Source organism: Zingiber officinale, chromosome 4B, assembly GCF_018446385.1.
Source record: "Zingiber officinale cultivar Zhangliang chromosome 4B, Zo_v1.1, whole genome shotgun sequence".
Lineage (NCBI taxonomy): Eukaryota > Viridiplantae > Streptophyta > Magnoliopsida > Zingiberales > Zingiberaceae > Zingiber > Zingiber officinale.
In genome coordinates, this window is record NC_055993.1 from 50,922,011 (window position 1) to 50,994,099 (window position 72,089).

General features: G+C 39.0%; 1 protein-coding gene across 1 annotated transcript; it reads left to right on the plus strand.

Annotated features, from left to right (window-relative positions):
- Positions 1-3,584: 3,584 nt before the first annotated feature.
- Positions 3,585-46,872, plus strand: LOC121978249 (the record flags this gene model as incomplete). The annotated part of the gene is made up of 4 exons (XM_042530619.1): positions 3,585-3,646; positions 12,729-12,939; positions 20,241-20,411; positions 46,632-46,872. Coding segments are annotated over 4 exons (504 nt in total), but the record flags the coding sequence as incomplete, so codon positions are not given.
- Positions 46,873-72,089: the final 25,217 nt, after the last annotated feature.

Sequence of the window (72,089 nt, forward strand, 5' to 3'; positions counted from 1 at the left end):
TTATAGCATGCATATCTATCAGTATTTTTTTTTAACACTAATGCTTGTTATGCCTTTCTACGATTTTCTTAGCATTATAAAGGAGCATGAGTTCTCAGTTTATATCCATGCAATTTTACACTTTTGCCTATCCTCCGGTAGGAGCTATTAATTTGATATTATTAAGGGAAAGATGGATTATATCTGGACTTTCTTAACTCTGTCCGCCACATGGACATTTGAATTGAATCTTGATGGCCCATGTTAAATATAAGAGGATGGACTACCACTTATCTCACAAACCTAAGCTTTTAGAGAAGAACCCAATCCCTAAAAGCTCTTGTTTTTAATGTATATTTCTCATTAATTTACAACTGACGTGGACATGGAAGAGATTTAGATGTTGAAAGTGGTTTGATTTATGAAAAACAAAGAATCAAAAGCTTTAGCATTTGCTTATGAATAGAGCTGCAAACCAACATATCATTAGCCATCTCAGTGGATTTGGATGTAGAAGTCTCAGAGGTAGGTGATTTTTTTTTTTTAAATCATTCTAATTGGAAATGTAGTTAAAATATTTAGGATCTGTTTTGAAGTGATGTTGATGATATATGAGTGTTTTCTATGTTCTAGAAATTAATGTAGGCTGTTTATTCAGTAAGGGACCGGATCACATAGTTTTAGCCAACAAATGATTTTAGATTTAACATTCATACTGCTTATACCATATGCAAGATGCATATGAACAAATAGTAGTTTTAGATGGTTTAATTGAAACAATATAGGTTAACCCAAGGATTTTATTGTCACTTTTGCTGACTTGGGCATTTCACTACCAATGGCACAATGCCAATAAGAGTAAATTTGAAACAACCCAATTATTTTTTATAACATCTCCAAGGAAAATAAGGAATATTGTCTGCAATTAATAAACCATACTCCTACACACAAATCCATTACAAGTACCACGAAAGTAGAAAAGTTCCTAACTAGACAACCATCTTAAAAACGGCTAAATTTGATACTATATTCTTTCTTGTTCATAATCACTGTTTATTTGTTCTTAATGTGGAATTGCAAGGTCCTTGGGAATGTACTGTCCAACCCAGTCTGGTCAATGGTCCGAGCCTCCAACATCATCAGTTTCTTCACATGCCATAAAATCAAACCTTGTGTCTAAACTCAGCACCTCTAAACCGCGATAGCAAAAATTTCATATACCATTGCATGCATTATTAGATCTACCCTTACTTGAAAGTTCTAGTCGAAGTACATGTAAATTAAACAAAAAAAATATAGGCATCTACTATGAAGATAAAAATTTAAAATCTTGCTGACATTTAATTCCATGAACTTTCAAACTTTAATAGGATAACCTCAAACATTTACTTTCATATCAACCTTAAACATCAGAATATTTAAATGAGTTCGTTTCATTGAATGTGGCCTCTTTACCTCAACCTCTGTTCGTTTGACCAAATATTTACACTAGTACTAGATTTGGTAGTGTTCACCGATATCCTTTAAGCCAATTTTCACAACCCCTTTTTCCTCTGATTTGGTAAGAATTCCAGTATCCTCTAAGCCGAGCTCCTTACCCGTCAAGTTGCCACAAACAAAGTCTCATTGCTAAAAGAAAAATAGTTTTACTTTTCATGCATCGAAATCATCACTAAAACATATAATTTCCTTCATTTTCTCTATGTTTTAAAATGCAATACCAGCGGCTCGTAATAAATGAATTAAAGGTGCTTAGACATAAAATAAAATTTAGAGATGTTGCCCGCCACTTTCATTGGTTTAAACTAAAACATCAAATCCCCTTCCATCCACCTCTAAACGTACCCATATAGCCCAAACCTTCAACCCCTCAATCCAGGACTTTAAAACCTCATCTCGAGACCCCTTGCTGGCACCTCAAACTGCTGTCCCAGAATTGATCCAACTCCCATCTCCCACCGCAACCTCTAAACACGATCGATAGCAAATCTTCACCCGAACCTCTTCCCAACCATTGGATCAACCATCGACTCAACTATCGACCCAACCATCGACTAGCCCCCTTCCTGATCCCTTTGACTCATAGTCAAACCACTGAACCGAACCTCCCCGACTCCAGCCCAGCGCTTCGTCAAACACCCTTCCAATGTCCCTAAGGCAACAACAACTCCCGATTATTTCTAACAATAAATTTTCAATAAAAAGGTTAACAAACTTCATCAAACCATCACTCCAACGCCCCTAAGGTAGTAGCAAACTCCTGATTATTTCTAGCAATAAATTTTCAATCAAAAGGTCAACAAAACTTTGTCGAACCATCACTCCAACGCCCCTAAGGCAGCATCAAACTCAACGAAAATTCCAGCATCAAAATTTCCAAATCAAAAGGTTGTAGAACTTCACCAAAACGTTGCCACGATTGAAAAACGTACTCGTTAATAATAAGTCATGCATCAAGCATCAAAACATCCATATTATGACCCATATAGTGCATAAATAAATGTTAGGAATCTTGCCTTAGCATAGGAGAATGATGGGAGACAATCGAGAATTTTTCTTCCAAAATTCCTCAACTTTTACACACAATTTTTGAGATGGACTCGGCAATAAGAACCCTAGGCTAGGAGATGAAGTCTCTTTTCCAAAAATCCTCATGAAACTAGACCAGGGTTATATGTTTATCATAGTTTAGTTTAGGCCTGTTAACTTAATAGTTAAATATTAATTATTCAGGTCCGATAACATATAATAACCAATACCTATTTAATGCGATTGAAACTCTAATTTTTTGAAATTAAACATGAATTTCTGAAAATTTAATGCTTAAATAAAAAAAACCTACATTACATTACCTGCCTTATTATTTTAGATAATTTATTTCATGCAAATTATATATATATATATATATATATATATATATATATTTTATTTTTTTTTTTGACACTACAAGAAGTGAAGACCTGCAGAGCTGTAGAAATTATGATGAAGGAATATGTAGAAATTTGGAGAAGAGAATCTGAACAAGCAATGGAAACTCCTGAGAAATGTGGACGAAAATCTGATAAGAAAGCATATGCACACGTCTGCTGCAGCACAAGAAAAAATCTGGAAGGCTGTTGATAAATTGAAACTGCAGAAATGTGCAGAGTTTTTGGAAGAAAAAGACCTGAACTATCTGGCGGAAAATTTAAAAGGAATCTGCAGTTTTCTGCAGATCTGGAAGAAGGCAAGCAACACTCAACAGTGGAGATAGGTAGAAGAAGAAGAGGATGGCGCAAAAAGCAGATCAACATAATGGGAAACTTTGATACTAATTGAAGTGGGAAAAATTTATTGGGTTAATCTCCTAGGCTGTCTCCTCTATCTTTATGTATTTATCTTGTTTCATTCTATATTTATATCACTATGATTTATATAGTCACAACTTACAAGTTAATTTTTTATCTACTTATAATTAGGTCCTCAACAGTTATACCTTTGATTTAGAATTTTACACTTAAATTATTCTATGCATAATTTAGATAAAACTCATAATCTGTTTTCCATCTTCTTTTGACTTTGACGACTTTGTTTTCAATATTTTCCTACTAACATTATGATATTTCAAATTGCAGGGCAAGCACTGGGATACATTTTATAAGTTCTACAGAAACACAACGGATAACAAGTTTGGCCTCTGATGACTTGACTTTGTTTTTGTTAAATAGGTTGTCATATAATCTTGGTATTTTATCGCACTTTTTATTGTTGTGCTTTAGTGGTTCCATAGCCTAGGGAATGGATAAATTCTTTCAGTGCACAACTAGAATTACACAATGGATATACACAGAAAATGATAGTTGATATGTTTCTTAATGGCATATAAAGATCACAAAACAACTTCAGCTAAAATCACAAACCTCATGTAACACAACATTACACTATGAGTCTATAATAAAATTATATGATTTTCTATAATAAAATTGTTCTTCAAAAATTATTAAAATTTAATTGTAGACAGTGTGAGTTATGTATCTTTGATGAAAATTTTGAAAAAACTCGGAAAGAACAAATTCATACAAACACATGACATGTAGAAATACAATAAAGCACCAAAAATTGTCTTTCACTAAATACCCATATACCCAATGAAAACATGAGTTAAAATGAAAACTCAAATGTTCAGTATCTTTAGTTTAATAAAACACTTTAATATGATATTATTGTATAACAAAAAAGAAACATTTGTGACTTTTAGTCTAGCTTAATGTTTCAAAGGAACTTGACATACCTCTAAATGCAGAAAAGAATAAAAGGATAAATTGTTTCATGGCCCAAAAGTTTCACTCAAGATAAGGTTTTGTTTTGGAATATCTCACAGCACTTCCCCAAATTGTGACTATTGTCTACCCATAAGTGTATTTGAAAGATGACGCAAGAAGTAAACACCAAGGAAGTTCAGTGTATGCATCATATATTGCAATATATCACATCCCTACATGTCTCACACCTCTATATGTTACCACATGTCTAGTATACTATAGTTTAAGTACATTAAATCATGTGTCCCTTTAATCTCTGTCCATGTTCAAGATAAACTTGCCATGAGCTCTTAGTAGAATTTTGAACATCCGACTGTGTGTTTCACTTGCATTCCAATAACCACGTCTGCCCAAGCAATCTTGCATTCATGAAATGTAAGACATGCATGCCAATAACATCTTTTTCAGTCATCATTTTACATTCTTCTTAATCACATAATATAATGACAAATTTGACATTGATCAAAGGTCGCATTAATATCACAAATGCACAAATAAACATATCCAAGATTATCTAATTAATGCATTTCATATAGTATATGTTGGTGCAGCGGGGCCGGCAAGAGGGGTGAATTTCCTGTAAATTAAAAATAGACCTTTCTTTATTCTTTCAAACAAGATTAGTAGAACAATAACAATAATAAGAGAAATAACAACTTAAAAAGAGTAGGTAAAAGACTAGAGTTTTACTTGGTTACAATCTAGGTGGTTGTTAATCCAAGGTGTTGAAAAGCACTAGAAGATCTCCTTCGTTAAAGGTAGAGAAGCCTTTTACACACGTTGACAACTCAAGAATGGCTAGGAAAGTTAATACAGAAGTTGTTGAATATTTCTTAGGTCCAGGAGTCTTTTTATAGCCCCTGAAAAATCTTATCCGAGAATGGAAGACGCCTTCAACAAGGTGGAAGGTGCCTCTAGCGAGGCAAGCAAAGATAAGGTTTTATCTTTGCTAACGATTACATTTTGCCCCGTCTAAGGCGCCTTCAAAGGGTTGAAGGCGCCTTCAATAGGTGGTTGAAGGCGCCTTCCCATGAAAAGGCGCGGAGGCGCCTCCAACCACATTGAGGGCGCCTCCAGCAGCTCCGCAACTCCCAGTTGGCTCTTCCGCTGCACCGATCGCCTGGGTGATTTCGTCCATCCAGAATTGGGCTCACCTGGATCCATCTTCCAACCTTCTCCTCGAGTAGGCTTCCTCCTCGACTTCTCGCCTCTCGGACATCGCGTACGTCCTTCTCGTCACTCGGACATCGTGCACATCCTTCTCGTTCACTGATGTACTCTTCGGCAGCATCTCGTCCTTTGGATGCACTGAGCTCGTCGGCTCTCTCCCGTGCTCCTAGGTTCCTGCACACTTAGACACAAGGGTTAAAACACAACAGGACCTAATTGAACTTGGTTGACCATATCAAAACTACCCTGGGTACTTACAATCTCCTCCTTTTTGATGTGCGTCAACCCAAGTTCAAGTTAGGATTAAAAATACAATAAATAAAAGTGATAACAATAAGTAAAAATTTATGTGCAAAATGAGTAAAAATTCTAAATCCTAACTCCCCCTAAACTTGTATCTATTTCTCCCCTTTTGATCTCATAAAAAGAATTTGGTAAAAAATAAAATAAACGGTTAGAAAAATTTACACGAAGAAATAAGGATAGAGAATATTATCTTTTATCACATAAAAATAAGATTTTCAAAATACATTTAAATTTCAAAAAATAACTCAACAATAAATAAAATTTGAAAAAGTCTCTGTTTGTAGATTAAATCATCAGATAGCATAGAAAAATTTTCAACTCGAAATATAAATTTTTTTTCTAATTGAGACAATTTCTATCAAAATAAAAAAATAGATTTTATTCTAAAAAAGATTTTAGAACTTAATATAGGTTCCTGCCTTCTGGATTTAATAAAAATTTGGGAGGTACATAATTTTTTGGAATTTTCCTAATTTGTCATTGGTGATGTCTAATGTACCAGTTAATTCTACCATGATTTCTTAACTTTGGTTGAATGTAGCTTTCAATTTCTTTATTTGTGTTTTCAATTTTTCGTTTTCTAATTTTAAATTATCAAATAATTTTAGTGGACATGCATTGGCTAATTATTTTTTCAAGTCCATATTTTCTTTTTTCTAATTTGCATATATTTTAGAAAGTATTTTGATAAATTCAAAAGATTACTTGGGAGATAGCACACGTACCTCACTTACCTTGTGTTCTGATGCTCTCCCTTCATTGCAGCTTTCCTCTGATGATCCTCCCCCTTTATTGATGCTCATCTCTGAGTTGCTTTCAGCTTCTCATTGGTAGCTTGCCATTAGAGCTAGTCCGGTGTAACCTTCGATCTCGGACTCAGAGGACGACGATTCATCCCATGTGGCCTTCAGATTTTTGTGTTTTGATCTTGTTGGTCTTTTGCCCTTGTCCTTGTCCTTCTTCTTCAATTCGGGGCAGTTGTGCTTGATGTGTCCTTCTCTTTGGTAGTTGTAGAATCGTACCTTTCTCTTGTTCCAAAGTGTTTTTTTGCCTACGACTTATTAAATTTATTAGATTTAATAAATTTACTAAATTTTCTTACCATTAGGGTCGCTTCGTCTTCATCAATTGACACTTCGGAGTCTGATCGTCAGTTCTTGCTTTCAGGGCAATGTTCTGTCTGGACTCCTTTGATTCTGTACATCTAGATTCGTGAAGTTCCAAAGTGGAAAATAAATTTTCTAATTTGCTTACCTCTAGATCTTTAGAAATATAATAGGAGTCGACGATTGAGAACCATTCGAGTGTCCTTGGAAAAGCATTTAATGCGCACCTTAGGGAATCTTGGTTTGTTGCCTTTTCTCCAAGATTCATGAGTCCGATGATCAACTCTTTCAGTTTAGCGTACAGTTGCGCTACTGATTCTCCTTTCAGCCGGAGGTTGATCAGTTGGCTCCGAAGCAGATCTCGTTTTACGAGCTTGGCTTCGGACGTACCTTCGTGTAGCTCCAGGAACTTCTCCCAAAGTTCCTTTGCCGATTCAAGCCAATCTATTGACTTCTTGGGGTGGAAGACGCTGAGCAGATGGAATTCGGCTCGCCCATTTGCTACGAAGTCCGCTTGCTCCTTCTTGGTCCATTGGTATTCTTCTTTTTCATTTCCTTTGGGTCTTTAGGAGCTACAAAACTATATTTAATAATTAAAAGCAATTCAAAGTCTGTTTTAAAGAATACCTCCATGTGTTTCTTCCAGGTCGCGAATTCTCTCTCGAACTTCAGTGGGTAGATGCTCGATCTGGCCATCGTCTCGGTGCTTCAGTCAGCGGTTAGTTCTTCTGAGGCATTCTGGTTCTGATACAAATTATTGGTGCAGCGGGGCCAGCAGAGGAGGGTGAATTGCCTGTAAATTAAAAATGGACCTTTCTTTATCCTTTCAAACAAGATTAGTAGCACAATAACAATAATAAAAGAAATAACAACTTAAAAAGAGTAGGTAAAAGACCAGAGTTTTACTTAGTTACAAGGTAGGTGGTTGTTAACCCAAGGTGTTGAAAAGCACTAGAAGATCTCCTTCGTTGAAAATGAAGAAGCCTTTTACACGCGTTAACAGCTCAAAAATGACTAGGAAAGTTAATACAAAAGTTGTTGAATATTTCCTAAGTTTAGGGGTCTTTTTATAGCTCCTGGAAAATCTTATCCGAGGCTGGAGGCGCTTCCAACAAGGTGGAAGGCACCTCCAGCGAGGTAAGTGAAGATAAAGTTTTATCTTCGCTAACGGTTACATTTTGCCAGTCTAAGGCGCCTTCAAAAGGGTTGAAGGCACCTTCCCACATAAAGGCGCGGAGGCGCCTCCAACCACATTGAGGGCGCCTCTAGTAGCTCCGCAGCTCCCCGTTGGCTCTTCTACTGCTCTGATTGCCTGGGTGATTTCGTCCATCTGGAATTGGGCTCACCCGGACCCATCTTCCGGCCTTCTCCTCGAGCAAGCTTCCTCCTCGGCTTCTTGTTCCTCGAACGTTGCGCATGTCCTTCTCGTCCACCGGTGTACTCTTTCGCAGCATCTCATCCCTCAAATGCACCGAGCCCGTCGGCTCTCTCCCGTGCCATTCTTCTTGCTAGCTGCGTCTTTCGCTCGACTTCCTGTACTCTTATGTTCTTGCACACTTAGACATAACAGTTAAAACACAACAAGACCTAATTGAACTTAGTTGATCACATCAAAACTACCCCGGGGTACTTACAGTATATGTTCCACTACAGAATTATAGAGGAGGATATTGGCTCCATATGCAACTTGAGATGTCCACCTATCGATGAATGTTGAGTCTTTGGATGGGGCCCAATGTTGACAAAGGCCTGTCTTCTTGTCTTGTCATTTATGATTCATTTTGTATGGAAGGATTGAAATAAAAGCCTCTTTAGTGAGGGACAATTAGACATTGAAAGGATCTTCAAGTGTGTGCAAATTCATGTATACCGGTCCCCGGTCCCTAGGTGTTTTCTCTGATTTGATACTTCGTCAAACATGGGGAACTCCTAAAGATCAGTTTTTGTACTTTGATTCGCGCTATAAAATTTTACTTATCCAAAAGAAAAATATAACATATGTTCCAGTTATCCTAGAAATTAGAAGCAATTCAAATTGTAGAAAGAAAAAAAAAATGTAAATCTATGGTTTAAGAGGACTTCTCTCCAGTCTTCCCTCTCTTTAGAGCAAAACTAATCCAGGGCAGCAAAACTAATCTACGGTGTCACAAAAGCTCAATTTCAATTATTCAATTGTATAAACTACTATACAATCCATATATATCACTGCATCCAATCATAAAAGATGCTTGCCTTATTTCCTTTTCTCCTTTGTCTTGTTGTTAACTTGACAAGGTGTGGCAGATTGATCAGTTGACCACTTGGACATCCAACTGGTTGACTGTGGATTGGCCAATCTAACATTCAAGAGTTTTATTTGTTCATACGCTCTCTACCAAAATTTTGTAAGATTGACTCTTTTGTTTTTCCAATTCCTTCCGTTATCTTTTCTCCTCAAAAGAGTTACATAGGGAAAATACAAACTTGCTTTTTTTCTCTACCAAAATTTTGCAATATTGACTCTTCTATTTTTCCAAAGTCCTCCCCTTATCCTTTCTCCTGAAAGGGATGCACAAGGAAAATACAAACTCAAGTTTGAACTAGAGAAGAAATCAACAAAATCATCATGAGCTCAAAGGAAATGTCTAATATCCTACCTCAATTGCTAGTTCTGCATTGGAGTTCTAAGACCACAAAGCACCCCTTGGACACTTAACGATTTGAAGTTTTTGATCTCTTTCCATTAGTGCTTTGTCTATCTCACTCACCCCAACTAACCATGAAACTTTTAATTATAACCCTTATTAAATTTATATTTGATTACTAGTCAATCATTCAAACCAAAATATAGGAGATGTTAAACTACATGTATTGCTTTTTTATATGGTCTTCAAATTTCTATCCATAACTTACTCAGTTAGACGATATGAATAAATACGAACATTAAATGAGAAAGAGGAAGACCAAAAATGACTTGATTAGCAACGATAAAATATGATAAAATTTATTTAAATATAGACAAAAGTTTAGTAGGGGATAGAGTCCAATGACATAGGAGGATCCATATAGCCGATCCCTTTAGTGAAATAAGACTTGGTTGTTGTTGTAACTTGGTCAACAAGCAAACATTTGAAAAAGGAGCATTAAATGTTTTCACTTTCTATACTTTGGAAACCAATTTGACAACTTTAGTTGTTCTATTTATTAATTAATGTTCTAAATTATTTTTTTCTGTGATTTTTCATTTTTCCTTTCTATTTAAGAAGCTTGTACTAATTTGGAGTACCATTCTAGAGTGCTTCTTGTCAATTTTTTTTTGACGAGCTAATTTAAGTGTGGCTAAACTCTCTTATCTTGAATGTGATTGTTTTTTAACATTATAACAAACAAGTTCTGAGAGTTCTACCAGTGTGGAGAGTTTCTTTTATCACTTATGAAGGGAAAACCTTCCTCTTCCTCTTGTCGACTTCCCCATCTATTGCCATTGTTTTTTTTCTCGATCTCTATCCTGGTTCTTTACATTGCACGTCTCATTTTTGGAGTTGGATTATGATTAAAAAATGCTTATCCTGGTTATCCTCACACATCCTCATAGCCATCTTTCTCTGGAACAAGTACAGCAGACAGAAATATGGACTTAGGACTTGCAATGAGCTCATCAACTTACCGTTGTAGTTCCTTGGCCACTTCCTATCTGCACTTTTAAGCTGGCTGGTTTGGTTAAAGAGTACTTGGAACAAATATTTTCTATTCCACCCTTCAAGGATAAGCGAAACTTGAGTGATAAGAGGGTAGAATTTGTAGGGAATAGAGTTTGGAAGTTGATAAGAGGTAGGAGAAGGTTTTTCCCTCAAATTAAGTGATAAGATAAACTTGTCAAACTCAAGTATTGGGAATTGACCTATTTTCAAGGAGTCGAGTAAAATGAGTAGATTTCTGGTAGAACTCTTGCCACTAACGACTGCCACACTCAAGATTAGAGAGAGTTTTGCCATGCCTAACCAAACTCAAGTGGTAAGAAAGAGGGTTTGAAATGAATCAAGAGGTTACCAACCAACCTTGAAAATGGGATTCCAGACCATTTTACAGTACAAGCTTCTTAAGTAGAAAGGAAAAACTGAAGTCATGGCCTAAATTAATTTAGAACATTACTAAAGAAGGAACAACTAAAAGTGGTAAAATTGCCTTCTGAAGTATTGGAAAACTGAGAGCCTTTGATGCTCCTCTCCAATGTTTGCTTGTTGATCGAGTTCTCCTCATTCCAAAATTACTTGTTGGAAAAGGTTGAAATATTATTGGATAGTTTCCATACCTTAAACCTTCCAATGACTTAGTAACTTGTCTCCAGGAAAAGAATTCAAGCAACTTTGGTAGATTAAAGTTGGAACCAAAGTTTAAAATTTCGTCCCGTGCTGAGGTTTTGGTCTCAGACCGGAACGATACGGTTTCGGTATCGTATCGTGCCGTGCCGATACAATTTCGGTATTTTTTATTTATCTATAGTAATTATAAGATAAATATGTTTATTGTATATATAAAAATAAGTTGTATATTGATTTATTATAAGTTCTCAATTATTGAATAATTTAATATTATTAGAAAAAATAATTAAAAAAATTATTTAAATAGAATTGATATATTAATAATTCAAATTAAAATGGAAATATTTATAATAATAATAATAATAATAATAATAATAATAATAAGTATATAAATTAATACAAGATATTACTTTATATTAATAATAATTATATAAATTAACTATTTATTCATTTAATTAATTATTAATTAAACAATATATATTTTAAATAGTAAAAAATATCAAGTAAATTTTTTTTAAAAAAAATATCAGAATATAAATATAATTTATTAGAATTTTTTAAAATTTTTTAGAAAATTTAAATGAAATTTAAAATAATAAAAAATATATTAGAATATAAATAAGAATTATTATAAATTTTTTAAATTTTTTAAATGAAATTTAAAATATTATTTTTTCAGAATATTAATTAATAAAATTTATTTAATTTATTTTAATTTTAAATATATTTTTTATATATTTTATTAGGATAATTTAATTAGGATTTATAAAAGGCTCCTAGAAATATCACACATCCTCCGCACATCCTCCTTGGGAATTCTTTAAATTAATTAAATAAAATAAATAATTATTAAAAACAGAAAAAAAAACTCGCGGCAGTACGCGAGATCGCGCCGCGATCATCGTGGCGCGATCCCGCGAGGGGCGTCCGGCGACGCCGGAAGCGTTGCCGGAAGCGTCCGGCGACCCTGCCGGACGCTTTCGGCGCCGTAAAAGCCATCGTGCGCAACGCCTTCGGCGCTGCAGAAGGCATCGCGCACGACGCCTTAGGTGCCGAAGGCGTCGCGGGACGCCGCCGGAAGCGTCCCGCGTCTCCTCCGGCGCCGCCGAGATGGGGACGCCTCCCGTGCCGGTTTCGGCCGCCCGGCGGAACGGTAAAAACCGTTCGTGCCGGGCGGCACGAAACGACATTTCAAACGTTGGTTTGGAACCAATGCTTATGTAATAACTATAATGATGGATTGCTGACTGTTGATTCTATTTTCATTTGTAGCTCTGATTCTTCCACGTTCATTGTGCCCTATATGGTTGTGATTGAATGTTTTTTGGGTAAATTTTGAGTTGAGCCATCTGTGTATGTGCATTGGTTCAGCCGTGCCGACTAATATCGATCGAAACTTAAAGCCATTACTGTATATTCTTTTAATTTTAACATTTTCTGTTAGATTGCTATCTTCTCAAACAAAACAGTTCCTTCTTGCAAGGAAACATTTGAAAATCTGAATTCTCAACTCTTCTCTTTGAAATATTATCCCTTGACGTCATTTTTGACATAATTATCTTCAGATGGGGTAGTGCTTATCTCACGAGGGACTTCTTTCACATGCTGGGATCAAAGTTGACGGACCATCTATTGCTCATTGTTGCTGAAGATGAGGGTGAACTTGTTGCTGGTGCTCTTAACGTTATTGGAGGTGACACACTTTTTGGTCGCTTATGGGGTTGTCTACCACGCGTTTATTTTCCAAATTTGCATTTTGAGGCCTGCTACTATCAGGTAAACGTTTTGTAGCAGTGTTTGCAAAGGCTAGTCGCCTTCCCTTGACATTTGAAGCAATCAGTCTAGAGGCAAATAGTAAATTCTCGATCTCATTATTTTTTGGTTGAGTTGTTCAGTGTTCACTATAAATTCAACAGTCTTTTCTTTCATTATTTTTGCAAGTTATCTTGCTTTGTATGAATTATTTGCCCTTTTCAATAAGAAAGGAATATTCTTTTGAATAGCATTCTGATTTCTGTGAATATTGAACCAATAAACTTTCTTCATTAGTTAAACAAAACCTTTAAAAGATATGATAATTGAGTTTCTTTGATGACAAATAACGACAGGAGTTAAAAGTTAGTTATCTTATTGTATATTAAAATGGTTATACAACTTATGTATTAAAAAACCCTAGATTAGTTAACTTGTTTAAGATTAGTGCATTAGACTAAGCTATGTTATGACCATGATTTGAAATCTTGTATGGTATTGAATCACTGAAACTCGATATCACTCGATATTAAGGTTTAAAATCTTGAGCTGTGTCGTAGTTTCAGTTTTTGATTGGATTGGTATTGTTCCAATTCCTATATCGTGTTGATGCTCTGATGCATGATGTCGGTAATAGATTGGAGATTGAAGGAGAAAGGAGATGGAGCAAAAGAGAGTGGTATTGAGTTTCGATAATTTACCAGAATAATATATTTGGACTCTTTCGCTCGGCATAGTGCAAGATTTAAAACCTACTTGACACACTCCTTTTTATGCTTCATCTCTTTTTTTATTCAACTCCAATCTACAAGCACTATGCATCGAAACATCTTCATGATATCAAAAAATGTCGTTCTAGATAAAGATCGAAACTTCTACACGGTTTAAGATTTTGTACCTTGGTCATGCCGAGGTAATTTATTCCTATTTTATCTAACACTTGCTCTCAAGCCAGAGTGTAAATATTTAGATATCCAATTTGCTACGTAGGAATATAAAACAAGTTACAAGAAAAGGCATGGTAAAAATGTCAAAGCAATTCGTTCTTTAAAATGTTAATGCTGTGCTAATCTTCTTGGACATAAACAAAGAAGTTTCATCAACTTTAATGTTTTTAATGATTCATGAAACATTAGATTATTTACAAATAGATGAATATATAATTGCCATAGCATATATTTATTACTTTGTTGCTTCTAAAATTGAGATCAGTAAGGAAATGATCTATCCATATCATCTTATAACTTGTATGTGTCATTGTCGAATGCTGCAATATGGAAATAGAATACACAAAGAAGTTTTTAAGGGAGGGCTTGTAATGTTTAGAGAGAGAAACCCTCCCTTCTCTCTAGGGAGGAGGCGATGACAAACCTTCTTAGAGAACTAGTCTAACTCTCCCTTCTCTCTAACGAAGGGAGGTGTTGGTTTTCAACATCGAGGTGGCTGTGTGCTTGGAGATTTCATTGAGCATGAGGTGTTCTAAGGTTTGCAAGGTGGTGGGTTGGAAACCTTCCTGTACAAAGGGAATTCTGTATGAGGTGTGTTTCTTGTATCCCCATTGCAGTTTGGATGCCCCCTGTATCTGAAGCACTTATTGAAAGAATTCTTCTTTCAAAGGGAGGAGCTTCCTCGTCTTTCGATTTGGGTGCAAATTTCAGATCTCCCGCTTTAGTGCATTGAGCAAGCTTGCTCATTGATTGGCCGACCATTATACACTGACCAATTAACAAGAAAATGGGAGCATATCAATTATGCCAGAGTTCTTGTGGAAGTGGGCATAACAAGAGAACCACCTGTTGTCATTCGTACAACACTCCCTGGAGGCATGGTGGTAGATCTTCCCATCCACTATGAATCTAAATTCAAATTTTGTCAAACTTGCCGGTGTATTGGGCACTATCACTCGCAATGTGACATCACTGGTGGTCAACAACCCCGGTGTAAGGGTCTCAACAATTGAGACCACAGCTAGTGCTGACAAAGAATCTTGTTCAGAACTTTGTGATATGGGTTGACTTAGTCACTTCAAATGATCAGAGGTAATGATATAGATACAATTGCTACAAAATCTCTGCCCTAGGGCAGCTACTCATTGAGGGTGGTGGTGTTGATACCTTGACATGGAGGTTGTTGAAATTCACTTGCAATTGACCAGCTTGACTCACCGGGCAGTGGTCCTATAACACCCCCAAAATTTAAAAGTCCCCATAAACCACATGCATAAAAATATTAAATATGCTAAATTGATTTAATTAAATGATTTTAATAAATGATGATATTTAAAAAAGATTATATGATTAATTGTGTAACTCTTTGTGGCAAAAGGTGAATACGCTCGCCCCCAGCGCCCCCACCAACCCGTCCCAGGGCCAACACGGAGGAGATAAATCACGGGCGGCTACTAGCCTTTGGAATAGTGACTAGCACATAAGGGAGGTATTTATTTCGGCTTTTGCCGAGATTTGAACCCCAGACCTCATTGTGGCAACACCTCATGCGCTAGTCACTAGACCCATCCGAGGGGACGATTAATTGTGTAACTCTGCATGATTTCAAAGTTGAGGATTTTTAGGCGAATATTCGATGCTTGATCGAAGAAAGAAGATCGGGATGATTGAGATAAAAATATATATTTTTAAAATATTTATTTTTTGAACTCGAATTTTGATAAAATAGAGGACTTTTACCTTTTACTTACCCATAATTTCGAAATTTATATATATTAAACATAATATTAGATTAAAAATGGGCCTAGTTAACTTAAGTTTACATGGGTTAGTGAGTTTAGACTTGCATTAAACATAAAAGACTTAAACCCTAGCCTGGATGACGATTTTTGGGAAAAAAATAGAAAAGAGAATCTAGGGAGCCTTGCTACAGATTTTAGAGGAAAAAATCATGTGTTTTGAGAGGAGAAAGCAAAGTCAAGTCGATCCCCGTTCGTCCTCTTCGTCTCCTAGTGCCGGTATTCGAATTTTGAGCGTTTTAAATGCAAAGGCACGTTCTAAATCCTTCTTTTTGCACCATTCAAATCATAGTATGTATGTTTATTGTGTTTATGCATGAAAATGTGTGGAATCACGTTTTTGTGGAATAAAGATTATGTTTCTTGAAGTTCCTGAGTTTTTTTTGAAAGATTCTTGAATTTTCTTGATTGTTTGCTGAAGTTTATGATTGCATGGGACATTGCTGCCATTAGAGGGGTTCAGGACTGAGAGGAGCCGTGGACACTAGGGCTTAGCCAAGGGTTGTTTCAATCTAGGTAGGTTACAGTAGCTTGGGGCTGGATTCCTAGGGTTTGAATCATGTCTTAGGATGTTAGTAAAGGTCTGGTTGTGTCTCGGTTCGAGTTGTGGAAAAAGTTATTAAATTTTAAGTCAGTAAGAGTCTAAAACGGGTAAGTTTAGATGTGACTAAGTAAAGTTATGTCTCGAGAAAAGGTTAAAAGTCACAACAATGTCTCGAGTAACCATAATAAGTGCTTGAAAGGTTATATGAAAAGTTTTAAAAGTTTCAAAGCTATGTGTTAACGGTATGAAATGTATAGATGCATGCTTATGAAAATGATGAAAAAAGTAATTTCTTTTTAGAAAGGAAAGGAAAAGAAAAATGTTTTTGAGGAATGTGATTGATTGACAAAGTGGATATGTGAGGAATCTGTCGAAAATGCGGGCGGTGAACTTAAAAAAAAATGATTAATGGAAATACTGAGAGGGAAAAGGCCCTATAGGAAGCTCGGTTATGGGCAAAGGCCCCAGAGGGAACCCAATATCGGATTCTCATATATAGCCCAAAGGGATGCGACAAAGAAGTGGTTGCTGAACTCCGATGAACTTACAAAATGATTAATGGGAATACCGCGAGGGAAAAAATCCCAAAGGGAGTTCAGTTACAAAATATTTATGTGAATGTAAATGCAAATGATTTAAAAGTTAAATGTATTTTTATTTAAAATATTTTTAAATACATGTGACTATATATTTATGTATTTGCTATTAGGGTTTGAATGTGCTAAGTCATTAGATTCATTAGAGTTGAATGGTTGTAGGTAATGAAAATATAGAGACAAGAGGCTTTGACTTTTGATTGGACCGGGCATGGCACTACACTCCCGAGGACCTTGCATTTCCGTAAAATTATGTTAAATGAATTTTTATGAGAGGATTTTTAAATTGAGAGGGTTGAATATTTTTGAAAGTTAAAATGTTGAATTTTTATTTGAAGATTGAGTTTTAAATGCTTGTGTGATCGACAAATTTGGATTTTAATGCTGTTAAGATTTTATTTAAAAAATGTTAGTAAAATGGTTTTTAAATATTGATTCTATAAGTATAGGTTTCAGCCATATAAATTAAAAAAAAAATCCAGTATAATTTAAGTAAAGTGAGAGTTAGGGTTCTTTCGGTCTTGACCTTAATAATGATGGTGGGATGGGGATGTGGATTGTTCAATTTTGAAGAAAGGGATCCCCTAGGCATAAGGTAGAGGGCAACCAAATAGAGATCGATTAACTGCAACCTATAGATGGGACACAACAAGCATACCTACGCATGACCAGAAGCAAAGGTAAAGCTATACAGGAGGAGGGTGTTCAACATGATGAGGGTAACATGCAAGTACATCCAGGGACATCTAGGCGAGATGAGATTATTGCATTGCAAGTGGGGAAGAAGCAAGTCAATTCTAGACGGCCTCAACAAGGGCCTCAAGTAGAAAGGGGTAGAAGGTCTCTTTCGGAACCATAAACTAGGAGTGTTAGGTGTGTTGAACACGAATTTAAAAAATTGAAGATGTAGAGGTTTCAACATCTCCAAGTGGCATAGAGGAACAACCTTGGAGGCCAAAGTAGGATTCTCTTACTTTGGGACGACCAAAAGGTCAACCTGGAGTTGTGCGAATGACATGATCAATATGCACACTACTTCGTAACTTGCAAGATCTCTCACTGAGTATTTGCAATCTCGTTTATTTATGGGCAATTATCTTTAGTTGGACGGAAGGCATTTTGGGAAGGCTGCAGAACATAACTACGAATATGGAATGCCCTTGGCTTGTATTGGGAGGTTTTAACACTTTTCTCTCAACCAAAGACGAATGTGGTGGTATTCTGATCACGCAATATAGCATTGCTGATTTTCGGACTTGTGTCCTCTTGTGAGTTTCGAAGATCTGATCTACATGTGCTGTAGGTATACATGGACAAATGAGCATATCTGCAACAAGTTAGATAGGGCTTTGATCAATAAACCTTGATTGGAGACTGAGCTAGGTAGCTTTGTAAATTTCATTCCACCAGGCTGTCTATTTGATAACTCGACTTGCATAATGTCTACCCTGGACGGTGACAACCATTTTCTTAAGTTGTTTAAGTTTTTTAACATGTGGGAAAAGCATGATACTTTTCCACAGCTCTTTGAAAGTAATGGGTAGTGTACAATGATTGCTCAATTTTGTCTCAAGCGGATCTTGAAGCTTTTGAAGGATGATCTGAGACACTGAATGTAGAGCACTTTTAGCACATCACAACAAGGGTAGCTACTACACGAAGAGGCTAATTGAGGTTCAAGAGGCTGGTTTGTCCCTTGGTGCACTACTTGACAATTACAAAGAACTACAACCCCCGACAGCTTGCTTGAATGCGTGGAACATAGCTTTTGCATGCAACATGCAAAGATGGAATATTTCAAGTAGTTGGACCATAATTCCTCTTATATTCATGCGCTTGTAAAACAAACAAATAAGAGGAATGAACGTTGAAAACACATGTAATGATCATGAACGTATAGGGGAAAGATATCTCCATTGGTATGAAACCTTTTGGGTAGAGCCTAAAAGCAAAATCATGAGGGCTTAGGCCCAAAGTGGATAATATCATACCATTGTAGAGATATCTAAATTCTTTTGATACTAACAATTGGTAGCTCGGTCTGCCAAAAGGACTAACAGCCGATTGTGCACAAGATCCATGGTCCAATTGAGCCATGTGGGTGGAATATTGACCTCTAATGAAGGCTCCCATGTCTGGATCAAGCTGACCAGACATGATGCAAAGAAGTCCTAGTTACGGCTAGTCAAGGAAGACCTAGTAAGTCGGTTGGACTGAGGGGCAAGGAAGTCTTAGTAGGTCAGTTGGATCGAGGGATAGGAAAGTCCTGATGGGTCAAGGATCAGATGACATCAAGTAGATATGCTTGAGGGGGTAACCTTTGTTTGGGGGGATTATTGGGTTGCAATAGTTGCAAACAAAGTCCCACATTGAAAACACATAAAAATGATCATGAACTTACAAGGAAAAGATATCGCCATTGGTATGAGGCCTTTTGGGTAGAGTCCAAAAATAAAACCATGAGGGCTTAGGTCCAAAATGGGCAATATCACCATTGTGGAGATATCTAAATTCTTTTGGTCATAACAAATGTAAGAGTTCATGCCTAGTGAATTGGTCTAAACTTGTTCGATTGGTAAATTGTAGTTTACATTAATTGTGTGTTTGTAGATTGTGATGATGTATTTTCTTTTGGCAGGTAGTAGTTATTTACTTGCAGTTCATTGCAGGGATAATTTTTAATTGTTTACCTTATCATCATTCATCATGTTGCTTGACTTGCTTAGCTTTCCTTTCTTTCCTTGCTACTCCAAGATTGCAAGTGGATGCTAATTTAGGTCTTGGTGAGTTACCATAACAAAGTGGATGCTCTAAGGATATTCTGCAATATTTTCTGAGGATTTTAGACTTTTTGTTTTTTATTACCATTTATTTGTTGTTTAGTCGAGTTGGAGTCCTTTATTCATTTTATTTTTCATATTGTTATTTCCTTTTCACTAACGATGTAAGATTTTTGGTAATTATGTAAGTTAGATTTTTTCTTATGGGTTTGTATTGTTGAGAGTTTTAAAAATAGTTTATGTGGTTCTTTGTGGAGTGGTTGGTTGACTTAGTAGATACCGAGATAAATTATCATGTGGCCATCGTGTGTGTCATGCCTTGCCTATGACCATAGAAACCTACTTGGGGCATTACAGGATCACTTCCATAGAATACCTAAATTATCACTTCTATAGAATGGCTAAATTATATTTGTTTATCTGTACACTTATGAAGTTGGTAATACATGTATGTACCAAATAGCAAATGGACATCATGCTTGTTTACAGTTGTAGTGTTGGTTCAATTGTGAACCATTCTCTTACATTTACAGGTTGGTTGTGAGTTATCCTTGCAGAAAAAGTGTCAAAACAAATTTACTGTTATGCCCTCTTTTAATTAAATGTCCATTGTGTTTTTCATGCGATGCCTAAATCATGTAAGATGAATTTTCTTCTAGGCAATTGAAGCTGCTATTGAGTTGAACTTGAGCAAAGTGGAGGCGGGAGCTCAAGGAGAACATAAAATTCAGCGTGGTTATCTTCCAGTTACCACATTCAGCTGCCACTACATTCTGGATGATGATTTTCGAAAAGTGATTGACAATTTTCTTGTGTATGAAACCGAGCAGGTATGTTGTTTCATTTGAAGCTTCAGTACTTACAAGTCAGACTTTTATACGATGTACTTGTGAGGATTTCAATTTTAATTGCTTACCAATAAATGACAATCAAACCATTTTCTCATTTGGCTATATGGATCCTTTTATATCGGGCTCGATCCCTAATATATCCTCATCGAAATTTAACTGAATTTTATCTTATTTTATCATTGTTAATCAAGTCTTCTTTGGTCCCTCTTCCTTGATTGATTTGCATATTTTTCATGGTTTTACATTGTCTAACCGGGATATTTTTGGTTGCCTAAATATATAGCGGTACTATCTTAGAAGCATCTCTCGAAATTCCCTCAATAGTGCAATTTCGACTTTCTCTATATTCTCATTTTTTAACGTGTTTGTATATCCACATATCTACCTTAATATCCTTATCTACTTTCATCTTTTGTTTGTATGCTTGAGTCATAAACCAACATTTTGCTTTATAAAATATAGAAGGTTTAATTGTTATTTTGTGAAACTTCCCTTTAAATTTTAGATGTGCCTCCCCTCCATTTCAACCATTCTGTTTGTATGTTATATAAAATATCTTTATCATCCTTTTGCAAAAAGAAACCTACATACTTAAAAAAACTCTCAGTTATAAGTAACACGTCATCTCTCATTTTAACAATTGTTTTTGTTATGTTTACTACTACTAAATTTAAAATCTATATTCTATTTTTACTTGTTTAAAACCTTTAATTGTTTAAAATAAAATTTTGCATTCCTAGGCACATGCTATAAATAGTCTGAGAATGCCTTTATCAAACAATACGTTCTCTACGTAGTCTTACTGTGGTTGGTCACTTTATGATCAGCCTTTATAGTTTAGAGTAATTCTATTCATTGTCGCTTGCAACATCTCTGTCCTGCTACTTGACAACATGTTTTATGGGAAGGAAACTTATGTTTTATCGGAAACCAATTTGATTTTAGTGTAACATTGCCTAATCTGCCTTCTCTTATTCATATGAATATAATTTCTTATGTCATGCAACATCATAACTCTGGTAGCTAACAAGTTATGTACGATGGGAGCCAATTCACAGAATCACCTAATTTGGACTAGTTATATCGTTATGTTTGATTTCAATCTTCTCTTATTAGTTTTTTTTCTCTTTTGAGCATTCTTGTTGTCTAACGAAGCACATTAATCCCCATGGTTGAGCATCACTATTCCACCAAGCTGCATTTGTGGTTGCAGTTAGGAATTGCATTGCAGTGGCACTCATGTCACTTTTGTTGGTGCAATCGACCTAGGTTTTGATGTGTGTGTCAAAGAGTTTAAGTTAGACTTTCATATGTATTTGATATGTGTTTAAGTCGTGTAGGACTTGGAGAAACACATGAGGAACTTGGTGCGGTCAAGTATGGAAAGCTCATCCAAGTGCTCGGATCTTTGAGTCCGTGAAGGATGGTGTCGAAAACATCCGAGGGACCGCCGGACGAGGAGCAATGGAGTGGAGCCGAGGGAAGTGGACTTCAAGGCAATGTGAAGGATGACACGGAGAGGAGCCGCGGGCCCGGGTGCATCTGAGGGACGAAGGCCGAGGAAGAGGACTTCAAAGGCGACTATGAGGATGAGTGTGTGAGAATGTAATGGGACCAGTCGACTGGTCATTGGACCAGTCGACTGATCCTATTTCACAGAATGCACAGAATGATTCTGTGCTTGTCGACTACGGGACCAGTCGACTGGTCATGGGACCAGTCGACTGGTATATGGCCGTTGGCAAAAATTGGCTTTCTGAAGAGAGCCGTTGGGTGTGTCCAACGGCACATCAGTCGACTGATGTGTGGACCAGTCGACTGGTGTCAGGTTTGAGTTGATTAGTGATCAACTCTCTCCTCTTATTTAAGAGGAGCTTTGGGGCATGAAGAAGGTTACTCATACACATTGAATAACTTCTAGTCTCTGCCTAAAGCTTCCAAAGTTTACTCTCTTCCTCCTAAACCTAAACTTCATCTTGTAAAGAGAGAGAGATTCTTTGTGAGAGGTTTGCTCCACCGAGAAGGAGAAGCTCTAGCCGGAGATTGCCGGGGACTGATCCACCGAAGGATCAAGGGCTTGTACCTCAAGGACACGTCGTGGAGTAGGAGTAAGCAATCTCCGAACCACGTTACATCGAGCTTGTTAGCGTTTGTATTTTTCCTTGATTGCTTTCATTGTTTTGTTTAGTGTATTCCGCTGCGTACTAACCTTCTTGTAGAGAAGAAATCGATTTGGGGGTAGCCTAGCTATCCAACCCCCCTTCAAGTCGGTCACCGATCCTCCTACAATTGGTATCAGAGCAAGGTTGCCCTTTAACGGACTAATCGCCGAGAAGAGCATTCATCAAAATGGTCGGCTCAACCATTCATCCACCCAAATTCGAAGGCGACTTCTCTTGATGGAAGAAGAGAATGGAGGTATTTTTCAATACCGATTTTGACATTATGCTAATCATGAGAAGTGGTTTTGAAGAGCCCAAGGATGAACACAATGAGACAATCGACATAACAAGATAGACCAAAAGGCAAAAAGAAGAGCATCTAGCAAATTCCAAGGCAATCCATCATCTACTAAATGTTCTTCCTCAACAAGAAGTAACAAGGGTTGGAACCTACTCAAGCGCCAAGGAGTTATGGGAAAACCTAGTGGAGCTTCATGAAGGGACATCGGAAGCAAAATTGGCAAGAAGAGACCTCCTTCGAACTCAACTCAACAATATCAAGCTTGAGAAAGGAGAAAAGGTATCAATTTTACATTCTAGAATTAAGGAAATTATTAATGGACTAACAAGTGTAGGTGAGACACTTTCAAATCGAGACATGATGATGAAAGCCCTAAATGCTTTCCTAAGAACCACAACTTGGAGCTCCATTGTAGATTCATACTACATATCAAAGGACCTAGAGAAATCCTCTCTAGATGAACTCTTCTCAACAATGGAGCTCCACGAAACAAGAGTTGAAGGATTAGATGGAGAAGCTCATAGATCAAGAGGAGTAGCCCTTGTGGCAAACAAGGGAAAGGGTAAGAAGAAGAAGTCTTCATCCCTACCATCCTCCGACTCTGAAGAATCAAGCGCCTCAATGGATAGTGATCAAAAGGTGTATATGGTAAGAAAAATGAGAAGGGCATTTAAAAAGTTTTCTACTAACAAATCTCATGCTAGGAAAAGCTCAAGAAGCAAAAATAGAACAAGGAGGGTAATTTGCTACAATTGTCAAGGAGAGGAACACATAAGAGATGATTGTCCTCTCTGGAAGAAGGAAGGGAAGAAGAGGGAGGAGAAGAAGACAAAAGAAAAGGGGAAGAAGACTCAAAACCTAAAAGCAACATGGGATGATCCTTCATTATCATCGGAGGAAGAAGAGCATCATGTAGTAAATTTTGCTCTAATGGGAATTGATGATATAGCCTCCACCTCATCCGAAAATGAAGAGGGAAAGAGCTCAAGTGAAGGGGGAGGTTAAACTTCAGATTCGGACTTTTCGGTAAGTGAGGTACATAATCTTCCTCCCCATATTTTAATCAAAATTATTTCAAGTACAAATGATGATTTGTTTAAAGCTAAAAAGAAAAATAAATCCTTGAAAAATGATATTTGCATGCTTGAAGCAAGATTAGAATCCATGTGCTCTAAGGACAACAATATGCATGCTTCTTTTAATTCTTCAAATGATTCATGTTTAGAAGAAGAAAATAGGAAATTAAGGGAAAATGTAGAATACTTTACCAATGCCCTTAGAAAATTTGAAATTGGCTCTAAAACCCTAAATATGATCATTGGGAGTCAAAGGACAAGTTTTAAGAAAAAAGGATTAGGATACAATGAACCAAATAATGAAAAGACCTACCATTGTTTACTTGCTAGGGGATAATCAAAAACCAAGACCATAGATAGAAAATGGATCCTCAAGGAATATTTGGTTAACCCAATTAGAAAGAATTTCTATTGAATACCAAAATCAATCCTCAAGGGTTAGAGGATTTTAGGTCAAGTCAACCATAGAAATCATAATTCAAATACTTGAAAGATGGTTGACTTGAGACCTTAAGAGGGAACACTTAGCCTTGATAAAAAATCATGATCACGGGGGGCTAAGTAAAGCTTACCATTATACCTTATCTCACAATGACTTGCATGATTTTCCAACCAAAAATGTGAGATAATAGGATGATACTAATAATTCACTTATGCTTATGGCATTTTGATGAGTTATGCAATGTATCAAATTTTTAGTAATCATAGACCAACTATGGGGAAAACAAATGTTTAATTAATGGACATCTTGCCCATAGATCATAGTTGGATATTCTCTTTATCTTGAGATTAGAGTTAGTGGCCCCAAGGTGTAGCATAGATGGTGGACGCATGACATCTCGTAATGTTCAGGGGTCGATTCTCAGGAACTGACGATCTAGGGTTTACCCCACCATGCACCTATGACATGTGTACCTGCATGTACCTCCCTCTATATCCGTCGGGTTGGCATTAAGGGGGCCGCTAAGGTAGTGGATCTACCATTGAGATTAGAGTTAGTGTCCTCAGCAAAAGATAATAGAAAAAGAGATGATAGAGACCAATTCATAGAGGTTGCGACCTGAAGATGTTGATCGCTCCATGAGGAGAAACGAGTCAGGGTAATAATTCATGTTGTTGTTTATATAATAAACTCACGTCGTGATATATATATCATAAACGGGGTGTGCCATTTAGATCATAAAAAATAACATATGAGAAGATGTAAAAGTAAAATATATACATTGGAGTCCTATTCTTCAGTCCTTTTGCCTTGTTGTGACTTTCTCACAAATCAAAAAACACTAAACCACCCCTTCACACTAGGGTAATAGAGCAAACCCTAACAAGATTGTTCAAGAATGGACTAAAGCTAGAAAGCTCTTTATTGAGCATGAAAAATATAATATCAACCCTAGAAACTAACCTTCTCAACAAGAATCACAATGAAATCATAAAAGCTTAAATATCTCTTCGTGATCTCTCTCTCTAAGAGAGGAAAGAAACATGAGGGGAGAAGGAGACTTACAGATTGAAGACTACAAAGATATCTCGATGAAAGAGAGGAACTTCCATCTTGAACTTTTGACTCCATGTTTACACTTTTTAAAAAAAATAATTCCAAGGCTTATGACGTTGAATCTCAAACTTATCAAACTTTCATGATGTTTGTTGGATGTGGGAGAACCAAGTCTGAGATTACTGCAAATCAAAATGATAATTGTGACTTTGAACATCTAAATTTGAGTTGAAGACTAAGCGTACAATGCCATGAACGACTTGCTTGAAGGATATATTTGGCTACTGCTCAAGTTTGCTTGCTTCTATAAATAAGTCATAGCATCTTCTTCAGCTATGTCCTATTAAGATGCCCTCTTCTCCTATCCCTCTGTTCATTCCAGAAGTAACTTAGAGGCTGAGGTCTATTCATCTATCATGCAACTCAAAACCTGGGCCACCTCTGCCATCAGATAACCACTGATAGGTGAGACTCCCTCATTTGGTTGACAACAAAAGTGAGATTCTCTAGAAAGTGAGGCAAGCTACGTATTGAGCTACATAATCTTCTTGGTAATCCCCTTACTCTGAAGTTAACCCCCTGGTGCATGGAAATCTACCCTTCATTGGAGCTACATGATCTTCTTGGTTGTTCATGGGCTGAGATGCACCTAACCATACCCTTAATTGACCAGGGCCTAACCCAGCCCATCAGAACCCGGTACAACCACACTAATAGGGAAGATAGAATGTTAGGCCCACTTGCATCTTGCGTGGTTGGATTTGCAGGAAACCATACACTTCCCACGATCCTTACATGCCTATAAATATCCCTTCTTGCAACAAGAGGACCAAGATTTTACCTTTTGTTCACTCTCTACTTTGTCCTCTTCTCTCCCTTGTTCTGCTGACCAATACAGCAGCAGCTCGCCTGCTCTTGGTGATACTTTAGACCCCAGCAAGAGGACCAAAATTTACCATAATGTTTATCCTCTCCTTCATCCTCTTATCTTCCTTTAATTGTGTTTGCCCTAACATCAGTTAAAAAAAAAAGTCAACAATTCTCTTGACTCTAATACCTTGCTGAGAGAATTACCTTGAAAAAGATCACTCAGGATTCGATCTTCAAAATATGCAACTATACCGAAAACATGTGAATATCAAATTCTAAAACATACCCTACTAACTCTTTTGGTTTTGTACTTGAGTTACTTTTTCAGTTTTAGGACAGTGTTAGAGTGACAACCAGCAGTCATTTATGAGAATTGTTTATTGATCTATATTTCCTCTTATCTTCCTTTAATTGTGTTTGCCCTAACATCAGTTAAAAAAAAAAGTCAACAATTCTCTTGACTCTAATACCTTGCTGAGAGAATTACCTTGAAAAAGATCACTCAGGATTCGATCTTCAAAATATGCAGCTATACCGAAAACATGTGAATATCAAATTCTAAAACATATCCTACTAAATCTTTTGGTTTTGTACTTGAGTTACTTTTTCAGTTTTAGGACAGTGTTAGAGTGACAACCAGCAGTCATTTATGAGAATTGTTTATTGATCTATATTTCCTCTTATCTTCCTTTAATTGTGTTTGCCCTAACATCAGTTAAAAAAAAAAGTCAACAATTCTCTTGACTCTAATACCTTGCTGAGAGAATTACCTTGAAAAAGATCACTCAGGATTCGATCTTCAAAATATGCAGCTATACCGAAAACATGTGAATATCAAATTCTAAAACATATCCTACTAACTCTTTTGGTTTTGTACTTGAGTTACTTTTTCAGTTTTAGGACAGTGTTAGAGTGACAACCAGCAGTCATTTATGAGAATTGTTTATTGATCTATATTTCCTTTTGTGGAATGTGGAACTGTCCATTAACTGTGTCAATGTATTCATAGTTTTCTTACAGAGTTTTAGAGGTTTAACTGAGTTGAAGTTGCAGTCCACGTTTGAAGTTTAGCACTCAACAGTTTGGTAGGCTCCCAGTCATATCTTCTGTTGGGTTCCATAGCAAAATAAAACATTAAAATTAAACGTAATGGAAAAGAGAACCCACTAGCGATCCATGCGAATTCAGGTTACATCGTTAGTTTGGAAATAATGTTACCTCTTGATGCATAAAACTGGCGATTTCAGCACAATCAATATACGTTCACTCCTTTAGCGGTATCCATACGAGCATAACCGTTATCGGTCTCACGAGCACAATTGGAGAATCATGATATATCTATATCGTAGTGCTAGCTACCATGAATATATATAAGTTTATATAAAACCATAACTTTTAGGGTTATCTTATTAGATAAGATATGTTTGCCATCGCCAAGTCTTATCTAATAAGACTTTATAAAAACGTGATCAAGTCTTATCTAATAAGACTTTATCTAATAACGTGGTCAAATCTTATCATACTAAGACATTATCTAATAATGTGGGCTTAGTTTGGGTTTATTTGAAAAACACAAATAAATATTAGATTAACCCAGTAATCCAATAAGATCCAATTAGACTAATGTGGGACTTTGATTGTATTCCCAACAATCCTTCCCTTAAACGAAGCACCACCATTAATCTAACAAGTTTAAAATCTGAAACTAATTTTAGACTTAAAACTTAAACTCACTTTAATTTAGTCATACTAAAATAAAATAAACTTTAAAATTGATATGTTGTCTGTTACCTAATAGATTCTCGTAACATTAGTGACTTTAAAATCACATTTTAAAGACCTAAGTGATGAGTGACATCTTGCAATGCATTATGGTTATCCAAGTAACGAGAATGTCGTAGATCCAACCTAACTTGTTTTTTAATGTATAAGTAGTCTTTTTGTCCATGTATCTAGATTGATTTATGAGATATAGATCATGTCATCCTCTCATCAATTTATATGTTTCTTGATCTCTAAGTAGACTTAACCAAATAAATTCAATATCTTATATTGACTTATTTGAGCATGACTATGCATCAGTAGTCCTACTTAATCAAGAGGCTCACGGATATCACTTCCGTGATATGAAAGGGACATTCTAATTACATCATTCACATCCCTCTGTATAACTCATTGCATACCCAGTGAATGACTTTATAATCAACCTTATTAGAGGTGATGTTTGTTGATACTAAAGTACGCAACTTCTTATGTAGGGAACTATAGTGACTTTAGGTCAAAGGATTATCTATACTAATAGTTACTATGAGAATGTTTATGATACTCATATAATAATCTAATCCATTATGTTGGGTTGCAATGGTTGCAAACAAAGTCCCATTTTGAAAACACATAAAAAGAATCATGGACTGGGGAAGATATCTCCATTGGTATGAGGCCTTTTGGGTAGAGCCCAAAAGCAAAACCATGAGGGTTTAGGCCTAAAGCGGATAATATCATATCATTGTAGAAATATCTAAATTCTTTTGATTCTAACACATGAAATATTCTCATAGCCGGTCAATTTAGTACATATTCTCTAATATATACTTATGTGTCAACTTGATATCTTATTTTCATTACTTGAGATTAAGTTATCAGTTAACCTACATGCTAGTCTCAATATATTGTCCTTATATATAAATACTTAACCAGGAATAATTGAGAGTGGTTTTCTCTCTCTCTCTCTCTCTCTATATATATATATATATATATAACCTCTCACAATCAATTCACTAATTGATATGCTATAAAACAGAACCTACTACTCTAGGACATTATTATATTTATTTAGATTTGAACATATATAAATAAATATAATAAAAAAAAATATTGTCTTTTAATAAATAAATATAATAAACACAAAATATTGTCTTTTATTAAAAATATGATACAATAGTCCCATATCAATCATCTCATGATAAAAATCTCCCACTAACACTAGAACAAATCACTGAACTACCTAATACCAAGTGACCTAGTGTGATTATCATGCTTTTTTTGTGCCAAACCTTGTTTAATGGGTCAACAATATTATCATCTGTCAGTACTTTACATATTTTCACATCTCCTCTATTGATAATCTCTCAAATTAGATGGAATCGCCGAAGTATGTGTTTGGATCGCTGATAAGACCTAGGTTCCTTAGCCTCTGCAATAGCTCCGTTATTATCACAATAGAGGTCTATTGGGTTAGCTATGCTAAGAACTGCACCAAGTTCTGTTATAAACTTTCTGATTCAAATAGCCTCTTTTGATAAATTAGAAGCAACAACATACTTGGCCTTTGTGGTAAAATCAATAACTGTGTCTTGCTTTAAACTCTTCTGGTTCACAACACCACCATTTAAGCAAAACACATACCTTGACTAATTGACTGCGATCTTGAATCATCCTTGGCGGTTTGGAAGCTAGTATCGCTGTAACCCTTTACAACGAGCTCCTCGTCTCCTCCATATATCAAGAAATAATTTTGAATTCATTTCAAATACTTAAGAATATTCTTGACGATTGTCTAATGACTTTCACCCGGATCAGACTAGTATATGCTCGTCATGCTTAATACATATGAGACATCAGGACGAGTACATAAAACTGACATACATGATAGATCCAATAGCAGATGTATAAGGAATCTTATCCATATGATCCCTCTCCTCTTTAGAAGAGGAGCATTGAGTAAAGGCTCACTCCATATAACATTAGCAAGAATCCTCTCTTAGAATTCTGTATGGCAAAACGATTAAACACTTTGTCAATATATGTGACTCAAGCCCAACAATCTCTTAGATATATTTCTATAGATCTTAATGCTTAAAATATAGACATCTTCACTTAAGAGAAATAATTCTCAAGCCAAGTCTTAGACCATAGGACAGGGACATCATTTCTAATGAGAAGTATGTCATCCACATACAAAATGAGAAAGATGACTCTGCTCCACTAATTCTTTTATAGACACAAGGTGCATCTTCATTCTTAATGAAACCAAACTCTTTGATCGCATTATCGAATTGAAGATTCCAGCTTCTAAAAACTTGCTTTAATCAATAAATGGACTTATGCAACTTACATACCTTTTGAGCATTCTTTGGATCAATAGAACCTGCAGGTTGTGTCATGTACACATTCCCTTTAAGGAATACAGTTTGACATCCATTTGTTAGATCTTATAATCATGGTAAGCTACAATAGCAAGTAAGATCTGAATGGATTTAAGCATCGTAACAGGTGAAAAGTTTTCATCATAGTCTATATCATGAATTTGCTTGAACACTTTAGCTACAAGTCGCCCTTCAAAGGTACGAACATTACCATTCATGTCAATTTTCTTCTTAAAAACTCATTTGCACCTAATGAGATTTATCTCTTCAGGTAGGTCAACGAAAGTCCATATTTGGTTGGTATACATAGATTCCAATTTAGTAGATCTCATGACCTCTAACCATTTCTCAAAATTGGGGGTTATTATAACTTCCTGATAGGATGTAGACTCGTTTAGATCGAAAAGCATTATATCACCGTAGTCAGACAAGAGAAGAGAATATTTTTCAGGTTGACGAGGTGTCCTATCAGATCTACGTAGAGCTTGTTCTACTTGAATATGTTGTTTCATAATTTCTTGTGATACAATAAGTTCATGATCCACAACATCTTGTGGCATGTTCAGGTTTCATCAAAGTATTAGTGTTAATTTATGTATCTCGAATTTCTTCAGGATCTATTTTTCTCCCATTAGTTCCTCTAAAATAAATTCTCTTTATAGATAAACATCATTTTTGGCAACAAACACTTTACCTTGTGTAGAATTGTAAAAGAAATATCCCTTTGTTTCTTTGGAATGATCCTAGTTTTCCCGAGACTTGATGTCTAACATAAGCCTCGCAACCATAATCTTCATAAAAGATATTTTGAGACTCTTCCTAATCTATATCTCATATGGTGTTACATATTTTGAGACTCTTCCTAATATATATCTCATATGGTGTGTTTGTAACTATTTTAGATGGAACATGATTAATTGTGAAAGTAGCAGTCTTTGGAGCATGCCCCTAGAAAGAAGAAGAAAGATCTGTATAACTCATAATTGATCATACCATGTCTAACAAAGTATGATTCCTTCTTTATGATATACCTTTTCATTGTGATATTCCAGGTGGAGTGAGTTGAGAGATGATCCCAAACTTAACTAGATGATCATGAAATTCTTGGCTTTGGTATTCACCACTCGATCTGATTGAAGTATGTTGGTTTTGTACTTTATTCTTGATTTTTTTTTGAACTTTTCAAAGGATTTTGGTTTGTATTTCATTAAATACACATAACCATATTTACTAAAATCATAAATAAAAGTAATGAAATACTAGTAGCCTCCTCTAGCTGTTGTATTGAAAGGGCTATATACATCACTATGTATAAGTCCTAACAATTTATTAACTCGTTCGATTTGTCCACTAAATGGACTTTTATTCGTTTTACCTAATAGACAAGATTCACTTACCTCATATGATTCAAAATCAAATGAGTTCAAAATTCATCTTTATGGAGTTGAGATATATGTTTCTCATTTATATAACCCAAGGTACAATGCATATGTTTGGTTTAAATCATTGGATTTTAATCGTTTTGTATTTATATTATAGTAAACATAGAGTCCATTCATTAAATGTGCACTAGAATAGAACATATCATTTAAATAAATAGAATAATATTTATTCTTTATTGTAAATAAAAACCTTTCTTGTCCCAACAAGAAATATTTATAATGTTTTTAGTCAAAGCAAACACATAATAACAATTCTCAAGTTCTAAAACAAACCAACAAAAATAAAAAAAGGATCCTACAACTATAGCAGTAAGTCTTGCACAATTGCCAACTCATAGGTCCACTTCACCATTTGTGATCTACTCTTTCTTAGATTATGCACATTAGTACAAATGTGAGAAGCAATCCGGTATCTAATACTCATGATAAAGTAGTTATAACATAAATACCTGAGGCGAAAGTCTCACTTTCCTTCTTTTTTCAATTCCTATAGCTATACCTTGCAATTCCTATTCTTGTATCCAGTTTGACCACAGTGGAAGCAAGTTCTTTAGCCGTCGCTGCCCCCTCTCCCCGCCTTTGGGTTTTAATGCAGAAGACTTTACCTTACCTTTGGTTTGAGTCTTACCCTTACCTCTGGACTTGCATTTTCCTTTACACTGTTGCACCATCAATATGGTATTGGGCTTGGTCTTCTTAAGATTCAGTTCAGTAGTTTTCAACATGCTTAACATCTCAGGTAAGGATTTACCAATTTCATTAATGTTGTAATTCATGACAAATTGACTATAGCTTTTATGCAACAATTGCAGAACTAAGTGGCCAACTCTTAGCCCAATGGGAAGCCTAGCCTGTCAAGGTTCTCAACGTATCCAATCAGCTTAAGAACATAAGTTTCTACAGGGCTTCCTTATGTCATCTTGCATGAAAATAAGGCCTTTGATACTTCAAACCTTTCATGCCTTGTCTACTCTTGATATAGTCATTTTAAATGTTCAACCATATTAAAAGCATCGATGTTCTTGTGTTGTTTCTAAAGCTTAGAGTTCATGATGACAAACATAAGACATGATACATCTAATGCATCATCTATATATTTTTTATAAGCATCCTTATCAGCACGAGAGACAGTAGAAGCAGGTGGTTTAGGAATGAACTGCTCTAGGACATATAGTTTCTTTTCTTTTTTTGAGGACAATCCTCAAATTCCGGTACTAGTCTAGGAAATTAGTTCCATTGATCTTGTCCTTCGCAAGGATAGATTGTAGTGATAGGGTATTTGACATATTTACAAACATGGTAATCTACAACAATAATAAGTGTAGAAAATAAGTATTATATTTAAAATTCACTTAATTGGGTCTTTACTTAAATGATACTCCCACTAAATTATAAAATTGAGTAAGAGCAAGTCATGGATGTGGGCAAATATAGTTTGCCTACACTACTAGCCCCAAACTCAATAGTGTTTACATTTTAGTGGACCAAAATTCATATTTTACCTTATCTTGAGTTAGCTTCGTCTAATCGCCCAAGATTTGGTTATTTAGGTAGGTAACATTTACTAATTGCATTAAATACAACTCTTTGGATAATTAGGTGAACAAAACAATATTTTCTTTGCCCATCTAATGGTGCATTTCCTAACTTTATGCCTCTAAGTTCTCAATCTTATTGAGATAACTTAGTTAAGTCACACCTAATGTTTGATAAGATGAATATCAAAATTATCCTATCACATTCTACCAAGATAAATAGATGCGCTTTACTTTGGTAAACCTGTCTACTATTGATCAAGGCATTAATGAGTATCAAACTTCGGTAGGTATCAAAAATTTACTTATTTTTAGTAATTTAACAATTTAATATGCATCACATATATCGCATAAGCATGACATTTATTAACATACATCACATAAGTAGAAAATAAACGTGACATGGTTATGACCTATCTAATACGAACTTCTTGAGTCAATGAGAGAATTGAAAGGTCAACCTAAGGGAATTGCATCTTCTCCAAGTGCTTCCTTGATTGTCAACCAAAGGGAATTGCATCTTTCCTATGCTTCAACGATTAATGTGTTGTTGGACTCCTCAATTACAACCTTGTAGTCTAGTAATGCACTAGCATTATTTTAATTTATACATTACATTTAAAAGAAACCTTGAGTTACATTATAGGGGAGTTAGATGAGAAGAGAATTTTTACAATAGGAGATGTGAGGATAAAAGGCACGACATGCAGACCGTATTAATTTTATAACAATCACTCACACAATCTAATCATATCGGTTAAAGGATCATAACCTTGCACCATGCCATATATCACATGTATTAATTTTATAACATCATTTTTATTATGATTCCAATTAATGATTTATGTCGCAAAACCATACGGGGTCCAAGGAGAAGCACCCCTGGCGACAAACCTACTAGCCGGTTAGTGGGCGCCTTTCGGGGGATCGAGGGCGGAGCCCTCGAAAGGCAAACGATTTTCCTTAACTCATTAAATGAGTTGCTATCATATTTCCCTTTGATATTAACAATCGAATTTCATAAATTATTCATAACAGATTGATCCATTATTATAATCATATCACAATTTCAATTATATACTGAATGATTAATATTTCACAATTTTTTCACAATAGAGGTATGAAAGTGCTTAGAGAAACAAGGCAATAATGGCTTACAAAATTATTTAACATGATATTGAAAACGAAAAAAATGCCTGATCAATGGAGGATAAGTACTTTAATTCCCTTATATAAGAATAAGGGAGACGTACAAAATTGTACAAACTATAGGGGTATTAAACTAATGAGTCATACTATGAAACTTTGAGAAAAAGTAATAGAAAAAATATTAAGGAAGGAGACAACAGTGACAGAAAATCAATTTGGGTTCATGCCTGGAAGGTCGACAATAGAAGCTATACATCTTCTTAGACAATTAATTGAAAAATATCGGGAGCAAAAACAAGATCTACACATGGTATTCATTGACTTAGAAAAAGCGTATGATAGAGTCCCAAGAGAAATTATATGAAGAACGTTAAAAAAGAGAGATGTTAACATAACATATATTAAACTAATTAAGGATATATATGAGGATATAATGACAAGAGTGAAAACGTAAGGTAGATTAACATAAGCATTTTCCATAAAAATATAGTGAAATTAAGAATCAACTCTAAGTCTCTATCTTTTACACTAATCATGTATGAACTCACTGGGTACATCCAAGATACAGTATTGAGATGCATTTTATTTATAGATGATATTATTTTAATAGATGAGACACATAAAGGAGTAAATGCTAAACTCAAATTTTAGCGGGAAATACTAGAAGTGAAAGATTTTAGGCTTAGTAGAATAAAGATAGAATATATGAAATTTAAGTGTAGCAATATTAGATATAATGAGATAATTGTTAAGATAGGAGATAACGAGTTATCTATAATTGAGAATTTTAAGTATTAGGGGTTAAGCCTGCTATGTTATATCGAGCTAAATGTTAGATTATAAAGCGAGCATATGAGCGGAAGATAAGAGTTGCAAAAATAAGAATGTTAAACTGGAGGTACAGAGATACAAGGATTTATATGATAAGAAATAAAAATATTAAAGAGAAAATAGGGTTGTACCTATTGAGGAAAAACTCCAAGAGACACGTTTAAGGTGATACAGGCATGTACTTAGACGAACAATGACCGTCCGACGACTTGATTCTTCATGCCCGCGGCACCTCCTTCCGCTCGGCCATTACGCATCGCTTATTTGAGCGGAACCTCGTCCCCGCCAGGTACCTTTACTATCAAATTTCCCTTTCTCGAAGTCCGGCCGGCTCGCCTTTTCCGTGAGCCACCGGACCTTCGACCTCCTCTCGGCTGACTCCTTCTTATGGGTTCCGGATTTTATCGCGGATCACTTGCCTTCCTCTCGAGTCTAGTCGGGAGGCAAAGTCCGACCGATGGATCGCCGATCCGTCGAACAATGATCATTGCCTTAGGCCGCTCGCCAGCGTAAAGATGCTCATCCGCGGGCGATATCTCGCTCGTCCGCGATACTTTGTCCATGCCTTGTACTTTCTGGGAATCGATGTCCGTTGTTCTCCCACACTACCCATCACGTGCTCTGCGCAAGGTAAGGGGAGCTCATTAAATGCGGCTAGTAACCGGCTGACACGTGGCGACCGTGCATTTGTCAGAGTATGGCGGTTGCGTCACTTCCGATGGGACAGCACTTGAAACGGACGATCCGATGACAACCTCGATATCGACGACCTGGATCGGACGGTGGAGATCGTTTCCGGGCGGCGATATAAGATCCTTGACTTCGTTTCCGCCGCATTTCGTCTTCTTCGTTTCCAGACTCCTGTCATTCCCCCTCTCGCCGGCGACCTTGTTCTCAGACTTTCCGACGATCACACGGCTTCTTCCGGTCATCTTCCTCGCTTGTAAGAGCCTTTTTCTCGCTTCAGACACATTCTTCTTTCTGTTAATCATCCTTTTCAGCCGATTTTCTTCCATTGCTTGAACCATCCTCTTCTATCCCGCGTTCTGGCCTTTCGATCATGACCAGTACCTCGCAGCCGACCGGCGGTGCTCCGGGTCTTTGGTACTCGAACATGGAAAGTCAGTTCGACGAGGAAGACGCCATGCGCCTCACTCGAGCATATGACCTACCGATCGACCACGAAATAGGGTTAGCCACGCCTTCCGATCGGCCTAACGATCCTCCGCCCGGCACTGTTGTCTTCTTCCGGGATCAATTCCTGGCCGGACTACGTTTTCCTCCTCATAAGTTTTTCTTAGAAGTTTGCAACTATTTCCACATTCCGCTCGGCCAAGTAGTTCCCAATTCTATTAGGTTGCTGAGCGGAGTGGTAGTTTTGTTCAAACTGAACGGCATTCCCTTAACCCCAAAAATCTTCCACTACTTCTACTATCCCAAGCAAGCCGAGTGGGGCACCTTTGTTTTCCAATCTAGGATAGGCTTCGTCCTTTTCGATAATATGCCGAGCTCCAACAAACACTGGAAGGAGCATTTTTTCTATATACGCTTTCCCGAGCGGCCTACTTTCCGCACCAAGTGGCAGACGGCTATGCCTGCGCAACCGGAGCTCGGCAAGTTTAGAGGTGACGCAGACTATCTCCATGCAGCCGAACAGCTAGTCGGTCAGCGCTATCACATTGACAAGATGCTTCTCCCAGGAGTAATGCATATATTCGGCTTGTCTTCTACACCAGCCGATCTGCCTTGTAGCATGAGTAAGCTTCCCTATCTTCCCCTTTATTTTGTTCTAACTGATTTATTCTCTGTTTTTGCAGCTGAGGTCATGTGGCGGGCCAGAGCCACCGAGAAGGTCAAACTGAAAGCCGCTCGGATTGAGGCGGTGACGAGCAAGGAGGCCAGGCAGTCGATGGCCGCTCTGGAGAAGGCCAAGAAATCGCTAGAAGCCGAACGGAAACGAGCCACTGATCTGGCGAGCAAGGTCGTTCGGCTTGAAACAATGATTAAGCAGCGAGACAAGGAGATCCAGACGGCGACCACTCGGAAGCAACAGGCCATCAACGACATGGACCACATGAAGGTGGAGATCAGGGGGCTGGAGCAACGCATCAAGGACCTGGATGCTCTGCTGGCCACCGAAAAAGAGAGCCGCTCGGCTGATCTCCAAAGATTCGATGGAGACTTGAAGGATCTCCAAGCTGCTAGCGACGCTGCCCATGCCGCGCTCAAGGAATATCAAGAGGGGGAGTCGGCCCGCTCGGACGAAGTGAGGAAGGCGTTCCTCCGCTCGGAAGACTTCGGAGAGAAGTTTACCGATAAGATATCCCTCACGTTCGAGGAGGCAATCAAGGCGGCGGTGGGCTATCTGAATACCAAAGGTCACCTGTCTGCCGAGCTGACCATCCCCCTCGAGGATCTGGCGAGCGTGATGGACGCCATCCCCGACGCTCTTTTTGATTTTGATGTGTGAGGCGCGTTTCTGTAAACTTTTTTGAATTCCCGCCGTTCGGCCCCGCTTATCTTTGTAATGACTTTTTTGAATTGCATATTAGATAATCTTCGCCTTTTTAATTCCGCTTAACCATCTGTTGCTTCGAGCCTCACCTCAAAGGGGTTTTTGCTGGATTTTCGCAAGGCCTCCCGCTTGGACGTTTATAGACGCCGGCTCGTCCCTCGATATTTATCGTCGGAGCTCGACGGCGCGGATATTTATAGCCGGTCGGCGCGGCTCTTGATTTTTAACGACGGGGCTCGTCGGTTCGTCCGCTCGGATTATTTATAGACGCCGGCTCGTCTCTCGATATTTATCGTCGGAGCTCGACGGCGCGGATATTTATAGCCGGTCGGCGCGGCTCTCGGTATTTATCGTCGGGGCTCATCCGCTCGGATTATTTATAGACGCCTGCCTCTCGATATTTATCGTCTGAGCTCGACAGCCATGATATTTATAGCCGGTCGGCGTGGCTCTCGATTTTAACGACGGGCTCGCCGGTTCGTCCTCCGATTATTTATAGGCCTCTCGATATTTATCGTCTGAGCTCGAGCGGATATTTATAGCCGGCGCGGCTCGATTTTAACGACGGCTCCGGTTCGTCCGCCGGATTATTTATGACGCCTGCCTCTCGATATTTATCGTCTGAGCTCGACGCGGATATTTATAGCCGGCCGTGACTCGATTTTAACGACGGGCTCGCTTGGTCCGCCGGATTATTTATAGACCGCCTCTCGATATTTATCGCCTGAGCTCGACCGGATATTTATAGCCTGGGCCTCGATTTTAACGACGGGCTCGCTTGCTCAAGTGAGACTACACACCCTACCGAACTGCCTTCGCTGCCTAGCTTGGCTGAAAGCCATATACCCACGATCGGCTCGAGCCTTCACATCGAGCGCTTGGCTTGTATATAATCCTCCCCGAGGTAGTCTCGGCTAAAATATACCTGGCCGAGCGGCTCAGGCCTTCGCTCCAGGCAATAACCTCCCTCTATCATCCTGAACAGCGCAGGGTTTTGGTTTCCTTCCTGCCACACTAGTATGCAGCCCGGCCGAACAGCTCGGGGTCTTCGATTTCGAATGCAGCTTATATTCTATACGCAGCCCGGCCGAACGGCCTGGGGTCTTCGGGTTACGACGATAATGCCTTATATTCGCTTTTTTGACTTTTCATCTCTGCATTTCAAGTATTTAGTCGAAAAAAGTACACAAGATGATTTACATAGGCACACCTTTCACCCTGCCCGGTAAGGCTGGAGGTGGTTCGCGCTCCACGGCCTATCTAGCTGGCGACCTTCCTCATCTTCCAAATAATACGCACCCGAGCGGAGCTTCTCGATGATTTTGAAGGGACCTGCCCACGGAGCTTCAAGTTTGCCGACGTCGCCGACCGGCTTGACTTTCTTCCAGACAAGATCGCCGACCTGGAACGATCTGGGAATGACGCGCCGGTTGTAGTTTTGCTTCATCCGCTGACGGTATGCCATCAGCCGAACGGACGCCTTTGCCCTCTCTTCTTCTACCAAGTCCAGCTCCATGTTTCTTCGTTCGGCGTTGTCATCATCGTAGCTCTGGATTCGGGCTGACTCAACGCCGACTTCAACCGGGATGACAGCCTCACCGCCATATACCAAATGGAACGGTGTGACTCCTGTCCCTTCTTTTGGCGTCGTTCGGATGGCCCACAAGACGCTCGGCACTTCATCCGGCCAACTCCCTCCCAAATGGTCGAGCCGAGCGCGCAGAATACGAAGAATTTCCCGGTTGGCGACTTCAGCTTGACCGTTGCTCTGAGGATAGGCCACGGACGTGAAATGTTGCTCAATGCCGTAGCTTTTGCACCAATCCTCTAACATCTTCCCTGTGAACTGCCGCCCGTTGTCGGACACTAGTCGGCAAGGGATGCCGAACCGACAAATGATGTGTTGCCAGATGAATTTTTTAACCATTTGTTCAGTGATCTTTGCCAGCGGCTCCACCTCCACCCACTTGGAGAAATAGTCTACCGCCACTAGTAAGAATTTCCTCTGCCCGGCCGCCATCGGAAATGGACCCACAATATCCATTCCCCATTGATCGAACGGACATGAGACGATTGATGCCTTCATCTCCTCTGCCGGTCGGTGGGAGAAGTTGTGATACTTCGGCATGAAAGGCATGTAGACATCGTCCGAGTGGCATCTGTTTGTAAAAAAAGTATCCGGCCAAGACGATCTTCTTGGCCAATGGCGCCCGCCCGGATGACCCCGCATGATCCTTGATGTACTTCGGAGGATGTAAGTCGAGTCCTCCGAGCTTACACATTTCAGAACAAAAGTAGAAAGCTTTGTAAAGTCGATCTCCGAGAGTGTAAACCACTCTTCTTCCGAGGAGTCAATGCATATTCATCTCGAGGGTGGTGCCCGAACGAAGAAATTCTATAATAGGTGTCCTCTAGTCGCTTGGAAACGCGAGGCCTCGCATCCGTCCATACGCGCCACCGGCAGCTGCTTTTTCAATCGTTCTTTGAATGGCGACGGCTATTGAGCTCATGAGTTGGCTAACTCATCGGCGCTCGTTCTCCGCTCGGGAATCTTCAATAAGCACCTCTGAAAGTAGTTTGAGTTTTCAAAGGCCTCGTCAGAGTTTAAGCCAACACGCTTGATTTCAAAGGTGCTTGAAGTCGCGAGCGCCAACCGTGAATCCGAACGGTGTTACCCGACCGGCCCCACATGCCGTCAATCCGGCCATGAGGGCCTCATACTGCCTATCATTGGTAGCTTTATAATCTAGCGACGGATAGGTGCATCTTTTCTTCCGAGGTGAGTAGTAATATTCCGATCCCACTTCCGAGCCGAGTGGAGGATCCATCCACATATATTCTCCACATAGCTTCCGCCTCGGCCTTTGCACTTGGTCACAAAATCAGCCAAGGATTGGGCTTTAATAGCCGAGCGAGGGTATTGGACGTCAAATTCACTTAATTCATTCGTCCACTTGATAAGCCGTCCGGATGCTTCAGATTCAACAAGACTCTTCCAAGTGGACTGTTCGTCCGGACAATGATGGTGTGAGCCAAGAACTCGACGGCGCCGAGCGGCTAGAACCAAAGCAAAGGCCAACTTCGGAGCCTTGTAACGAGATTCAACATCTTTAAAATGTGGCTTAGAAAATACACCTACCGCCCTCACAAGTGCCGAGCCTACAACATGCTCAATTGACGATACATATCTAGTGACTCACCCACGATCGGCTTGGCAAGACAGCAGAGAATTTAGATATGTTTTCAACTCTTCAAATGCTCGGTCACACTGCTCATCCCATGGAACTTAGTAGCCTCAGCAGGATCTTGAAGAATGGCAGCTCCGGCGGTTTGGAGATGAATCGACAAAGCGCTTATCCGACCGGCCAACCGTGCACTTCCCTTGTGTTTCTAGGAGGAAGCATGTCTTGCAGAGCTTTCACCTTGCTGGGTTCACCTCGCTCGGTCACTATATATCCCAAGAAACGCCTCCTTTTGCTCGAACAGCACTTCGGGGATTTAGCTGACTCCATATTTGCATAGCGTTCGGAAGGTTTCTTCCACGTCCTTAAAGAGATCCGCAGCTCGGACGGATTTAATAAGAATGTCGTCCACATAAACTTCATTCCGCCCGATTTATCACATTAATATCTGTTGATTGATGATGACAAATACCCACAAATTTATCACAATATGATCGTCATCAGCTAGCACTTCTTTTCTTGAGAAATGGTGAATTATCCAGCAGGAGGCGTCAAGCATGCAAATTAATTCACAACCGTAGAGTCCACCACCTGATCTATCCGGGGCAGGGATAAAATCTTTGGGGCATGCTTTGTTTAAGTCCCGAAAGTCGATGCAGACCTCCACTTGCCGCCTTTGAGACTAATACCACGTTAGCCACCACTGAACCGACTTCAGATGTGGGCCTCCAAGTTTCTCTACTTCCGCCCGGATGATTGACCGCCGCACCGAAATCCTTTTTCTCGCTCATCGCCGAGGTCCGGCCGGACGCAACTCTTTACGCGCTACGCCGGCGAGAAATTCATGTGTCAACCAGACGAACACATCATGATTTCGCCGGAGGCATCGGATCAGCTCCTGCTTCTCCTCCGGATCAGAGGCAACAAAGTCGTGGCCTCCGATCGGGTGATGAATCGCACCTCCTCTTTTCCTCATAAATTAAGGCGGGTGGCTTTTCGGTGATAGCATTTACCTCGATCTGAGGCGCCTTCCTAGTGGAGTTGGATTCCGCTCGACCATCTCTACGTAACACCGCCAGTCATGAATCTCCCCGCATTTCTCCCACCTTGTCTTCGACGGGAACTTCATCTGGTGGAAGGTCGAGACGACCGCTGAACCATCGATCTGGCCGTCCCCAAACGACGTTAGAGGACGATGGAGAGTCGACACCACGGTTTATTGTCCCGGTCCTCCCGAGCAACTGCCTCCCAGAGGTGGCTACCGGATCCGTCTGACCGCAGCATTGCCGTGAACCCGTAGAGCGGGTCGCATGGCAATCGGCTCGATCAATTGCAATGATCGAACGCCTTCTAAATACGATGTCGACCGAGCTCCCAGTGTCAACAAATGCGTGAATGGTGTAATTTGCTATTACGCTTTAATGAGCAAGCGTCGGGGCACTTCTACTCCTTCTAAGTCCCCGGGTCCGAAAGTGATTTCCGGTCCACTTGCTTGTTCTTGGCAACACCGACTGCGTGGATCTGCGTGCCGGACGCCCGCCTTTCGGGCTCGATTGAGTCTCCTCCTGTCGGCCCACCAATAACGCCCCGGGAAGTATTGCTCCTATTTTCCTCCTCCCAGTGGACGCCGGAAACTTTCACCTGAATCTGAGAATCAGAGATGGAGGAAGCTGGAAGACTCTCTATTGTTACTTTGACGCAAGAAGAGATGGATTTGCTCGTCAACGCTTGAGCACAAAGAATTCTGCAGCAACAACAATAACAACAAGGAGCCCGGTGGTACTGTGCCACTACCTAATCCCATCACGTCTACAATGGCACACCAGAGGGAGAGAGTGCCCAGGGAGGAAGGCCTGGTTCATTTGGCGCGTGCATCTCATTCATCGGCTGCCCGCCACCGAGCTCTTTTCCGCACACCGCTTGAGCATATGGACCAAGAGGAGCCCCACTGGGAGTCCTCTTGAGAAGCACCTGTTCGGAAAAGGAGAAGGGGAAAGGCTCCTGCATATCCGGTTTGTCACAAGGAACCGTATGCACGCCGCCAGTGACCTTCTTGATTGAAACGTTGTATATAGGCCCAGAGCGTTTCTTTCGATCCTTGCTTCAGGGAGAAGAAGATGACACTCATCTTCTGGTAGCGTCGGCTTCTGGCGAAATGATGTAAGAATGCAGCTCAGAAGTCCTTGAAGCTGCATATAGATCCATCTGACAATCGTCTGAACCAACGCTGCGCCGATCCAGAGAGGGTAGTAAGAAAGACTCGACACTTTACCCCGTCGGTGTACTGATGCAGCGTGGCTTAATTATCGAACCTATCCAGATGATCATCTGGATCGATCGATCCGTTGTATGTACCGATCGCCAGCGGGGGTATAGTGTCTAGACATAGGGTCTTGTAAAATCTCCTCAGAGAACTACCGATTGATCCGTTCGGGCGACGCGTTGCTTCAGGGCGCCTTGCCTTTTCGTGCATCCCGAATGGGAGCATCATTCGAAGACGATCTCCGCTCTTGATTCACCTGGGCGTGCTTCCGCTCGGCCACGGACGCAGATGTTGCTTGTTGCTCGTGCCGTTCATTCGCTGCTTTCTGTTTTGTTCCACAAGTTTGGCGGCCCTGAGCTTCGAGTTCTTCCGTCGAAAGCGCCACCGTATGTTGTCGTCCAGCTTCGTCCATTGTTTCCAGTCGGATGCAGGAGCGTTCCCACAGACGGCGCCAATTTGATCATGTCCGAACCAGGAGCCAACGGACACTGGGCACGCGGCGCACTACTAGTCGATGGGGTGAATCTTCGGCTGGTCGAACGAAGCTCCGGCGATCCTGCACGAAAGTCTAGCCGGGAAGGGGTTCCCGGCGACGACCCTCCGACGCTCAAGTCAGGTAAGTGATGGAGAAAGTGGCTGCCAAATTTGTATCATGCGTACCTTTGGCGAAGTAATAGTCTCTTTATATAGGACGGAGAAGGAACTGATGCACGCCCGCCGATGTGCGTACGTGTCAGCAACCCATACCATGGTATGCACTTGTTAGAGAGCTTACCTGACACCATGCTGCCACAGTCCGAGCATGTTCTTTGATGGGACGGCAGGACCACCCGTTGTCAGACTAGAAGTATGGCATAGCCATACGACTTGACCGTCGAAGATGTCCCCGCTTTTACCCACCGTCGACTGGGTGTCCGCCCGCCAGTGACGATGAACGCCGTCCGACGGCCTTGATTCTTTCATACCGTCCGGCACCTCCTTCCGCTCGGCATTACACACCGCTTTATTTGAGGCCGGAACTCGGTCCTGCCAGGTGCCTTTACTATCAAATTTCTTCTTCCCGGCTCGCCCTTTTCCGGCGAGCCACTGGACCCTTTGACCTCCTCTCAGCGTTGACTCCTTCTTATGGGGTTCCGGATTTTTACCGCCGGATCAGAGGGAAACACTAGAAGGGAAAGGTTTTAAGGTTAGTAGATTAAAGACAGAATATATGGAATTTAAGTTTAGCAATATTAGAAGTAATGAAACAATTGTTAAGATAGGAGAGGACGAGTTGCTTGGAACCGAGCGATTTAAATATTTAGGATCATTTTTACAAAATGATGGAGGGATTGAGAGAGATGTCTTACATAGAATACAAGCAGGATTGGTGAAATGGAGGGGAGCGTCGAGTGTTTTATGTGACCGTAAAGTACCTCTAAAACTTAAAGGTAAGTTCTATAAAACCGCAGTTAGACCTGCTATGTTATATGGAGCTGAATGTTGGGCTATGACTGAAGATGAGAGTTGCAGAGATGAGGATGTTAAGGTGGATGTGTGGGCATACGAAGATGGACAAAATAAGAAATGAGAGCATTAGAGAGAAAGTCGGAGTTGCATCTATTGAGGAAAAATTCCGAGAGACACGTTTAAGATGGTACAGACATGTACTTAGACGATCAATAAATGCTCCAGTTAGGCGATGTGAAACTATGATAAACATGCATATCAAACGAGGAAGAGGAAGACCCAAAAAGACTTGGTTAGCAACAATAAAACAAGATAAAATTTATTTAAATATAGATGATGATATAATAGGAGATAGAGCTCAATGGCGTAAAAGGATTCATACAGCTGACCCCACCTAGTGGGAAAAGGCTTGGTTGTTGTTGTTGTTGTTGTGTTCACAACAGATTATCGCAAAAATATCAATCGTTATAAAACCACCATTGTTTAATTAGTCAAATGAAACCAGATTATAGCGTTCATATTATTGAATTAATATGAAGCTACAATCACTACTATTTCATACAAGATTAATCAAAACACCCATCAAAACCTCCCATAAAATCAAACGCCCATAAATCATTCATCTCCGATCACAATAAACATGTTCGTTTATATTAGATATAAAAATAAATAGTAAACAATGTAATTGAATTTACTAGTGGCTCTGATATTGTTGGGTTTCGTAGCAAAATAAAACATAAAATTAAATGCAGCGGCGAATTCAGGTTACATCGTTGGTTTAGAAATAATGTTATGTTTGGAAATAATATTACCTCTTGATGCGTAAACCCCTTTTTGTATATCTGGAGAGTCTAGTCGATCTCAGCATGATCAGTACATGCCTTTATTAGTATCCACATGAGCATAACCATCATTCGTCTCATGAGCATAATTGGAGAATCACAATATATCTATATCGTAGTGCTAGTTACTACATATAAATAAGTTTAGATAAAACTCTAACTTTTAAGGTTATCTTATCATATAAGATATGTTCGCCACCTCCCAAGTCTTATCTAATAAGGCTTCATGGCCAAGTCTTATCTAATAAGACTCAAATAAAATGTAGCTACGTCTTATCTAATAAGACTTTATCATACTAAGATATTATCTAATAACATGAGCTTAGTTTGGGTTTATTTGAAAAATCTAAATAAATATTAGATTAATTCAGTAATCCAATAAAATCCAATTAAATTAACGTGAGATTTTAATTGTATTCTCAACATCTTTCTAGTGGAATAAGATCCATGAATAATTCCTTGTACACTGTAAACATGGATTGTTTACTTCTTTCAGCTAATATTTTATCATTTGCGAGCTGATACTGGATCATGTCTTTTAATCGTAGTTTAATTTTTCTCTCCTGTATAATGAGTTAACTGCATAACACACCGACGTTTTGTACTATCCAAGAATTCTCCTCTCAATGTGATGGTATACTTGAAATCCATCATTTCCCTTGACCAACGAGGCCATGAGACACTTGTTAGATAATTCTGTGGAAATTTAAGTTAAGTCTACTTGGATAGGAAGGAGAAGAGGTGCAAAAGCAACACAAAATGTGTGAGCAATTTATGATTCTAACTGAATCAAGCCAGTGCTGGGACATTCATGGCTGCATACGCAACATCCTCTAGGGAATTCTATCGAAATTCATGTATAACAACGACGTAAACAGACATTCTTTTGCACAAATATATATTGCAATTGCCATGATGAGATTCTTGCTTTGTTGGCAGGTTAAGCACGTAATGGAGTTGCTCCATGAATCTGGCCCCTTCAAAGAAGGAATTGTATGAGCATCATAGCTTTGATTCCGCCTGGATTATGTTTAAGATAAATCATCGAAAGCGAAGCAGCACACAACATATGTTGTTTGTATCAGAGTTCCTCTTATTATCTAACCATCATTACTTAATTTATTTGTGATTTATAGTTAACGTAATATTTCATAAAAGACAAAGGAAATCGTCTTCATTAGTTTTTATGTACTGAAAATTTGTGTTGGTGACATTGCCTATGGTGTTTTTTGTTGGAACAAACAGAATAAAAGAAAAACAAAATAGTTATTCTTATAAAATCAAACAGATAAAGAAGGAAATGCATCTATTTATTTCTATGGTTTTTTTTTTCATTTTGATCAGGAAAACTCTACAAAGGTTTGTTTTAACAAAAAAACAATAATGATTGTCTAATGTTCAAAATGATAAATGTTTTAAAGAAATTCAAGACTTTAACAATTTTTCCAAAATTGATGACTTTTTGGTGAATAAATTTATAGTATGAGATGAGGGTGCTTTGGTAATCCAATCATATGTAATTGGATTTGGATATGTTTTTCCTTCTATCATTATTCTCTTTCGAAACTTTTCCCTTAAGCTCGTAACGCTGCCGGACTACTTCATTCAAGTGTGCAACGATCACTTTGATGGGGGATGTTGGGATTTCAACAGGTAGCTGTTCTCTTTAGCACCTCCATTGCTGCAAATTTATCGGTGTTCTTCAGAATGAAGAGCGATAGGTTGTATTTATTTTGGATTTATAGGGATTGTGTTAGGTTTGTGCTTGTAGTTGTTTATAAATACTTTCTTTTATTAATTGATATTGGTTTATTCCATGATCTATTTGTTTTATGTTGGTGTGACCTACTCCTAAATGGTTAAGTTCAATTTTAGGTTTTAATATTTGTGTAAAGGATTTAAATTAGATCTTGTATGTATATTTGATATGTTTTTAAGTTGTGTAGGAATTTGGCAAGACAAATATGGAGTTCGAGGAGTTCCGACTCAATGACATTAAGTGTTGATTGATGATGACTTGGTGTTGCCTAGGCAACACATTCAATGGCTTAGAGGTCAGAGGGAACTCAGAGAAGGTTGCATGAGTTATCTGAGTGACTAGAATAAAAGGCATTGAGATAGTGTTGGAGAAACTTGTGTAGCATGACTTGGCGTGGTCAAATTAGTTGGCTCGATGACTTGATGTTTGCTAAAGTTCAGAGAAAATTATATAAGAAATTTGAGGGTCGCAAAATGAGGAGAATGACGGCACAACATTAACAGTAGCAAGAAGAAGATGAACTATGTAGGGGAAAAGTGAAAGATGAGGACATGAGCGAGTGACTTAGTACATGTAAGGCAATTGAGAACCAAGGGCCGGAGATGACCTTGGTTGGCAAAGTCAAATTACGCAAGTAAATTCTTGTATAAGCTACGAGAGTTGAGGGACATGTATCTTTGAGAGAGAGGATATATCTCAACTTAGATAAAACTTGATTATTAGGATGATCGTAGCGAAGACTTCAGCTGATTGAAAGTGAATTTAATCTAGTGGGATGAGCTGATTATGTAGTTGAGTATTTTTGTTCATGACAGAATTAATTGGACAATCAACTAATATGTAGTCAATTGTTTAATGGTAAATTTAAGCCAACTGATGAAATTCAGAAGTCATTGATCTGACAAAGTTGCACTGCAACAGTTTGATGGCATGGGGGCTACAATGGATTTATGATGGATTTTGGCTGATTGAGATAGCCATGGGCGGACTAAAGGTTGAAGTGATTGGAAAATTAGTCGATGATGGATCTAGTTGAGTGATCTATGACAGACTAGCAGAGCAATAACTAAAGTTGAAGGAGTTTGAAGGTTATATAAAGAGGGCTAATGGAAGTGTTTGAGATACTCAAATATCCACCATAAGGGAATATCAATTCAAAGTCTAAAGTGTCCCTCAATCTCTTGACTAAGAGTCTGTCCATTATGAGAATATCTCCACAATTCTCATAATCATGTCCATACATATCCTCCGACAAGTGTCGACAAAAGGTCAAACACTCTCTGATCTGAAATATAGACTTCAAGACCTTGGGGTAAATGATCATATAGTCAAGGTCTTGAGCTACTTGATGAAGATAATATTAGTTGAGTCGACTAACCATTATCTTATAACACATTATACTACGATTGCTCCACTGAGATTCAGTAACATCTAGTGACGAGTCATGCACACAAGGGTAGAGGAGCACTATCACTAAATAGCCGGTAGAAATAACAATCAATCGATGTTCTGCTCCTTAAAGATCATTTTCTTCCATTTCCACTTTATAAGATTTGGATTTCATAGATGTTAATCAACTAACTCCACGTTCTCCGCATAATTGCGGGTCGTATAACTCTAGGTATCATCAAGGACATCTAACCATATCCTATCAGTGCGTGAGTCAGGATCTCCCATGGAACAACATTTGGCGAGTCAATCAATCATCACCTTATTTCAAGAACTCCTGATGACAAGTTATACAGAAAGAGGTAGAAAAATACCATCTCTCTAGAGCATGTCGAAATCATCAACAAAAGATGCTTTGTTCCCCGAAATTCATATTCGATGTTTTCCATCAAGTAACGGCTGGATCTCATAAGTGTTAAGCAGCTAGCTCAACACTTTTCCACATTAGTGGGGGTGTCTAGCCAAATGTACCTTCTGAGTTATCCAATCAGGTACATACAATCCATGGTCAAAGTCCCCATAGAATAGGATACATCGATTCTTTGTAGACTGGTCAAGCCAATATTAGTGTACATCTAATTTAGTCTATTCTACGTCTGTATAAGTTATGTATTCAACTATGTCTTCCAGGTTATCTAACCAGGCACGAGAAACTCAAAGGTCAGAAGCTCCATAAAATAGGATAGATTGGTCCTCTACTAACCGAACTAACAGAGTAAATTAGTTCTTTACTGACCGAACCAACAAGGGTATGTGACTCTAACTCTCGCCCAAATGGTAATAACAGAAACTAGTACTACTAATGGTATTGTAGGTGAAATCCCTTGAGGTTGTAATCCCTAATCTCTAGTAAGGTTTGATAGACCTAAACAGTGGTTGACCCACACATGTCATACATGTTATAAATAACTGAACAAGTACCAACAGAAGTGTATGATAACAGTATACAAACATATCTCCTATAGCTTTGAGATGTTATGTCGCTGCCCAGTCCCAAAACTCAAAAGTCACATCGAAAAAATAAATCAAGAAAATCCAAAAACACGAGAATCGTAAACTTGTGGCTCTGATACTAATAAATTACCACGCCCCAAGAATAAGGTTATTTAACAAAAATCAGGCAGCACCTCCCCTATAGCAGTGACAAATGAAACATGTATATAATGTCACAATGTTACTCACAAACTATTAACAGCAACTCACATGGCTGGAACTTACACAACCACACAATTGTATACACAGCTCATATGGTTGGAACAGAAAAATATAATCATGCAATTGTATAATAAGCAACCTATACAGTTGTAACAAAACATAGCGGAAGTCACAAAATATCGAATGCAAAACCACAAAACAACTAACTGCAAGTCGGCTCATCTTGACACAACAACATCAAACCAACTACAAGAAACCAAAAAGCTAAACTCCAAGTTCACATCGAGTTAGTATAATACCAAGTTCACAAATTCAAAACACAAATAAAGTAGGAAACAAAACTAGAAAAAATCCATCCTCGAATGTGACGTGACACTGACAGTCAAGATCCTCCAAGTGTCCTTGTACCATCTACCTATTCCCTAGAGAAAGAAAAATCAGTTCAAGGGATGGTGAGTGCTAGGACTCAGCAAGTAATAGACAAATAGTACATAAATATAATATAAATCTAGTGAACCAAAGGTATACAGTCTCATAGGGAAAAGTATCATGAACTATAGAAATATCATAATGAATGTCCATACCTGAATCCATATGCTAAGCTAGTAATAGTAAGTCAGGGATAGTGAGGAACTGCAATAGTACTACTCAAAATTACATGGGTAGCATGTGAAGTATATACATACTATCAAAAAATAAGGTAACTAACTCATCATATGTACGCATATCACATGGATACAATAAAATAACAGCATAAGTAAGCAAACAATATCATAACCAAATATAATAACAAAAGTGTATGTATGGATGGTCACTCCCTCTCATCTCTCTATACCACGACCCATGTATGGTCGAGAGGTCAGGATAATGACAACTGTACAATACTCTAGCAATCACTACTCTCGAGTGGCTGAGTGGACAGGTACATAGTAGCTAACTAGCTACGTAGCAATGGGGTTCCTGCTACTCGCAACTCTAGCTACCGCTACCCATGAGTGGCTGAGTGGGGGCACAACAGGACAAGAGACATCTGCTCCAGCTACCACTATCCAAGAGTGGCCGAGTGTGTGGCGCTGGCCAACTACTCACTCAACCATAAGGAAGACATAGTCATTGGTATGCATGCAATGACATGATAAGTAAGATGCAACAATCATCACATATATAATTAGAAATCAGGTATGCTACAGTGAGCCAACATGCTCAATAAAGTATGTGAATAAACAACAATCAAAGTAAGTAAACATGGTATCTAGTATCTGCTAAATATCATAGATGACAATGAGAGACTGTATAGATATGGATCCGATCAGCTCAAAGCAAGCAGGTAAGTATCAAGCTCAGAAAAAATACGAGTAGAGTCAAGATAAATACAACATCTATCTGAATATCTAGCTCATGCACTAAGGTCAAAGTACTAAAGAATCAAAGTAAGAAGTATCCGCCTTTATCTATCGATCATGCTAAACAATCTCACATCGAGATACTCGTCTGGAATCAAAGTCCTACAAATCACATGATGTATAGTTTAGCTAATCATGTCATGCCTTAACTAGCTAAACCTAGTTCCCAAAACCGACAAGGTAACCCACCATCACAATGATTATTAGTTCAACCCTAATTGCTGGTTTACCTCAACTAATCCAATATATGAATCCTTAATTACAATACATTCAATACTGCCAATAAGAAACTGTATAAATCTAACCCATCACCACTAATCATAATATCAATCTAATAATTCTGATAACTATCATGTACTCCTCTAAATCAATCAATTCACTAATCAATCCAAACTTATCAACCAAGTATAGATTAATTAGCTCAACACAAACTAATCAAACTCCGTAATCCATTAGATTAAATACTTCTAACTATTCCACTCTCACATAGGATTTATTTCAAGCACAATCAATCTAAGACTCACCCAAATCTAGCAATAAATTAATCCTCCATTCAACCAAAAATATTCATCTCAATAACAATTGATCCACATGATAATCAATCACAAACCCAAATCCGCGTAAGTATCATATCACAACTAAATAGAATTAGGGCACCCTAACTATTCCACAACTAGAATCAAATCTAGTTCATATACGAAATTACCTCCACAACTTACCCAAATCCGATTGCATAACTATTAACCTACAACCAGAGACTTTGCTTCCTCAAGTCAGTAGCTAGAGTTAGGTTAAACTGCTGATCTCCCAAATCGACAAACCTAAATCACAATCAACACATTCACATTCAAGCATTATATCCAATTCTTAATCAAAAACCTAATTCCAAGTTCTAATCAGATCTAACATAGGCCAACAAAGCTTAGGCTAAGGGATTTGTTACCATTCAGCCGAGAATGTCCACTGCCCTCACAGCAACTCATGACAACGGCTGAAGATGGGAAGGTAGGAGAAATCGGGCGACGACCTTGCTATGGAAGCAGCCACTGTTGTTCAGGGACCGCAAGTAAGGGGGGTGGCAGCAAGGCTGATCATGGGCATCTTGCTAATGACGATCGAAAGAGATGGAAGACCGGTAGCCCCAGAGTGACTGACAGCGTGCAGTGGAGACCGATGGCCATCCCTCAATGGTTGATGTCGGGCGAATCGAACAATGCCAAAGTAAGGAGAGCTTGAGGGCTCTGGCCTCACGCGATCTAGCCTCACGCGCAAGGGGCGATAGCGTCGCTCAGCCATCGATAGCAGTGGATCTGGAGGAAACCAAGAGGTTAGGGCTCGGCGACGTCGATCAGAGCTAGGGCACCACTTGAGATCAAAGATGATGGATCTGTGCCGATATTAGGGCATGTCGTCAACCGACGTTGTTGGAGTGTATACTGAAAGCCTAAGCTTTGTAAACATTCATTATGAATAAAGAATCACATTTGGTCTAATTATCTACATTTGTTTGTAGTTGTTCATTTAATTTATATTGTAGATAACATAGTATGTGGTGTCACATACAGAAGATAATGTTATCAGTACCTTATAAATTATAAACAGTAACTCACGACCAGAATGGAAAGGAACAAACCATTAGAAAGTCGTAGTGTAATTAGGTATTAGTTTATCTTGACTATATAATTACACTAGTACACTCAGAGTGTATTGAGTAGGACCATTTGAGGTCGTTCCTTTTATACTGACTTTATAAAGGAATAAAGACCTCAGTTATTATGGAAGTGTGTGCTCTTAATCCTAATATAATAACAAGCACATATGTTTGATATTTATTTCTTTAATTTATCAATGGGTGAGATTTAGTTCGATGAATCAATAAACCCGATAAATTGGGAAATGGTGTCACTCATAGTGTGTGTTGTTGATTATAGAAGGAAACTGTGTCCTAGTGATACTAGGTTGATAATGTCCTCAAGAGGAGCTCATAAAGATTGTCATGTTAAACCCTGGTGGACTTAGTCCGACATGATAATAAGGTTGAGTGGTACTACTCTTGGACTTAGATATTAATTAAATGAGTTGTCAGAACTCACTTAATTAGTGGACATTCGATATCTTAAACACAGGGAGACTAACACACTCATAATAAGAAGGAGCCCAAAATGTAATTTGGGATTGGTGCGGTAGTTCAATGATAGTTCTCTAGTGGAATGAATTATCATTGATAAAATTAAGTTGTGTGTTCGGCGAACACGGGATGCTTAATTTTATCGGAGACCAAAACCAATTCCTCCTCTCGGTCCCTATCGTAGCCTCTTATTTATAGAGTTCTATACCCACCTATACCCACCTTCTATACCCACTAATGGGGCCGGCCAAGCTAGCTTGGGAACCAAGCTAGGGCCGGCCTAGGTATGATTTTGGGGCCCTAGCTTGAACCCAAGCTAGTAGGGCCGACCAAAATAAATTAAAAATAAATTTAATTTTAAATTTTATTATTATGTGGAAGATATATTTTAAAGAGAATTAAAATTAAAATATCTCTCTTGTAAAAGATTTACAAAGATTAAAGAAAGAGATTAGATCTCTTTCCTTATTTGTAGATTGGAGAGTTTTTATTTTTCTCTTTAAAATTATTCACATGTTAATAAAATTAAAATTATAGATATTTCCTTTTATTAACCATGAAGAGATTTTAAAGAGAAATTTTATTTTTAAAATTTCCGAAACAAATAAGGAAAGTTTTAATTGTTGATTGAAACTTGTCCAATTTGCTTCCTCTTGATGTGGCCGCCATTAGAGTTTATTTGGGAAATTTTATTTTATTTTTCTCAAATAAATCATGTCAAGGAAATTAAGGAAATTTTATTGTAAATAAATTTCCTAATTTGCCTAGGCCAAGGAATATAAAAGAAGGGTTAGGGGTGCCTTCATGAGATACAACCTCTATTGTTTTCTCCTTTTTCCTTGGTGTTGTGGCCGGCCATTACCCTCTCCTCTCTTCCTCTTGTGGTGGCCGAATACTTCATCTTTCTTGGAGTTCTTGTGGTGGCCGGATACTACTTGGAGAAGAAGAAGAAGAAGAGAGAAAGCTAGCATCTCTTGGAGCTTGGTTAGTATTTTGATTTTCTTCTTTGGTAAAGTTCTTCCTTTGTGGCCAAACCTTGCTTGGAGGAGAAGAAGGTGGTTGGTGGTTTCTCATCTTGGTAGATCGTTGCCCACACAACGTCCGAGGTTAGAAGAGGAATACGGTAGAAGATCAAGAGGTTTTCTACAAGGTATAACTAGTAATTTCTATTTCCGCATCATGCTAGTTATTTATGGAAATAATACCAAATACAAGAGGCTTACGTTCTAGTATTTCAAATATGTTTTTCGAAGTTGTGTTCTTTGTTTCTTTCTTTTCCTTGTGATTTGATTGTTCTCTTTGGTTAACCTAAAGTTATTTTAGGAAATTAAATATTAGCTTTCTATTAAAGGTTTTGTCTAGTCGGTGGTGGTTGCTCCCATATCCAAGAAGGCCATGTGCCTCGCCACGTCAGTACTGGGAACCTTTTATGGAAATTAATATTTAATGGAATTAATAACTTAAGGAGACTTGGGTCGAACGTGTTAAGTTCCGCAGGAGATCCAAGTCAAAACCTAAAAGAACAAATAGATTAAGTTTTGGATCAAACGTGTTAAGTTCCGCAGGAGATCCAAAATTTAATTTAAAAGAACACATGGTAGCTAGGAAAAGGTTCAGATCTTTGTACAAAATTTTTGTACAGTGGAACCTATAGGCTTTCCGAGTAGCAACCAACAGACGTTTGGCGTCGGCAATGAGTCGGGGAAGAAGAAGGTGCTCGCGAGGTAGGGATCAAAAGTGGTAAAGCTAGGGCACAGGCAACAAATCAAAAGAGGGAGATGGTGGTAGGCTGGCCCTCGAGTAGCTACGACATTGGGGCTTCACCGACGACGCCAACAGGTGGCACAGTTTCTGCGGTGGCATCGGGTGATGAAGAGGAGAGTTGGTAGAGAAGGGGGATCGGGCTAAGTGAGGATGAAATAAAGGAATGAACTTAGGTTTCAATATAACCTAGGTTAATTAAGGTTTAATCAACTCCCTCTTTAATTCAGTGTTCTAAACAAAGTTTCTCCAAGTCTAATCGATTCATCCCCTTAAACATATTATACGGACTCCGTTTAAATCCATTTTTTTTTAAATTTCCAAAAAATGTAATAAGGTTATTTCTCCAATAACACTTATTATTTACTTTGTCATATCTTATAGAGTCCAGGCGCACAGACCATCCTATAAAAGGGGGGCCAACAGGCGCCCCTTTCATTTGCCCCTCTCCAATTCTTGTTGCCAAGAGTTCTTAAAAGAATTCTTGCATGCACACAAATTGGAAAATAATATTCTTTTCCAATAAACTTTAAAATTTTCTCCTCTAGTTTTCAAGCTATGCTGCTGCGGATCAATCGAGGTCGTTACTTCTTTATAAATATTCACGATGCGTCGACAATATTTTAAACTTAAACTTTATTTTTGTCTATTTAATTTAGATTTTTACTTTTATAATTTTTTTGTTTGTTAATTAGGAAAAGGCTAAATATTGGTGTTGGTCCTTCAACTCTTACTACATACCCTAGGTTTCCATTAGAAGAACTTAGGATTAGATTTTCCTCCACTTCATATGTTCCATTGCTTTCTAGATATCTAAATAGGGCTTTTTTCATGCAATCATGCATTCCCTATGTAAAAGTCATCGACTATTATAGGTTGCAAAGTTTAGTATATTGTTCCAGTTCCATAAGCATTGGTCTGTGTGCTGAATTATATAATAATTTAGTTAAAGTTAATGATGTTACTGATACGAACCCCATCAATAAATGTGATGGAACCGGAAACAAAGGTGGATAGAACCCCAAGAACTAAACGACAAGAGTGTGAGCCTTGGCCCGTAACTAAGAATTGACACGAACCAAGCCTACAAAGGAAAGAAACGCCACACCTAGGGGTGATAAGTTTCGATGAGTTGAACACCACGAGAGTAGACTCGATAAGTTCAGCAAGTTCTTTCAAGAACTAAGAGAGCACACAATCTCACCAAAAAAACTAAGTTGCTTCATACTAAGATGTCCCTCCCTTATATAATGGGAGTGAACAAGAAAAAATACAAGATAAGTACATGCACAATTAGAGTCCCAATGTTGCATGCCTCATGCAAGCTATCTAGAAACCCAAAACAAAATAAATGCATGCACAATTATAGTCTCAAGTTGCATGCTTCATTAAACAATCTAAAATACTTAAGTCTTCATGCATGAACGAATTCTCATGTTTTGCATGCTTATTAGCGTTCTTCCGTTAAGCGCGGACAGTCATGGATGGTTATGCCCGATTACGTGGATTAGACCACGACTAGTAGTTGCGATTATCTTGGTTTCTCCTTGCTCATAGTCCTCCCAATGTTTTTTGATTAGCCCATTTAGTGCTTCCTTGAAACGCTTTGCCCGTAGTCTTGTAATTGGGCCTTCCGGAAGTGATAACTGATCTCTCCTATCTTCAGCCCTTGGGCATACATCATTCTCCCCTTCTTGAAAAGGATTTGTCCTCAAATCATCACTTGCATCAAACGGGGATAAGTCAGCAACATTAAAAGTAGAATGTACGCCATACTCACCTGGTAGTTCAAGTTTGTAGGCATTATCATTGATGCGTTCTAATACTTGAAATGAGCCATCCCCTCGAGGTAGAAGTTTAGAACGACGTTTGTCCAAAAATCGCTCCTTTCAGAGGTGCAACCAAACTCATTCTCCTGGTTCAAACATAATTTTCTTGCGCCCCTTGTTAGCTTGTTGCATGTATTGCTGAGTTCTTTTCTCAATATTCAGTCGTGCTTGTTCAAGAATCTTCTTTACGAATTCGGTCTTCAGCTTACCATCTAAGTTTATATGCTCACGTACAGCTAAAGGAATCAAATCTAATGGTGACAAGGGATTGAAACCATAAACAATTTCGAATGGAAAAAATTTAGTCGCAGAATGTATGCTCCTATTGTAAGCAAATTCAACATGAGGTAGACAATCTTCCCATATTCTCAAATTCTTGTTAATGACCGTACGAAGTAAAAATGACAAGGTTCGTTCAATTGACCACTTCAGTTTGCCCATCAGTTTGGGGGTGACAAGTAGTAGAGAACAACAATTTAGTTCCTAATTTCCCTCACAAAGTCTTCCAAAAATAACGCAAAATTTTTTCATCTCTATCAGAGACAATGGTCCTAGGCATGCCATGCAACCTAATAATCTCTTTAAAGAACAATTCAGCTATATGCGATGCATCATCGATTTTATGACATGGAATGAAATGCGCCATTTTAGAGAATCTGTCTACCATAACAAAAATTAAATCTCTCCCTCTCTTGGTCCGGGGTAATCCCAAAACAAAGTCCATTGAAATATCAGTCCAAGGTTCACTAGGTATAGGAAAAGGCGTATACAAGTCATGGGGTTTCAATTTAGATTTAGCTTGTTTGCAAGTGATACACTTCTCACAAATTCTTTCCATGTCGCGTTTCATATGAGGCCAAAAGAAATGATCCTGTAAAACCCCTAAAGTCTTAGTAACGCCAAAATGACCCATCAATCCACCACCATGGGCTTCCCTAGTGAATAATTCACGTAACGAACACATAGGCACACACAATCTATTTTCACGAAATAAAAACCCATCATGCCTATAGAACTTATCAAATGCAACCTTATTGCATGCTTTGAACACCTCAGAAAAATCAGTATCGTTAATATATAAATCCTTGATATATTCAAATCCAAGTAACTTCGTATCTAAAGTGGACAGTAAAGCATACCTTCGAGATAGTGCATCAGCAACTACGTTCTCCTTTCCTTGCTTGTATTTGATCACATAAGGAAATGTCTCAATGAATTCTACCCATTTAGCATGGCGTCGGTTCAACTTATGTTGGCTCTTCAAATGCTTTAAAGATTGATGATCTGTGTGAATCACGAATTCTTTTGGCCATAGGTAATGTTGTCATGTCTCCAATGCTCTCACCAATGCATACATTTCCTTGTCATATGTGGGATAGTTGAGAGTGACTCCACTCAACTTCTCACTGAAATAAGCAATGAGTCTCATTTCCTGCATAAGCACAGTACCTATACCAATACCAGAAGCATCACATTCAATTTCAAAGGTTTTAGAAAAATCTGGTAGGATTAGTAAAGGAGCAAAACTTAGCTTTTCTTTCAAAGTGTTGAAAGCCCTCTCTTGCTCCTCTCCCCACTTGAATGACTCATTTTTCTTGATGACTTTAGTAAGAGGAGCTGCAATATTGCTAAAATCACGAACAAACCATCGATAGAAGCTGGCCAAACCATGGAAACCCCTCACTTGTCTAATTGTTGTCGGTGTTGACCACTCTTGGATTGCTTTCACCTTTTCCTCATCCATCTCAACGTCTTTAGTACTAACAACAAAATCAAGAAACACGACTTTCTCCATACAAAAGGTGCATTTATCGAGGTTAGCAAAAAGCTTTTCTTCTTTTAGCACACTCAAAACTAATCTTAAATGTGTAACATGCTCTTCTAAGCTTCTGCTAAAAATCAAAATATCATCAAAATACACAGCTACAAATTTCCCTAAGAAAGCACGCAAAACATGGTTCATCAAATGCATAAAAGTGCTAGGAGCATTAGTTAAGTCAAAAGGCATTACTAACCATTCATATAAGTCATGCTTAGTTTTAAAACCAGTTTTTCATTCATCACCTTCCTTTATCCTAATCTGATGATATCCACTCCTAAGATCAATTTTTGTGAACATACAAGAACCATGCAATTCATCAAGTATATCATCAATCCTAGGAATTGGATGGCAATACTTTACCGTGATGTTGTTGATAGCTCGACAATCCACACACATCCTCCATGTTCTGTCCTTCTTGGGAACTAGTAACACAGGCACGGCGCAAGGACTCATGCTTTCTCGAACATACCCCTTTTCTAATAATTCATTAACTTGCCTCTGAAGTTCCTTTACTTCCTCCGGATTGCTTCTATAGGCAGGTCGATTCGGAATGGAGGCACCAGGTATGAAGTCAATTTGGTGTTCAATTCCTCTAATGGGAGGTAAACCATGCGGAACCTCTTCAAGAAAGACCTCCTTGAATTCCTGTAAGAGAGAAACAATAACACTAGGCAAAGAATTGTTAAGGTCGTTAGTGCTCAAGAGTGCCTCCTTATACAAAAGGATAAGGGGCAGCTGATTTGAAAACAAAGCTCGCTTAATCTCACTTTTTTTTGCATAAAAAATATTTTTCTTTCTCTCTCCTTTTTTTTCCTTGCCCACTCCTTTTGTATCTTTCCTCTCATCTTCTTTCCTCTCATTTTTCTTTCCCTCTACTTCTTTTTTCTCAATTTTTTTTCTCTCAATTTCTTTTTCTTTCTTCTTTTCATTTGTTTTTTGTAGTCTCAACTAGTTCTCCATAACTTGTCTTGGAGTCAATGGTACAAGAATAATAGGTTGCCCTTTCAAAGTAAAACTATACTTATTTGTGAGGCCATCATGTGTTACCTTTCGATCGAATTGTCAAGGTCTTCCCAACAATAGATGGCATGCATGCATGGGAACCACGTCACACAACAGCTCATCTTCATATTTGCCAATGGAGATTGCTACCAAGACTTGTTTTGTTACCTTGATTTCTCCGCAATCGTTTAGCCACTGGAGTCGATAAGGTCGCGGATATTTCCGAGTTGGTAGTGACAATTTTTCCACCAAATCAGTACTTGCCACATTGGTGCACTCCCCCCATCAATAATAACACTACAAACCTTGTTATTGACAAAGCAACGAGTATGAAACAAGTTTTCCCTTTGATTACCTTCTTCCTCCTTAGCTTGTAAATTGAGAACTCGTCGGGCCACCAATAAGTCTCCGATAACAGCATGTTGTTCATCATCACTGTCCTCTTTTTGTGTCACTTCTTCAACTATTTCATCCTCATCTTCCGACTCAAGTTCACCTTGGGCGTTTATTACCATCACCCTTTTGTTCACACATTGACTAGCTATATGACCATGCCCTTGACATTTAAAACACTTGATATCACGAGTTTTGGAAGAAATGAGCTCGCGATTACCTTGAGTAGTAGATGGTGTAGGTTTGGGCTTCTTGAAGGGTTCAAACTTTGGCTTATTTTGAGGTTGTTCCTCCTTTCTTGGAGCTATCCGCCATGTGCCATGAGTAGTCATTGGTTGTCCCCTCCTAGCCAATCCTCTCCTCTTGAGTTGTTCTTCCACTTTTTGTGCTTGGTGGACCATGTCTGACAGCTCAACATAATGCTGCAATTCAACAATATCAGCAATTTCTAGGTTTAAACCATGTAAAAACCTAGCCATGGTGGCTTCTCGATCTTCATCGATATTAGCTCAGATCATGGACAACTCCATCTCTTTGAAATATTCATCCACACTTTTGGAGCCTTGAGATAACCTTTGAAGCCACTGATATAAGCTTCTATAATAATGGTTGGGTACAAAGCTCCTTCTCATGAGCACTTTCATCTCCTCCTAAGTGGACTTAGGTTGCTCTCTATTCCTTCTCCGAGTCATCACCACTTGATCCCACCAAACAATAGCATAATCAGTGAATTCAATGGCAGCTAACTTCATCTTTTTAAACTCTGAGAATTCATGACAGTCAAACATCATTTCCATCTTAGTTTCCCATTCCAAGTAAGCTTCTGGGTCTTTCTTCCTTGGAAGGTTGGAATTTTCATCTTAATCCCTCTTAAATCATTATTTCTATTAGTTCCGTTTCTATCTCCTCGATGTCCAATACTGCCCCGATTGTAGTTTTGCTTATCAAAGTCTTCCACAATAACCTCTTCATCTTCTTCGACATCAATCCCTTGGGCATGTCTTCGTTGTGGTCTAGTAATACGGTGTTGTTGATGTATTCTTGGTGTCCCATCCTCCACCCGATCCAACCTCGCTCATCGATAGATTCTAATTCCGCCCTCATCATCCGCTGAATCTCCCCCATCAATGCTTGTAATTGCAGGTTCGGAAGTGGCCTAGCCCCCTCATTTGCTCCATCCTCCTGGTTGTTGGACATGACTGCAAAATGAAAGAAAACCTCACAAGCACTCAACTCACGTTTGGGTGGTAGCTCTCAATTGATGATATCTCTCAGTTCTTGATCAAACTCTAGAACAAATCAGAATATCACGTAGCAATTCAAAAGATACCACCGAAACTTATGATGGCAGAATTTTAAGAGAAAATGAAAGAGTAGAAGTTTGAGGATAAGGAAAACAAGAAAAGAATTGTTGAAGACAATTTACTTTGATTCACACAAGCAGTTTTTTTTTTTGCGCTTTCTTCTTCTTCTTCTTCTTCTTCTTCTTTTTTGTCTTTTCGTTGCGCTCTTTTTTTTCACGATTTTTTTTTTTTGCTTTTGGCTGAACAACAAGTAAAGATAGATTTGCACTTTCCTTTGAACCGAAGCTCTGATACCAGATGATACGAACCCCACCAATAAATGTGATGGAACCCGAAACAAAGGTGGATAGAACCCCAAGAACTAAACGACAAGAGTGTGAGCCTTGACCCGTAACCAAGAATTGGCACGAACCAAGCCTATGAAGGAAAGAAACGCCACACCTAGGGGTGATAAGTTTCGATGGGTTGAACGCCACGAGAGTAGACTCGATAAGTTCAGCAAGTTCTTTCAAGAACTAAGAGAGCACACAATCTCACCAAAAAAACTAAGTTGCTTCATACTGAGATGTCCCTCCCTTATATAATGGGAGTGAACAAGGAAAAATACAAGATAAGTACATGCACAATTAGAGTCCCAATGTTGCATGCCTCATGCAAGCTATCTAGAAACCCAAAACAAAATAAATGCATGCACAATTAGAGTCTCAAGTTGCATGCTTCATTAAACAATCTAAAATACTTAAGTCTTCATGCATGAACGAATTCCCATGCTTATTAGCGTTCTTTCGTTAAGCGCGGCCAGTCATGGATGGTTATGCCCGATTACGTGGATTAGGCCACGACTAGCAGTTGCGATTATCTTGGTTTCTCCTTGCTCATTGTCCTCCCAATGTTTTTTGATTAGCCCATTTAGTGCTTCCTTAAAACGCTTTACCAGTAGTCTTGTAATTGGGCCTTCCGGAAGTGATAACTGATCTCTCCTATCTTCAGCCCTTGGGCATACATCAGTTACATATATCTCTAGGGTTGCCGGTACGGACATTACATTATCTCCTACTATCATTAGAGACTTTTTAGGATTATGACCCTCTGCATGTCCTTTTTTATGCTACCCCATAGGGATCTACTATTTGGTGATCCTTATTTACATATCACGCTCGAAACGATATATTCATATTTTTTTAGGGGGAACAATGCATATCGATTGTGACCTAATTTATATCTATCACCTTTAGGATCCAGGACTATGTCTTATATCGGTTCCTAGTCACATGCATTCTGCCTTTGACTATCCGTAATGTAGCCATGATGCGTCCATTTCATTCATTTGTTCTCTATGCATTATGTTAGAGGCTAGATATAGATATCAGTTTGTATATCTTTTATACTATCATTTATTCAACAGGTATTATCACTAGCCGACATGTCTATATGCCTTATTGGCATATTTTGACCTCCTACTTAGCATCATTAGATATTGATATCACCATGAGTGATGTCAGAGTCCTAAATGAGTTCAACATAGTAGGAGCTAGGAATCTATCCTTAGCTGGTGTCCATATAGATGATCAGGGTGTCCTATCTTGGAGGAGAGAGGTCCAACATCAGTCTGACCCTGTAGCCTAGCCTCAGCCTAACCCTGCTCCAAGAGAGGAGGCAGAGATACCTGGTATCATTGCCAAGCTTTTTGGGCTGCCCCCACCTCTAGCACCTCCTGCTTTAGACGACAGAGTTACAGGACTCAAGGTGTCCATGATGAGCCTTCGATAGGAGGTCTCTAGTCTTCGACATGATATTTCTAATCTTCGAGAGGAGGGGCAAACTCATCATACTGAGTTGATGGAGTTGTTACGCTCTTGGGATTCCTACCCATCTTCCCCGTCATCTTAGTAGTTCATTTTCTACTATGTTTTCTTGACTTATGTTATTGACTCTCACTTTAGTTACTAGATGTTTTATTTCACTTATCACATTATGCTTAGTATTTCTTATACTCTACTTCAGCTATTATGTGTTTATGTTCTTAAATAAAGATATCATTTAGGAGGAGGATCTAATCATTCTAAAATGTTTTACTTATATAATTTTTGAAAAATCTTTACCTAAAAAACATCTTGGAAAAATATTTTAAATTCATACTCTTAAAAATATTTTGAAAATATTTCTTACATAAAATCCTTTTTAAAATATTTACTATACTTTTGTTGGAAAATGTCTACCTAAAAATTATTTTTGAAGATATTTTTTTCTTTGAAATTTTTTTTCTACTTTGAAAATCTTACTTAGAAAATCTTCTTTTGTAAATTTTTTAAAATTTGATAATTTTTCTTGAAAAATTTTCTTCAAACTTACTTTGAAAATTTTTATACAAATTTTGAAAGGTTTGAAGAAACTCAGTAAACATTGAAGAGTTTTTTAGAAATTACTTTGAAAATCTTTCCTAGAAAAATATTTTTTTACTTTAAAAAGTTTTTCTTTAAAATTACTTTGAAAATCTTTCTTAGAACAAATTTTTTCTTTAACAAATTACTTTGAAATTTTTTCTAAAAAATTACTTTGAAAAATTTTCTATAAAATTACTTTGAAAATCTTAAACTTAGGATATATTTTTTAAATACTTTTTAAAAACCTTTATTAGAATATTTACTCTTAAAAATATTTACAAATTATTTCAAACCTCTCCCTCAATCTAAGATATATAAAGTGGTTACTTTCAGTTATATTTATGCATTAATGACTAGCTTTATATCTGATGCTTGTCTTTCTTTTACCGTAGTTTTTTTATGAATACCAAAGGGGGAGGGTAAGCGTTAATGTAGAAAATAAATAAATAACTTTGATCAAGTAAACAAATTCAAAACTAACTAAGATTATTTGTTTGCATTTTGCATATTATTTTTTAATATTATTTTTTTAACTTTAATTCATGTTATCATTGCATCAAAAAGGAGGAGCTTATTGACATAATTTGCATTAATGATCTAACTCAGGTTTTGATGAATGACAAGTGGATTAAAGTTAGAGTATTTTATGATCTAATTACTTTACCAAGTGTGCAGGAGTTGAAGGGTTTGAAGGACCTGATAGCAGGCTGAAATCTAGTTAGATTCGCAGGACCCAATAGCTGGTGCGAAGTCCAAATAGGTCAGTGGGATCCGATATTTGGTGGAAAGTACGGTTGGATCCGTGGGACCTGACAACCAGCCGTAATCTAGTTGGGTCTGCAGACCTGATAACTGGTGAGAAGACCTGGTGGGTCAAAGGCAACTCAAGCAACTGCAGTAGATAAGTAAGAGGTAAGCAATTAGAGGAGAGATCTAGTGAGGACGTGTTCCCGATTGAGAGAACTATAGGTGTCGGCCCAGCTTTAGTAAATTTTGGTAACCTAAGCTGAGACCTTAACTAGATCTTAGTATAGGGGAGACAAGATCTAATTACTACTCCTATCTTATTATGTTCTGCTAACTTTGTTTTGTAGGATAAACATACTTTTTATTTGCCTAGACTAACTCTTTTTTTGCAGGAATGAGAAGTGTAAAAAAGGGAAGTACGAGTGCCTAGAGATGGTCTGGGCGCCCGGACCAGCTCGCTTGGGCGGGCGAATGCCTGGCCAAGCACCTGGGTGGTCTAAGCACTCAGAGTTGGTCCAAGTGCCCTGACTAAAAATTTCATCCCGAAGCTCTGTTGGAGTGCAACGACTAGCCAGACCTACGTCAACGGTCCAAGCATCCGAAGGGGGTTTGGGGGCCCAGAAGTGAATAAACTTGACGAATCAAGTTTCAATGAGAGCTCACTATGTCAACACGATCCAAGCACCCAGGAGGGAAACCAGGCTCCCGAAATGGGTCTATATAAAGGTCTTCGTTAGCAGCTTCAGATAATCATCTATTACAAGTTTCATTCTTGTGTGCTACTCCAAAAAGGCTCCGACGATATTGAAAGACTGCTCCTGTAACGACCCAACTCCTGGGTACTAGGCTGTGAGCCAGATCGCTACATTAACTACTGAAACTACTGTGCGGAAAACTGAGCAAATTTGAAATTTGCTAAACTAATTACTGTAAAGTCTCAACCTGACATTCTAAGAGTACCTGAGTGTTGTACACATGCTAGGAGAGACAATCTATGCCTCTTGGATGTCCTGCTAGCTGTAATCAGACATTTCAACCGATCCGTGAGTCGAGTGAGGCGTCGGAACGATTCACAGATCGTTCCAGCTGATACTGGCACGGTGGCACCCTCTGGATCGGTCGGCTGACCGATCCACAAGCTTACCTCGCTTCTGTACGCAGCTGGATCGGTCTACCGACCGATCCAGGAACACCCTGATCGATCGGGAGACCGATCAGTGAGCCTCCGTGCTTCTGCTGTGTTCAGACGCAGTGGATCGGTCTACGGACCGATCCAGAGTACCCTGATCGGTCGATAAACCGATCAGTACACTTTCTAGCTTGTTCGCCTCTGGATCGGTCGGTGACCGATCCATAACCCTTGCCAACTCTTTGTTCGTGTGGCCGATCCGAGAACCCGCAAATCTCCTCAGGCTCAGATCGAACTAGATCGGTCGGTGACCGATCCGGAGGATCTGATGGCATCTTATCTCGGATCGGTCGGTGGCCGATCCGATCCAAGCAGACCACGATCGATGCAGACCGATCGATGTCTTTCACTCGAGAGTTCTGATTTCAGCACTTTGGCGTGCCAAAACATTACACAACAGTCCTAAAACAATGGAAATACATTCCAGCATGTAAGTACTAATATTCTAAACATGAAGACTAAACAAGATATAGTTTACTAAGCTGTAACAAGACTAATTCATAAAACTAGACATGTTAAGTACTAAAACTAAAATAAAAGCGTGTAGATCCCAAGGATCTTTATTCCAGACCCCTTGCACACACACATCATCGTAGCATCGCCCTCCAGCCTCCGCTAGTCCACTTTTCTTTTACCTGTATCTGCAGTATAAGAAAAGTAGTACCTGTAAGCTTAAAGCTTAGTAAGAAACCATCTACCTCACTAAATCATGCATACGATGCGAATATGATTTTAAATCATGTTGTTTGAAAAACATACTGAACATGCAAGCATGGCATGGCATATCAAACAAAGCATAAACTGGAACTGAAATATGGCATAACATATAAACTGAGCATGAAACTGAACTAGTCATGCATATGTCTAAATTTGTACATGAATTCAAATCATGTAAACTGAACCTGAACTGAACTGAATGCTAAATTAGTGTTCTCATCACTGGTTTCAAATTTGAAAACTATACATATAATAGATGAAAATACTAAACATGCTGTTGGGGCCCAACAACTGTACTTGCATCCCTACGAGACCCGGATTGCAAGTTCGAATCCAGTAGGTTACTAGGTTATCTCAACCTAGGGACGATGTGGAGTCCAGCCCATGGATATCTGATCCAAGTACAGTGCCAACTGAATAAAAGTAAAATCTTTCTTGTTTTATTTTACTTTGTTGTTCTAGGTTATCTGAACCTAGAGCTAGGTTATCTGAACCTAGAGGCTACTGTGGAGCCCACCCAATGGATATCTGATCCATATAGCTGTAATAACTAATAATAAACTGAATAAAATGTTTCTATTACATTTTATATGCTGTTAGGGCGCCTATTGGTACATCCTTCGAATGGGCATTCTACCGAATGCTTGGTGTGCACTAAAAGCATGCCCTAAAACTGAAAACTATAAAATTACTGAACTAACGCCAAAACTAACAAGCGAGAGCAATTATACTGCAGGTGAGGGGTTTCTTACCTCAATCGTAAGGTTTTCTTACGATTCTATTCGCTAGGGGTTTCCGGAAAACTGTCCGCTCGACGAACCGCTTACGTCTTCGCGTTCCTCTCGCGGAGAAGAACCCCTTTCGTGTTGGAGTCGTCGCCGGAAGATGATCCTATGGACCCTTGCCTTGGTGTGCCGTGCGTGAGGAAGAGGAGAAGAAGGGAGAGGCGGCGGTGAGGTTTTGGAAGAGAAAGTGGCGTGAGGTGAAGAGGTGCCGAACCAAAATAAACCAACCCCACTTAAGTTTATCATTTATATTAAGTGGTTTAATGAACCCAACTCTAATATAAATATATTTGGTTCTCCTTCCTTTCAGCACGGCCCTGCTGGGTTCAACTGGTTACTAACATTATCCCTTACACCATAGGTCTCGATTCCCGCCTAAGCTATTTTACGGTTCTAATTATTTTTGCTACTTCCGCTACTCGGAAAAATTCCGAAAAAATATTTAAAAATTCCAGAAAAATCGTACAATAATTCTAATATAGTTTTGAGAATTTTCGGCCATTACAATCCCATACCTTATAAAAAGTTCGTCCCCGAACTTAAAACAATTCTGGGTACTTCTGTCTCATGCTGGCCTCTGTCTCCCAAGTCGCCTCTGCTGCTGTGTGATTTTGCCAGCTGACTTTGACTAATGGTACTTCCTTGTTCCGTAATTTCTTTACTGCTCGGTCTATTATCTGAATAGGCCGACTGTCATAGCTGAGATCATCACGGACCTGTACCAACTGGGGCTCAATCACCTGGGTGGCGTCTGGAATATGCTTCTTCAGAATGGAGACATGAAATACGTTGTGGACAGCTGACATCTCCTGAGGTAGCTCTAGCTCATATGCTACCTTGCCCACTCTCTTCGTGATAAGGTATGGTCCCACATATCTGGGAGCTAGCTTGCCCTTCTTCCCAAAATGCATGACTCCCTTCATGGGAGCTACTCGAGGAAAACTGTATCCCCAATCGAAAACTCTAGGGGTCTGCGTCTGTATCAAGATAGCTCTTCGGCTCTGTGTTGTCTCTATCCTCTGGCGAATCTGTATGTCGGCTATGGTATCTACTACTAGATCATGCGAGCTCTAGCTCCTTCATTCACCACTCTCATACCAAAGATTGGTGATCCGCACCTCCGCCCATAGAGTGCCTCATAAGGTGCCATGCCGATAGTGGCTCGATAGCTGTTGTTGTATGCAAATTACGCTAGACTCGGATATTTGCACCAACTTCCTTGAAATCTAGGGCCAAGCTCTGAGCATATCTTTGAGTACTGATTCACTCGCTCCGTCGACCATCCGTCGAGGATGGAAGGGGTCTTGAATTTTAACTGGTGCCCATAGTGATCGTACACACTTCGGAAGTGTGATGTAAATCTCGTCGATATAATGGTTCGTGGGACTCCATGCACCGACTATCTCCCCGAGATACAACCGAGCTAGTTGCTCCATGGAATAGGATATTCGATAGCTAAGAAGTGGGTGATTTAGTCAACTGTCGACTATTACCCAAATGGCATCAAAACCATTCGTGGTTCGGGTAACCCCACTATGAAGTCCATAGAGATATCCTCTCACTTCCATTCTGAATGGATCGCAACTCCTCACGGTGTGATGTTACGCCTTAACCCTCCGAGTTAGACGGATCTTGGCGTGTCTGGCGACATCTCGCTCATCCTGTGCCACCAAAATCGTTTCCTTAGGTCCTGATACATTTTGGTGGAACCGGATGCATCGCATAAGGAGTCCCGTGAGCCTCGTCTAGAATCTGTTGTAGTTCCACGATCGGAACACAAAGTCTCACCACGACACTACCCCACCGGACACTCAACTCTCCATTTTCTCGATTCGCTAACCTTGCTTGATTTTCGGATTTCGGGATCCCGCTCTGAGCCGGGATATCATCAAGCAAGGTAGATGCTAAGGACATAGTGGAAAGCCGTCCGACTATAAGTTCGAGACTAAAGGCTGTAATCTCCTTCCTTAGGGGTGGTGACATAGCTGCTAAAGATAATAAGGTAGCACTGGACTTCCTGCTGAGTGCGTCTGCTACCTTATTAGCTTTCCCTGGATGGTAGAGGATATCTATGTCATAATCTTTGACCAGTTCTAACCATCTACGCTGTCGCATATTCAGATCCTTCTGAGTAAAGAAGTACTTCAGACTTTGATGATCTGTATACACTCTGCACTGAGCTCCGTACAGATAATGTCTCCAAATCTTGAGAGCGAACACCACTGCTGCAAGCTCAAGGTCGTGAGTAGGATAGTTCCTCTCATAATCCTTGAGTTGTCTGGAGGCATAGGCGATCACCTTGCCCTGCTGCATCAGTACTGCTCCTAATCCCAATTTAGATGTCGAAGTTGTCTGTGTTTTCTGGTATAGCTAAAATAGGAGCACTGGTCAATCTCCGTTTTAGTTCGCTGAAGCTGTTTTCGCAGTCCTCTGTCCACTGAAATTTCTTGTTCTTCCTGGTGAGAGCTGTCAGTGGGGAGGCTATCCTGGAGAAGTCCTCTACGAATTTCCTGTAGTAGCCTGCTAATCCCAGAAAGCTTCTGATTTCACTGGCGTTCCTGGGTCTCTTCCAGTTACTTACTGCTTCTATCTTGTTGGGATCTACCATAACACCATCCTTGGAGATGATGTGACCTAGAAAGGCTACCTGGTCTAGCCAAAATTCACATTTCGTGAATTTGGCGTACAGCTGGTTCTGCTGAAGGATCTGCAAAACTGTCTTCAGATGCTCTGCATGGTCCTCCTGAGTGCCTGAATAGATAAGAATGTCATCGATGAACACGATGACAAACTTGTCTAAGTATTCTCTGAATACTCTGTTCATGAGGTCCATGAATGTAGCTGGGGCATTTGTCACGCCGAAAGGCATGACTACGAACTCATAATGTCCGTATCTAGTCCTGAAGGCTGTTTTAGGTATATCACCTTCCTTGACTTTAACCCGGTGATATCCCGATCCGAGGTCGATTTTAGAGAACACTGGGCTCCTTTAGTTGGTCAAGTCATCTATCACGGGAAGAGGGTACCGCTTTTAATTGTGACTTGGTTCAAAGCACGGTAGTCTATGCATAAGCGCGTGCTTCCATCCTTCTTCTTCACGAACAACACAGGTGCTCCCCATGGTGAGTGACTAGGCGTATGAAACCCTTGTCAAGAAGCTCCTGTAATTGCTCTGTTCCTTGATTCTGCTGGAGCCATGCGATGAAGTGCCTTGGAATTGGATTTGTGCCTGGAATGAGCTCTATCTCAAATTCAATCTCACAGCTGGTGCTAAGCCCGGTAGCTCTTCAGGGAAGAGGTAGTCGCAAACGACTCGAACCTCTGATAGCTGTTGGTTCTTGTCCTGGCTGGTGTTGACTACATTTGCTAAAAATCCCATGCATCCTGAATCCAATAGCTGTTGTGCTTTCAATGCTGAGAGAAACTTCCTGGCTTTCCTCTTTGGCTTCCCCGTGTACTCAAACTGTACTCCTGCTTCAGATTGGAATATGACTTTCTGTTTACGGCACTCTATAGAAGCGCCGTATCTGATCAGAAAATCCATTCCAAAGATGACATCGTAGTCAATCATTTCTAGCACTATCCAAAAAGTTCCCTGTCTGCTATAACGACTGGTACTGCTCTGAGCCAGTGCGTAGACGCCATAATGTCTCCTGAGGGTAGCGTTGTCAGAAACTGACTATTAAGTACTTCTGGAGGTGTTGCTAGTTTCTCGGCAAATGCCCTGGATACATAAGAGTGGGTTGCCCCAGTATCGAATAAGACAGTTGCATTATGCTGTAAAATACTGATCTGACCTGTGACAACTGTCGAGGCATTTGCTACGTCATCTCTGGACAGTGAGAAAATCCTAGCATTTGTGGTAGCTGTGGGGGCTTCTAATCTGCCCTGACTGATCTGTGGACCATCTACGGCAGCATACATCTGATGTAGCTGTGCTGGCTGAGCTCCATACTGTATCGACTGAGGCTGAGGAAGACTGTTCTTGTTCGGGCACTGCTTAGCCATGTGCCCTTCCTGTCCACATTCAAAACAACCTCGCGTACCCTTGCGGCAAACTCCTGGATGATGTTTCCCACAAGTAGCACACTTGGGATGTCTGGAATGTTTTCCAGCTGGTCCTCCTTTTGGGTCACTGCTTGCCTTGCGTTTCCCCTTCCAGTTGGAGCTATGCCCTTGTTGTTTCTGCTGAGTACCTGAGCCAGCTTGTCCCTTGGGTTCTGTGGAAACCTGCTTCTGCTGGGTGATGCTGTGCTGATAGTGCTCGGTGATCAGAGCACTACTCACCAGCTCCTCTGTGGTTTGTGGCCTATGAACACCACCAGCCACATTCATTGCGATCTCTGGTCTGAGCATCTTCAGCATCAAGCGTACTCGTTCCTTCTCTGAGCTGACTAGTTCTGGACACAGACGGGCCAACCTGTTGAATTTCTTCACGGCCTCCTGAACTGATAGGTTGCCCTGACGAAACTCTGTAAACTCGTCATAGTGTCGGTTCGTGACTTGCATGTGAAAGAATTCCTCGAAGAATTCTTTCTCAAAGTTGGCCCATGTCATCTGGTTTACTGGC